Source organism: Rhamphochromis longiceps, linkage group LG13 (genome assembly GCF_057381845.1).
Source record: "Rhamphochromis longiceps isolate RC_006_pf linkage group LG13, R_longiceps_female_GT1.1, whole genome shotgun sequence".
In the NCBI taxonomy this organism is placed as follows: Eukaryota; Metazoa; Chordata; class Actinopteri; order Cichliformes; family Cichlidae; genus Rhamphochromis; species Rhamphochromis longiceps.
The window spans coordinates 35222130-35294218 of NC_140569.1; positions in this window are offsets into that span (position 1 = coordinate 35222130).

Sequence of the window (72089 nt, forward strand, 5' to 3'; positions counted from 1 at the left end):
GAACCTTGGTGCATTCCGGAATTCCGAACATTCCGGAACCTTGGTGCATTCCGGAACTCTGAACATTCCGGAACCTTGGTACATTCCGGAATTCCGAACATTCCGGAACCTTGGTGCATTCCGGAACTCTGAACATTCCGGAATTCTGAACATTCCGGAACCTTGGTGCATTCCGGAATTCCGAACATTCCGGAACCTTGGTGCATTCCGGAACTCTGAACATTCCGGAATTCCGAACATTCCGGAACCTTGGTGCATTCCGGAATTCCGAACATTCCGGAACCTTGGTGCATTCCGGAACTCTGAACATTCCGGAATTCCGAACATTCCGGAACCTTGGTGCATTCCGGAATTCCGAACATTCCGGAACCTTGGTGCATTCCGGAACTCTGAACATTCCGGAATTCCGAACATTCCGGAACCTTGGTGCATTCCGGAACTCTGAACATTCCGGAACTCCGAACATTCCGGAACCTTTGCGCATTCCGGAACCTTGGTGCATTCCGGAATTCCGAACATTCCGGAACCTTGGTGCATTCCGGAATTCCGAACATTCCGGAACCTTGGTGCATTCCGGAACCTTGGTACATTCCGGAACCTTGGTACATTCCGGAATTCCGAACATTCCGGAACCTTGGTGCATTCCGGAACTCTGAACATTCCGGAATTCTGAACATTCCGGAACCTTGGTGCATTCCAGAATTCCGAACATTCCGGAACCTTGGTGCATTCCGGAACTCTGAACATTCCGGAACTCCGAACATTCCGGAACCTTGGTGCATTCCGGAATTCCGAACATTCCGGAACCTTGGTGCATTCCGGAACTCTGAACATTCCGGAACTCTGAACATTCCGGAACCTTGATGCATTCCGGAACTCTGAACATTCCGGAATTCCGAACATTCCGGAACCTTGGTGCATTCCGGAACTCTGAACATTCCGGAACTCTGAACATTCCGGAACCTTGGTGCATTCCGGAATTCCGAACATTCCGGAACCTTGGTGCATTCCGGAACTCTGAACATTCCGGAACTCTGAACATTCCGGAACCTTGGTGCATTCCGGAACTCTGAACATTCCGGAATTCCGAACATTCCGGAACCTTGGTGCATTCCGGAATTCCGAACATTCCGGAACCTTGGTGCATTCCGGAACCTTGGTGCATTCCGGAATTCCGAACATTCCGGAACCTTGGTGCATTCCGGAATTCCGAACATTCCGGAACCTTGGTGCATTCCGGAACCTTGGTGCATTCCGGAATTCCGAACATTCCGGAACCTTGGTACATTCCGGAATTCCGAACATTCCGGAACCTTGGTGCATTCCGGAACTCTGAACATTCCGGAATTCCGAACATTCCGGAACCTTGGTGCATTCCGGAATTCCGAACATTCCGGAACCTTGGTGCATTCCGGAACTCTGAACATTCCGGAACTCTGAACATTCCGGAACCTTGGTGCATTCCGGAACTCTGAACATTCCGGAATTCCGAACATTCCGGAACCTTGGTGCATTCCGGAATTCCGAACATTCCGGAACCTTGGTGCATTCCGGAATTCCGAACATTCCGGAACCTTGGTGCATTCCGGAACCTTGGTGCATTCCGGAATTCCGAACATTCCGGAACCTTGGTACATTCCAGAATTCCGAACATTCCGGAACCTTGGTGCATTCCGGAACTCTGAACATTCCGGAATTCCGAACATTCCGGAACCTTGGTGCATTCCGGAATTCCGAACATTCCGGAACCTTGGTGCATTCCGGAACTCTGAACATTCCGGAACTCCGAACATTCCGGAACCTTGGTGCATTCCGGAACTCTGAACATTCCGGAACTCTGAACATTCCGGAACCTTGGTGCATTCCGGAACTCTGAACATTCCGGAACTCTGAACATTCCGGAACCTTGGTGCATTCCGGAACTCTGAACAGTCCGGAATTCCGAACATTCCGGAACCTTGGTGCATTCCGGAACTCTGAACATTCCGGAACCTTGGTACATTCCGGAATTCCGAACATTCCGGAACCTTGGTGCATTCCGGAACTCTGAACATTCCGGAATTCTGAACATTCCGGAACCTTGGTGCATTCCGGAATTCCGAACATTCCGGAACCTTGGTGCATTCCGGAACTCTGAACATTCCGGAACTCTGAACATTCCGGAACCTTGGTGCATTCCGGAACTCTGAACATTCCGGAACTCCGAACATTCCGGAACCTTTGCGCATTCCGGAACCTTGGTGCATTCCGGAACCTTGGTGCATTCCGGAATTCCGAACATTCCGGAACCTTGGTGCATTCCGGAACTCTGAACAGTCCGGAATTCCGAACATTCCGGAACCTTGGTGCATTCCGGAACTCTGAACATTCCGGAACCTTGGTACATTCCGGAATTCCGAACATTCCGGAACCTTGGGGCATTCCGGAACTCTGAACATTCCGGAACTCTGAACATTCCGGAACCTTGGTGCATTCCGGAACTCTGAACATTCCGGAACTCTGAACATTCCGGAACCTTGGTGCATTCCGGAACTCTGAACATTCCGGAATTCCGAACATTCCGGAACCTTGGTGCATTCCGGAACTCTGAACATTCCGGAACCTTGGTGCATTCCGGAACTCTGAACATTCCGGAACTCTGAACATTCCGGAACCTTGGTGCATTCTGGAACTCTGAACATTCACGGAATTCCGAACATTCCGGAACCTTGGTGCATTCCGGAACTCCGAACATTCCGGAACCTTGGTGCATTCCGGAACCTTGGTGCATTCCGGAATTCCGAACATTCCGGAACCTTGGTGCATTCCGGAACTCTGAACAGTCCGGAATTCCGAACATTCCGGAACCTTGGTGCATTCCGGAACTCTGAACATTCCGGAACCTTGGTACATTCCGGAATTCCGAACATTCCGGAACCTTGGTGCATTCCGGAACTCTGAACATTCCGGAATTCTGAACATTCCGGAACCTTGGTGCATTCCGGAATTCCGAACATTCCGGAACCTTGGTGCATTCCGGAACTCTGAACATTCCGGAACCTTGGTGCATTCCGGAACTCTGAACATTCCGGAACTCCGAACATTCCGGAACCTTTGCGCATTCCGGAACCTTGGTGCATTCCGGAACCTTGGTGCATTCCGGAATTCCGAACATTCCGGAACCTTGGTGCATTCCGGAACTCTGAACAGTCCGGAATTCCGAACATTCCGGAACCTTGGTGCATTCCGGAACTCTGAACATTCCGGAACCTTGGTACATTCCGGAATTCCGAACATTCCGGAACCTTGGGGCATTCCGGAACTCTGAACATTCCGGAACTCTGAACATTCCGGAACCTTGGTGCATTCCGGAACTCTGAACATTCCGGAACTCTGAACATTCCGGAACCTTGGTGCATTCCGGAACTCTGAACATTCCGGAATTCCGAACATTCCGGAACCTTGGTGCATTCCGGAACTCTGAACATTCCGGAACCTTGGTGCATTCCGGAACTCTGAACATTCCGGAACTCTGAACATTCCGGAACCTTGGTGCATTCCGGAACTCTGAACATTCACGGAATTCCGAACATTCCGGAACCTTGGTGCATTCCGGAACTCCGAACATTCCGGAACCTTGGTGCATTCCGGAACCTTGGTGCATTCCGGAATTCCGAACATTCCGGAACCTTGGTGCATTCCGGAATTCCGAACATTCCGGAACCTTGGTGCATTCCGGAACTCTGAACATTCCGGAACCTTGGTGCATTCCGGAACTCTGAACATTCCGGAATTCCGAACATTCCGGAACCTTGGGGCATTCCGGAACTCTGAACATTCCGGAACTCTGAACATTCCGGAACCTTGGTGCATTCCGGAATTCCGAACATTCCGGAACCTTGGTGCATTCCGGAATTCCGAACATTCCGGAACCTTGGTGCATTCCGGAATTCCGAACATTCCGGAACCTTGGTGCATTCCGGAACCTTGGTGCATTCCGGAATTCCGAACATTCCGGAACCTTGGTACATTCCGGAATTCCGAACATTCCGGAACCTTGGTGCATTCCGGAACTCTGAACATTCCGGAATTCCGAACATTCCGGAACCTTGGTGCATTCCGGAATTCCGAACATTCCGGAACCTTGGTGCATTCCGGAACTCTGAACATTCCGGAACTCTGAACATTCCGGAACCTTGGTGCATTCCGGAACTCTGAACATTCCGGAACTCTGAACATTCCGGAACCTTGGTGCATTCCGGAACTCTGAACATTCCGGAATTCCGAACATTCCGGAACCTTGGTGCATTCTGGAACTCTGAACATTCCGGAACTCTGAACATTCCGGAACCTTGGTGCATTCCGGAACTCTGAACATTCCGGAATTCCGAACATTCCGGAACCTTGGTGCATTCCGGAACTCTGAACATTCCGGAACTCCGAACATTCCGGAACCTTTGCGCATTCCGGAACCTTGGTGCATTCCGGAATTCCGAACATTCCGGAACCTTGGTGCATTCCGGAATTCCGAACATTCCGGAACCTTGGTGCATTCCGGAACCTTGGTACATTCCGGAACCTTGGTACATTCCGGAATTCCGAACATTCCGGAACCTTGGTGCATTCCGGAACTCTGAACATTCCGGAATTCTGAACATTCCGGAACCTTGGTGCATTCCAGAATTCCGAACATTCCGGAACCTTGGTGCATTCCGGAACTCTGAACATTCCGGAACTCCGAACATTCCGGAACCTTGGTGCATTCCGGAATTCCGAACATTCCGGAACCTTGGTGCATTCCGGAACTCTGAACATTCCGGAACTCTGAACATTCCGGAACCTTGATGCATTCCGGAACTCTGAACATTCCGGAATTCCGAACATTCCGGAACCTTGGTGCATTCCGGAACTCTGAACATTCCGGAACTCTGAACATTCCGGAACCTTGGTGCATTCCGGAATTCCGAACATTCCGGAACCTTGGTGCATTCCGGAACTCTGAACATTCCGGAACTCTGAACATTCCGGAACCTTGGTGCATTCCGGAACTCTGAACATTCCGGAATTCCGAACATTCCGGAACCTTGGTGCATTCCGGAATTCCGAACATTCCGGAACCTTGGTGCATTCCGGAACCTTGGTGCATTCCGGAATTCCGAACATTCCGGAACCTTGGTGCATTCCGGAATTCCGAACATTCCGGAACCTTGGTGCATTCCGGAACCTTGGTGCATTCCGGAATTCCGAACATTCCGGAACCTTGGTACATTCCGGAATTCCGAACATTCCGGAACCTTGGTGCATTCCGGAACTCTGAACATTCCGGAATTCCGAACATTCCGGAACCTTGGTGCATTCCGGAATTCCGAACATTCCGGAACCTTGGTGCATTCCGGAACTCTGAACATTCCGGAACTCTGAACATTCCGGAACCTTGGTGCATTCCGGAACTCTGAACATTCCGGAATTCCGAACATTCCGGAACCTTGGTGCATTCCGGAATTCCGAACATTCCGGAACCTTGGTGCATTCCGGAATTCCGAACATTCCGGAACCTTGGTGCATTCCGGAACCTTGGTGCATTCCGGAATTCCGAACATTCCGGAACCTTGGTACATTCCAGAATTCCGAACATTCCGGAACCTTGGTGCATTCCGGAACTCTGAACATTCCGGAATTCCGAACATTCCGGAACCTTGGTGCATTCCGGAATTCCGAACATTCCGGAACCTTGGTGCATTCCGGAACTCTGAACATTCCGGAACTCCGAACATTCCGGAACCTTGGTGCATTCCGGAACTCTGAACATTCCGGAACTCTGAACATTCCGGAACCTTGGTGCATTCCGGAACTCTGAACATTCCGGAACTCTGAACATTCCGGAACCTTGGTGCATTCCGGAACTCTGAACAGTCCGGAATTCCGAACATTCCGGAACCTTGGTGCATTCCGGAACTCTGAACATTCCGGAACCTTGGTACATTCCGGAATTCCGAACATTCCGGAACCTTGGTGCATTCCGGAACTCTGAACATTCCGGAATTCTGAACATTCCGGAACCTTGGTGCATTCCGGAATTCCGAACATTCCGGAACCTTGGTGCATTCCGGAACTCTGAACATTCCGGAACTCTGAACATTCCGGAACCTTGGTGCATTCCGGAACTCTGAACATTCCGGAACTCCGAACATTCCGGAACCTTTGCGCATTCCGGAACCTTGGTGCATTCCGGAACCTTGGTGCATTCCGGAATTCCGAACATTCCGGAACCTTGGTGCATTCCGGAACTCTGAACAGTCCGGAATTCCGAACATTCCGGAACCTTGGTGCATTCCGGAACTCTGAACATTCCGGAACCTTGGTACATTCCGGAATTCCGAACATTCCGGAACCTTGGGGCATTCCGGAACTCTGAACATTCCGGAACTCTGAACATTCCGGAACCTTGGTGCATTCCGGAACTCTGAACATTCCGGAACTCTGAACATTCCGGAACCTTGGTGCATTCCGGAACTCTGAACATTCCGGAATTCCGAACATTCCGGAACCTTGGTGCATTCCGGAACTCTGAACATTCCGGAACCTTGGTGCATTCCGGAACTCTGAACATTCCGGAACTCTGAACATTCCGGAACCTTGGTGCATTCTGGAACTCTGAACATTCACGGAATTCCGAACATTCCGGAACCTTGGTGCATTCCGGAACTCCGAACATTCCGGAACCTTGGTGCATTCCGGAACCTTGGTGCATTCCGGAATTCCGAACATTCCGGAACCTTGGTGCATTCCGGAACTCTGAACAGTCCGGAATTCCGAACATTCCGGAACCTTGGTGCATTCCGGAACTCTGAACATTCCGGAACCTTGGTACATTCCGGAATTCCGAACATTCCGGAACCTTGGTGCATTCCGGAACTCTGAACATTCCGGAATTCTGAACATTCCGGAACCTTGGTGCATTCCGGAATTCCGAACATTCCGGAACCTTGGTGCATTCCGGAACTCTGAACATTCCGGAACCTTGGTGCATTCCGGAACTCTGAACATTCCGGAACTCCGAACATTCCGGAACCTTTGCGCATTCCGGAACCTTGGTGCATTCCGGAACCTTGGTGCATTCCGGAATTCCGAACATTCCGGAACCTTGGTGCATTCCGGAACTCTGAACAGTCCGGAATTCCGAACATTCCGGAACCTTGGTGCATTCCGGAACTCTGAACATTCCGGAACCTTGGTACATTCCGGAATTCCGAACATTCCGGAACCTTGGGGCATTCCGGAACTCTGAACATTCCGGAACTCTGAACATTCCGGAACCTTGGTGCATTCCGGAACTCTGAACATTCCGGAACTCCGAACATTCCGGAACCTTGGTGCATTCCGGAACTCTGAACATTCCGGAATTCCGAACATTCCGGAACCTTGGTGCATTCCGGAACTCTGAACATTCCGGAACCTTGGTGCATTCCGGAACTCTGAACATTCCGGAACTCTGAACATTCCGGAACCTTGGTGCATTCCGGAACTCTGAACATTCACGGAATTCCGAACATTCCGGAACCTTGGTGCATTCCGGAACTCCGAACATTCCGGAACCTTGGTGCATTCCGGAACCTTGGTGCATTCCGGAATTCCGAACATTCCGGAACCTTGGTGCATTCCGGAATTCCGAACATTCCGGAACCTTGGTGCATTCCGGAATTCCGAACATTCCGGAACCTTGGTGCATTCCGGAATTCCGAACATTCCGGAACCTTGGTGCATTCCGGAACCTTGGTGCATTCCGGAATTCCGAACATTCCGGAACCTTGGTACATTCCGGAATTCCGAACATTCCGGAACCTTGGTGCATTCCGGAATTCCGAACATTCCGGAACCTTGGTGCATTCCGGAATTCCGAACATTCCGGAACCTTGGTGCATTCCGGAACCTTGGTGCATTCCGGAATTCCGAACATTCCGGAACCTTGGTGCATTCCGGAATTCCGAACATTCCGGAACCTTGGTGCATTCCGGAACCTTGGTGCATTCCGGAATTCCGAACATTCCGGAACCTTGGTGCATTCCGGAATTCCGAACATTCCGGAACCTTTGTGCATTCCGGAACTCTGAACATTCCGGAATTCCGAACATTCCGGAACCTTGGGGCATTCCGGAACTCTGAACATTCCGGAACTCTGAACATTCCGGAACCTTGGTGCATTCCGGAACTCTGAACATTCCGGAACTCTGAACATTCCGGAACCTTGGTGCATTCCGGAACTCTGAACATTCCGGAATTCCGAACATTCCGGAACCTTGGTGCATTCCGGAACTCTGAACATTCCGGAACCTTGGTGCATTCCGGAACTCTGAACATTCCGGAATTCCGAACATTCCGGAACCTTGGGGCATTCCGGAACTCTGAACATTCCGGAACTCTGAACATTCCGGAACCTTGGTGCATTCCGGAACTCTGAACATTCCGGAACTCTGAACATTCCGGAACCTTGGTGCATTCCGGAACTCTGAACATTCCGGAATTCCGAACATTCCGGAACCTTGGTGCATTCCGGAACTCTGAACATTCCGGAACCTTGGTGCATTCCGGAACTCTGAACATTCCGGAACTCTGAACATTCCGGAACCTTGGTGCATTCCGGAACTCTGAACATTCACGGAATTCCGAACATTCCGGAACCTTGGTGCATTCCGGAACTCCGAACATTCCGGAACCTTGGTGCATTCCGGAACCTTGGTGCATTCCGGAATTCCGAACATTCCGGAACCTTGGTGCATTCCGGAATTCCGAACATTCCGGAACCTTGGTGCATTCCGGAATTCCGAACATTCCGGAACCTTGGTGCATTCCGGAATTCCGAACATTCCGGAACCTTGGTGCATTCCGGAACCTTGGTGCATTCCGGAATTCCGAACATTCCGGAACCTTGGTACATTCCGGAATTCCGAACATTCCGGAACCTTGGTGCATTCCGGAACTCTGAACATTCCGGAATTCCGAACATTCCGGAACCTTGGTGCATTCCGGAATTCCGAACATTCCGGAACCTTGGTGCATTCCGGAACTCTGAACATTCCGGAACTCTGAACATTCCGGAACCTTGGTGCATTCCGGAACTCTGAACATTCCGGAACTCTGAACATTCCGGAACCTTGGTGCATTCCGGAACTCTGAACATTCCGGAATTCCGAACATTCCGGAACCTTGGTGCATTCTGGAACTCTGAACATTCCGGAACTCTGAACATTCCGGAACCTTGGTGCATTCCGGAACTCTGAACATTCCGGAACTCTGAACATTCCGGAACCTTGGTGCATTCCGGAACTCTGAACATTCCGGAATTCCGAACATTCCGGAACCTTGGTGCATTCCGGAATTCCGAACATTCCGGAACCTTGGTGCATTCCGGAACTCTGAACATTCCGGAATTCCGAACATTCCGGAACCTTGGTGCATTCCGGAATTCCGAACATTCCGGAACCTTGGTGCATTCCGGAACCTTGGTGCATTCCGGAATTCCGAACATTCCGGAACCTTGGTGCATTCCGGAATTCCGAACATTCCGGAACCTTGGTGCATTCCGGAACCTTGGTGCATTCCGGAATTCCGAACATTCCGGAACCTTGGTGCATTCCGGAATTCCGAACATTCCGGAACCTTGGTGCATTCCGGAACTCTGAACATTCCGGAATTCCGAACATTCCGGAACCTTGGTGCATTCCGGAACTCTGAACAGTCCGGAATTCCGAACATTCCGAAACCTTGGTGCATTCCGGAACTCTGAACATTCCGGAACCTTGGTACATTCCGGAATTCCGAACATTCCGGAACCTTGGTGCATTCCGGAACTCTGAACATTCCGGAATTCTGAACATTCCGGAACCTTGGTGCATTCCGGAATTCCGAACATTCCGGAACCTTGGTGCATTCCAGAACTCTGAACATTCCGGAATTCCGAACATTCCGGAACCTTGGTGCATTCCGGAATTCCGAACATTCCGGAACCTTGGTGCATTCCGGAACCTTGGTGCATTCCGGAATTCCGAACATTCCGGAACCTTGGTACATTCCGGAATTCCGAACATTCCGGAACCTTGGTGCATTCCGGAACTCTGAACATTCCGGAATTCCGAACATTCCGGAACCTTGGTGCATTCCGGAATTCCGAACATTCCGGAACCTTGGTGCATTCCGGAACTCTGAACATTCCGGAACTCTGAACATTCCGGAACCTTGGTGCATTCCGGAACTCTGAACATTCCGGAACTCTGAACATTCCGGAACCTTGGTGCATTCCGGAACTCTGAACATTCCGGAATTCCGAACATTCCGGAACCTTGGTGCATTCTGGAACTCTGAACATTCCGGAACTCTGAACATTCCGGAACCTTGGTGCATTCCGGAACTCTGAACATTCCGGAACTCTGAACATTCCGGAACCTTGGTGCATTCCGGAACTCTGAACATTCCGGAATTCCGAACATTCCGGAACCTTGGTGCATTCCGGAATTCCGAACATTCCGGAACCTTGGTGCATTCCGGAACTCTGAACATTCCGGAATTCCGAACATTCCGGAACCTTGGTGCATTCCGGAATTCCGAACATTCCGGAACCTTGGTGCATTCCGGAACCTTGGTGCATTCCGGAATTCCGAACATTCCGGAACCTTGGTGCATTCCGGAATTCCGAACATTCCGGAACCTTGGTGCATTCCGGAACCTTGGTGCATTCCGGAATTCCGAACATTCCGGAACCTTGGTGCATTCCGGAATTCCGAACATTCCGGAACCTTGGTGCATTCCGGAACTCTGAACATTCCGGAATTCCGAACATTCCGGAACCTTGGGGCATTCCGGAACTCTGAACATTCCGGAACTCTGAACATTCCGGAACCTTGGTGCATTCCGGAACTCTGAACATTCCGGAACTCTGAACATTCCGGAACCTTGGTGCATTCCGGAACTCTGAACATTCCGGAATTCCGAACATTCCGGAACCTTGGTGCATTCTGGAACTCTGAACATTCCGGAACTCTGAACAATCCGGAACCTTGGTGCATTCCGGAACTCTGAACATTCCGGAACTCTGAACATTCCGGAACCTTGGTGCATTCCGGAACTCTGAACATTCCGGAATTCCGAACATTCCGGAACCTTGGTGCATTCCGGAATTCCGAACATTCCGGAACCTTGGTGCATTCCGGAACTCTGAACATTCCGGAATTCCGAACATTCCGGAACCTTGGTGCATTCCGGAATTCCGAACATTCCGGAACCTTGGTGCATTCCGGAACCTTGGTGCATTCCGGAATTCCGAACATTCCGGAACCTTGGTGCATTCCGGAATTCCGAACATTCCGGAACCTTGGTGCATTCCGGAACCTTGGTGCATTCCGGAATTCCGAACATTCCGGAACCTTGGTGCATTCCGGAACTCTGAACATTCCGGAACCTTGGTACATTCCGGAATTCCGAACATTCCGGAACCTTGGTGCATTCCGGAACTCTGAACATTCCGGAATTCTGAACATTCCGGAACCTTGGTGCATTCCGGAATTCCGAACATTCCGGAACCTTGGTGCATTCCGGAACTCTGAACATTCCGGAATTCCGAACATTCCGGAACCTTGGTGCATTCCGGAATTCCGAACATTCCGGAACCTTGGTGCATTCCGGAACTCTGAACATTCCGGAACTCTGAACATTCCGGAACCTTGGTGCATTCCGGAACTCTGAACATTCCGGAATTCCGAACATTCCGGAACCTTGGTGCATTCCGGAACTCTGAACATTCCGGAACTCCGAACATTCCGGAACCTTTGCGCATTCCGGAACCTTGGTGCATTCCGGAACCTTGGTGCATTCCGGAATTCCGAACATTCCGGAACCTTGGTGCATTCCGGAACTCTGAACAGTCCGGAATTCCGAACATTCCGGAACCTTGGTGCATTCCGGAACTCTGAACATTCCGGAACTCTGAACATTCCGGAACCTTGGTGCATTCCGGAACTCTGAACATTCCGGAACTCTGAACATTCCGGAACCTTGGTGCATTCCGGAACTCTGAACATTCCGGAATTCCGAACATTCCGGAACCTTGGTGCATTCCGGAACTCTGAACATTCCGGAACTCTGAACATTCCGGAACCTTGGTGCATTCCGGAACTCTGAACATTCCGGAACTCTGAACATTCCGGAACCTTGGTGCATTCCGGAACTCTGAACATTCCGGAATTCCGAACATTCCGGAACCTTGGTGCATTCCGGAATTCCGAACATTCCGGAACCTTGGTGCATTCCGGAACCTTGGTGCATTCCGGAATTCCGAACATTCCGGAACCTTGGTACATTCCGGAATTCCGAACATTCCGGAACCTTGGTGCATTCCGGAACTCTGAACAGTCCGGAATTCCGAACATTCCGGAACCTTGGTGCATTCCGGAACTCTGAACATTCCGGAACCTTGGTACATTCCGGAATTCCGAACATTCCGGAACCTTGGTGCATTCCGGAACTCTGAACATTCCGGAATTCTGAACATTCCGGAACCTTGGTGCATTCCGGAATTCCGAACATTCCGGAACCTTGGTGCATTCCGGAACTCTGAACATTCCGGAACTCTGAACATTCCGGAACCTTGGTGCATTCCGGAACTCTGAACATTCCGGAATTCCGAACATTCCGGAACCTTGGTGCATTCCGGAATTCCGAACATTCCGGAACCTTGGTGCATTCCGGAACTCTGAACATTCCGGAATTCCGAACATTCCGGAACCTTGGTGCATTCCGGAATTCCGAACATTCCGGAACCTTGGTGCATTCCGGAACTCTGAACATTCCGGAATTCCGAACATTCCGGAACCTTGGTGCATTCCGGAATTCCGAACATTCCGGAACCTTGGTGCATTCCGGAACTCTGAACATTCCGGAACTCTGAACATTCCGGAACCTTGGTGCATTCCGGAACTCTGAACATTCCGGAATTCCGAACATTCCGGAACCTTGGTGCATTCCGGAACTCTGAACATTCCGGAATTCCGAACATTCCGGAACCTTGGTGCATTCCGGAACTCTGAACATTCCGGAACCTTGGTACATTCCGGAATTCCGAACATTCCGGAACCTTGGTGCATTCCGGAACTCTGAACATTCCGGAACTCTGAACATTCCGGAACCTTGGTGCATTCCGGAATTCCGAACATTCCGGAACCTTGGTGCATTCCGGAACTCTGAACAGTCCGGAATTCCGAACATTCCGGAACCTTGGTGCATTCCGGAACTCTGAACATTCCGGAACCTTGGTACATTCCGGAATTCCGAACATTCCGGAACCTTGGTGCATTCCGGAACTCTGAACATTCCGGAACTCTGAACATTCCGGAACCTTGGTGCATTCCGGAACTCTGAACATTCCGGAACTCTGAACATTCCGGAACCTTGGTGCATTCCGGAACTCTGAACATTCCGGAATTCCGAACATTCCGGAACCTTGGTGCATTCCGGAATTCCGAACATTCCGGAACCTTGGTGCATTCCGGAACCTTGGTGCATTCCGGAATTCCGAACATTCCGGAACCTTGGTACATTCCGGAATTCCGAACATTCCGGAACCTTAGTGCATTCCGGAACTCTGAACAGTCCGGAATTCCGAACATTCCGGAACCTTGGTGCATTCCGGAACTCTGAACATTCCGGAACCTTGGTACATTCCGGAATTCCGAACATTCCGGAACCTTGGTGCATTCCGGAACTCTGAACATTCCGGAATTCTGAACATTCCGGAACCTTGGTGCATTCCGGAATTCCGAACATTCCGGAACCTTGGTGCATTCCGGAACTCTGAACATTCCGGAATTCCGAACATTCCGGAACCTTGGTGCATTCCGGAATTCCGAACATTCCGGAACCTTGGTGCATTCCGGAACTCTGAACATTCCGGAATTCCGAACATTCCGGAACCTTGGTGCATTCCGGAACTCTGAACATTCCGGAACTCCGAACATTCCGGAACCTTTGCGCATTCCGGAACCTTGGTGCATTCCGGAATTCCGAACATTCCGGAACCTTGGTGCATTCCGGAATTCCGAACATTCCGGAACCTTGGTGCATTCCGGAACCTTGGTGCATTCCGGAATTCCGAACATTCCGGAACCTTGGTGCATTCCGGAACTCTGAACATTCCGGAACTCTGAACATTCCGGAACCTTGGTGCATTCCGGAACTCTGAACATTCCGGAATTCCGAACATTCCGGAACCTTGGTGCATTCCGGAACTCTGAACATTCCGGAATTCCGAACATTCCGGAACCTTGGTGCATTCCGGAATTCCGAACATTCCGGAACCTTGGTGCATTCCGGAACCTTGGTGCATTCCGGAATTCCGAACATTCCGGAACCTTGGTACATTCCGGAATTCCGAACATTCCGGAACCTTGGTGCATTCCGGAACTCTGAACATTCCGGAATTCCGAACATTCCGGAACCTTGGTGCATTCCGGAATTCCGAACATTCCGGAACCTTGGTGCATTCCGGAACTCTGAACATTCCGGAACTCTGAACATTCCGGAACCTTGGTGCATTCCGGAACTCTGAACATTCCGGAATTCCGAACATTCCGGAACCTTGGTGCATTCCGGAATTCCGAACATTCCGGAACCTTGGTGCATTCCGGAATTCCGAACATTCCGGAACCTTGGTGCATTCCGGAACCTTGGTGCATTCCGGAATTCCGAACATTCCGGAACCTTGGTACATTCCGGAATTCCGAACATTCCGGAACCTTGGTGCATTCCGGAACTCTGAACATTCCGGAATTCCGAACATTCCGGAACCTTGGTGCATTCCGGAATTCCGAACATTCCGGAACCTTGGTGCTTTCCGGAACTCTGAACATTCCGGAACTCTGAACATTCCGGAACCTTGGTGCATTCCGGAACTCTGAACATTCCGGAACTCTGAACATTCCGGAACCTTGGTGCATTCCGGAACTCTGAACATTCCGGAATTCCGAACATTCCGGAACCTTGGTGCATTCCGGAACTCTGAACATTCCGGAACTCTGAACATTCCGGAACCTTGGTGCATTCCGGAACTCTGAACATTCCGGAACTCTGAACATTCCGGAACCTTGGTGCATTCCGGAACTCTGAACATTCCGGAATTCCGAACATTCCGGAACCTTGGTGCATTCCGGAATTCCGAACATTCCGGAACCTTGGTGCATTCCGGAACCTTGGTGCATTCCGGAATTCCGAACATTCCGGAACCTTGGTGCATTCCGGAACTCTGAACATTCCGGAACTCTGAACATTCCGGAACCTTGGTGCATTCCGGAACTCTGAACATTCCGGAATTCCGAACATTCCGGAACCTTGGTGCATTCCGGAACCTTTGCGCATTCCGGAACCTTGGTGCATTCCGGAACCTTGGTGCATTCCGGAATTCCGAACATTCCGGAACCTTGGTGCATTCCGGAATTCCGAACATTACGGAACCTTGGTGCATTCCGGAACTCTGAACATTCCGGAATTCCGAACATTCCGGAACCTTGGTGCATTCCGGAACCTTTGCGCATTCCGGAACCTTGGTGCATTCCGGAACCTTGGTGCATTCCGGAATTCCGAACATTCCGGAACCTTGGTGCATTCCGGAATTCCGAACATTACGGAACCTTGGTGCATTCCGGAACTCTGAACATTCCGGAATTCCGAACATTCCGGAACCTTGGTGCATTCCGGAATTCCGAACATTCCGGAACCTTGGTGCATTCCGGAACTCTGAACATTCCGGAACTCTGAACATTCCGGAACCTTGGTGCATTCCGGAACTCTGAACATTCCGGAATTCCGAACATTCCGGAACCTTGTTGCATTCCGGAGCTCCGAACATTCCGGAACCTTGGTGCATTCCGGAACCTTGGTGCATTCCGGAATTCCGAACATTCCGGAACCTTGGTGCATTCCGGAACTCTGAACATTCCGGAATTCCGAACATTCCGGAACCTTGGTGCATTCCGGAATTCCGAACATTCCGGAACCTTGGTGCATTCCGGAACTCTGAACATTCCGGAACTCCGAACATTCCGGAACCTTTGCGCATTCCGGAACCTTGGTGCATTCCGGAACCTTGGTGCATTCCGGAATTCCGAACATTCCGGAACTCTGAACATTCCGGAACCTTGGTGCATTCCGGAACTCTGAACATTCCGGAATTCCGAACATTCCGGAACCTTGGTGCATTCCGGAGCTCCGAACATTCCGGAACCTTGGTGCATTCCGGAACCTTGGTGCATTCCGGAATTCCGAACATTCCGGAACCTTGGTGCATTCCGGAACTCTGAACATTCCGGAATTCCGAACATTCCGGAACCTTGGTGCATTCCGGAATTCCGAACATTCCGGAACCTTGGTGCATTCCGGAACTCTGAACATTCCGGAACCTTGGTGCATTCCGGAACTCTGAACATTCCGGAACTCCGAACATTCCGGAACCTTGGTGCATTCCGGAACTCTGAACATTCCGGAACTCTGAACATTCCGGAACCTTGGTGCATTCCGGAACTCTGAACCTTCCGGAACTCTGAACATTCCGGAATTCCGAACATTCCGGAACCTTGGTGCATTCCGGAATTCCGAACATTCCGGAACCTTGGTGCATTCCGGAACTCTGAACATTCCGGAACTCTGAACATTCCGGAACCTTGGTGCATTCCGGAACTCTGAACATTCCGGAATTCCGAACATTCCGGAACCTTGGTGCATTCCGGAATTCCGAACATTCCGGAACCTTGGTGCATTACGGAACCTTGGTGCATTCCGGAATTCCGAACATTCCGGAACCTTGGTGCATTCCGGAATTCCGAACATTCCGGAACCTTGGTGCATTCCGGAACCTTGGTGCATTCCGGAATTCCGAACATTCCGGAACCTTGGTACATTCCGGAATTCCGAACATTCCGGAACCTTGGTGCATTCCGGAACTCTGAACAGTCCGGAATTCCGAACATTCCGGAACCTTGGTGCATTCCGGAACTCTGAACATTCCGGAACCTTGGTACATTCCGGAATTCCGAACATTCCGGAACCTTGGTGCATTCCGGAACTCTGAACATTCCGGAATTCTGAACATTCCGGAACCTTGGTGCATTCCGGAATTCCGAACATTCCGGAACCTTGGTGCATTCCGGAACTCTGAACATTCCGGAATTCCGAACATTCCGGAACCTTGGTGCATTCCGGAATTCCGAACATTCCGGAACCTTGGTGCATTCCGGAACTCTGAACATTCCGGAACTCTGAACATTCCGGAACCTTGGTGCATTCCGGAACTCTGAACATTCCGGAATTCCGAACATTCCGGAACCTTGGTGCATTCCGGAACTCTGAACATTCCGGAACTCCGAACATTCCGGAACCTTTGCGCATTCCGGAACCTTGGTGCATTCCGGAACCTTGGTGCATTCCGGAATTCCGAACATTCCGGAACCTTGGTGCATTCCGGAACTCTGAACAGTCCGGAATTCCGAACATTCCGGAACCTTGGTGCATTCCGGAACTCTGAACATTCCGGAACCTTGGTACATTCCGGAATTCCGAACATTCCGGAACCTTGGTGCATTCCGGAACTCTGAACATTCCGGAACTCTGAACATTCCGGAACCTTGGTGCATTCCGGAACTCTGAACATTCCGGAACTCTGAACATTCCGGAACCTTGGTGCATTCCGGAACTCTGAACATTCCGGAATTCCGAACATTCCGGAACCTTGGTGCATTCCGGAACTCTGAACATTCCGGAACTCTGAACATTCCGGAACCTTGGTGCATTCCGGAACTCTGAACATTCCGGAACTCTGAACATTCCGGAACCTTGGTGCATTCCGGAACTCTGAACATTCCGGAATTCCGAACATTCCGGAACCTTGGTGCATTCCGGAATTCCGAACATTCCGGAACCTTGGTGCATTCCGGAACCTTGGTGCATTCCGGAATTCCGAACATTCCGGAACCTTGGTACATTCCGGAATTCCGAACATTCCGGAACCTTGGTGCATTCCGGAACTCTGAACAGTCCGGAATTCCGAACATTCCGGAACCTTGGTGCATTCCGGAACTCTGAACATTCCGGAACCTTGGTACATTCCGGAATTCCGAACATTCCGGAACCTTGGTGCATTCCGGAACTCTGAACATTCCGGAACTCTGAACATTCCGGAACCTTGGTGCATTCCGGAACTCTGAACATTCCGGAATTCCGAACATTCCGGAACCTTGGTGCATTCCGGAATTCCGAACATTCCGGAACCTTGGTGCATTCCGGAACTCTGAACATTCCGGAATTCCGAACATTCCGGAACCTTGGTGCATTCCGGAATTCCGAACATTCCGGAACCTTGGTGCATTCCGGAACTCTGAACATTCCGGAATTCTGAACATTCCGGAACTCCGAACATTCCGGAACCTTTGCGCATTCCGGAACCTTGGTGCATTCCGGAATTCCGAACATTCCGGAACCTTGGTGCATTCCGGAATTCCGAACATTCCGGAACCTTGGTGCATTCCGGAACCTTGGTGCATTCCGGAATTCCGAACATTCCGGAACCTTGGTGCATTCCGGAACTCTGAACATTCCGGAACTCTGAACATTCCGGAACCTTGGTGCATTCCGGAACTCTGAACATTCCGGAATTCCGAACATTCCGGAACCTTGGTGCATTCCGGAACTCTGAACATTCCGGAACTCCGAACATTCCGGAACCTTGGTGCATTCCGGAATTCCGAACATTCCGGAACCTTGGTGCATTCCGGAACTCTGAACATTCCGGAACTCTGAACATTCCGGAACCTTGGTGCATTCCGGAACTCTGAACATTCCGGAATTCCGAACATTCCGGAACCTTGGTGCATTCCGGAACTCTGAACATTCCGGAACTCTGAACATTCCGGAACCTTGGTGCATTCCGGAACTCTGAACATTCCGGAATTCCGAACATTCCGGAACCTTGGTGCATTCCGGAATTCCGAACATTCCGGAACCTTGGTGCATTCCGGAACCTTGGTGCATTCCGGAATTCCGAACATTCCGGAACCTTGGTGCATTCCGGAATTCCGAACATTCCGGAACCTTGGTGCATTCCGGAACCTTGGTGCATTCCGGAATTCCGAACATTCCGGAACCTTGGTACATTCCGGAATTCCGAACATTCCGGAACCTTGGTGCATTCCGGAACTCTGAACATTCCGGAATTCCGAACATTCCGGAACCTTGGTGCATTCCGGAATTCCGAACATTCTGGAACCTTGGTGCATTCCGGAACTCTGAACATTCCGGAACTCTGAACATTCCGGAACCTTGGTGCATTCCGGAACTCTGAACATTCCGGAACTCTGAACATTCCGGAACCTTGGTGCATTCCGGAACTCTGAACATTCCGGAACTCTGAACATTCCGGAACCTTGGTGCATTCCGGAACTCTGAACATTCCGGAATTCCGAACATTCCGGAACCTTGGTGCATTCCGGAACTCTGAACATTCCGGAACTCTGAACATTCCGGAACCTTGGTGCATTCCGGAACTCTGAACATTCCGGAACTCTGAACATTCCGGAACCTTGGTGCATTCCGGAACTCTGAACATTCCGGAATTCCGAACATTCCGGAACCTTGGTGCATTCCGGAATTCCGAACATTCCGGAACCTTGGTGCATTCCGGAACCTTGGTGCATTCCGGAATTCCGAACATTCCGGAACCTTGGTACATTCCGGAATTCCGAACATTCCGGAACCTTGGTGCATTCCGGAACTCTGAACAGTCCGGAATTCCGAACATTCCGGAACCTTGGTGCATTCCGGAACTCTGAACATTCCGGAACCTTGGTACATTCCGGAATTCCGAACATTCCGGAACCTTGGTGCATTCCGGAACTCTGAACATTCCGGAATTCTGAACATTCCGGAACCTTGGTGCATTCCGGAATTCCGAACATTCCGGAACCTTGGTGCATTCCGGAACTCTGAACATTCCGGAATTCCGAACATTCCGGAACCTTGGTGCATTCCGGAATTCCGAACATTCCGGAACCTTGGTGCATTCCGGAACTCTGAACATTCCGGAATTCCGAACATTCCGGAACCTTGGTGCATTCCGGAACTCTGAACATTCCGGAACTCCGAACATTCCGGAACCTTTGCGCATTCCGGAACCTTGGTGCATTCCGGAATTCCGAACATTCCGGAACCTTGGTGCATTCCGGAATTCCGAACATTCCGGAACCTTGGTGCATTCCGGAACCTTGGTGCATTCCGGAATTCCGAACATTCCGGAACCTTGGTGCATTCCAGAACTCTGAACATTCCGGAACTCTGAACATTCCGGAACCTTGGTGCATTCCGGAACTCTGAACATTCCGGAATTCCGAACATTCCGGAACCTTGGTGCATTCCGGAACTCTGAACATTCCGGAACTCCGAACATTCCGGAACCTTGGTGCATTCCGGAATTCCGAACATTCCGGAACCTTGGTGCATTCCGGAACTCTGAACATTCCGGAACTCTGAACATTCCGGAACCTTGGTGCATTCCGGAACTCTGAACATTCCGGAATTCCGAACATTCCGGAACCTTGGTGCATTCCGGAATTCCGAACATTCCGGAACCTTGGTGCATTCCGGAACCTTGGTGCATTCCGGAATTCCGAACATTCCGGAACCTTGGTGCATTCCGGAATTCCGAACATTCCGGAACCTTGGTGCATTCCGGAACTCTGAACATTCCGGAATTCCGAACATTCCGGAACCTTGGTGCATTCCGGAACTCTGAACATTCCGGAACTCCGAACATTCCGGAACCTTTGCGCATTCCGGAACCTTGGTGCATTCCGGAATTCCGAACATTCCGGAACCTTGGTGCATTCCGGAATTCCGAACATTCCGGAACCTTGGTGCATTCCGGAACCTTGGTGCATTCCGGAATTCCGAACATTCCGGAACCTTGGTGCATTCCGGAACTCTGAACATTCCGGAACTCTGAACATTCCGGAACCTTGGTGCATTCCGGAACTCTGAACATTCCGGAATTCCGAACATTCCGGAACCTTGGTGCATTCCGGAACTCTGAACATTCCGGAACTCCGAACATTCCGGAACCTTGGTGCATTCCGGAATTCCGAACATTCCGGAACCTTGGTGCATTCCGGAACTCTGAACATTCCGGAACTCTGAACATTCCGGAACCTTGGTGCATTCCGGAACTCTGAACATTCCGGAATTCCGAACATTCCGGAACCTTGGTGCATTCCGGAACTCTGAACATTCCGGAACTCTGAACATTCCGGAACCTTGGTGCATTCCGGAACTCTGAACATTCCGGAATTCCGAACATTCCGGAACCTTGGTGCATTCCGGAATTCCGAACATTCCGGAACCTTGGTGCATTCCGGAACCTTGGTGCATTCCGGAATTCCGAACATTCCGGAACCTTGGTGCATTCCGGAATTCCGAACATTCCGGAACCTTGGTGCATTCCGGAACCTTGGTGCATTCCGGAATTCCGAACATTCCGGAACCTTGGTACATTCCGGAATTCCGAACATTCCGGAACCTTGGTGCATTCCGGAACTCTGAACATTCCGGAATTCCGAACATTCCGGAACCTTGGTGCATTCCGGAATTCCGAACATTCCGGAACCTTGGTGCATTCCGGAACTCTGAACATTCCGGAACTCTGAACATTCCGGAACCTTGGTGCATTCCGGAACTCTGAACATTCCGGAACTCTGAACATTCCGGAACCTTGGTGCATTCCGGAACTCTGAACATTCCGGAACTCTGAACATTCCGGAACCTTGGTGCATTCCGGAATTCCGAACATTCCGGAACCTTGGTACATTCCGGAATTCCGAACATTCCGGAACCTTGGTGCATTCCGGAACTCTGAACAGTCCGGAATTCCGAACATTCCGGAACCTTGGTGCATTCCGGAACTCTGAACATTCCGGAACCTTGGTACATTCCGGAATTCCGAACATTCCGGAACCTTGGTGCATTCCGGAACTCTGAACATTCCGGAATTCTGAACATTCCGGAACCTTGGTGCATTCCGGAATTCCGAACATTCCGGAACCTTGGTGCATTCCGGAACTCTGAACATTCCGGAATTCCGAACATTCCGGAACCTTGGTGCATTCCGGAATTCCGAACATTCCGGAACCTTGGTGCATTCCGGAACTCTGAACATTCCGGAATTCCGAACATTCCGGAACCTTGGTGCATTCCGGAACTCTGAACATTCCGGAACTCCGAACATTCCGGAACCTTTGCGCATTCCGGAACCTTGGTGCATTCCGGAATTCCGAACATTCCGGAACCTTGGTGCATTCCGGAATTCCGAACATTCCGGAACCTTGGTGCATTCCGGAACCTTGGTGCATTCCGGAATTCCGAACATTCCGGAACCTTGGTGCATTCCGGAACTCTGAACATTCCGGAACTCTGAACATTCCGGAACCTTGGTGCATTCCGGAACTCTGAACATTCCGGAATTCCGAACATTCCGGAACCTTGGTGCATTCCGGAACTCTGAACATTCCGGAACTCCGAACATTCCGGAACCTTGGTGCATTCCGGAATTCCGAACATTCCGGAACCTTGGTGCATTCCGGAACTCTGAACATTCCGGAACTCTGAACATTCCGGAACCTTGGTGCATTCCGGAACTCTGAACATTCCGGAATTCCGAACATTCCGGAACCTTGGTGCATTCCGGAATTCCGAACATTCCGGAACCTTGGTGCATTCCGGAACCTTGGTGCATTCCGGAATTCCGAACATTCCGGAACCTTGGTGCATTCCGGAATTCCGAACATTCCGGAACCTTGGTGCATTCCGGAACCTTGGTGCATTCCGGAATTCCGAACATTCCGGAACCTTGGTGCATTCCGGAACCTTGGTGCATTCCGGAATTCCGAACATTCCGGAACCTTGGTGCATTCCGGAACTCTGAACATTCCGGAACTCTGAACATTCCGGAACCTTGGTGCATTCCGGAACTCTGAACATTCCGGAATTCCGAACATTCCGGAACCTTGGTGCATTCCGGAACCTTTGCGCATTCCGGAACCTTGGTGCATTCCGGAACCTTGGTGCATTCCGGAATTCCGAACATTCCGGAACCTTGGTGCATTCCGGAATTCCGAACATTACGGAACCTTGGTGCATTCCGGAACTCTGAACATTCCGGAATTCCGAACATTCCGGAACCTTGGTGCATTCCGGAACCTTTGCGCATTCCGGAACCTTGGTGCATTCCGGAACCTTGGTGCATTCCGGAATTCCGAACATTCCGGAACCTTGGTGCATTCCGGAATTCCGAACATTACGGAACCTTGGTGCATTCCGGAACTCTGAACATTCCGGAATTCCGAACATTCCGGAACCTTGGTGCATTCCGGAATTCCGAACATTCCGGAACCTTGGTGCATTCCGGAACTCTGAACATTCCGGAACTCTGAACATTCCGGAACCTTGGTGCATTCCGGAACTCTGAACATTCCGGAATTCCGAACATTCCGGAACCTTGGTGCATTCCGGAATTCCGAACATTCCGGAACCTTGGTGCATTCCGGAACTCTGAACATTCCGGAACTCCGAACATTCCGGAACCTTTGCGCATTCCGGAACCTTGGTGCATTCCGGAACCTTGGTGCATTCCGGAATTCCGAACATTCCGGAACCTTGGTGCATTCCGGAATTCCGAACATTCCGGAACCTTGGTGCATTCCGGAACTCTGAACATTCCGGAATTCCGAACATTCCGGAACCTTGGTGCATTCCGGAATTCCGAACATTCCGGAACCTTGGTGCATTCCGGAACTCTGAACATTCCGGAACCTTGGTGCATTCCGGAACTCTGAACATTCCGGAACTCCGAACATTCCGGAACCTTGGTGCATTCCGGAACTCTGAACATTCCGGAACTCTGAACATTCCGGAACCTTGGTGCATTCCGGAACTCTGAACCTTCCGGAACTCTGAACATTCCGGAATTCCGAACATTCCGGAACCTTGGTGCATTCCGGAATTCCGAACATTCCGGAACCTTGGTGCATTCCGGAATTCCGAACATTCCGGAACCTTGGTGCATTCCGGAACTCTGAACATTCCGGAACTCTGAACATTCCGGAACCTTGGTGCATTCCGGAACTCTGAACATTCCGGAACACTGAACATTCCGGAACCTTGGTGCATTCCGGAACTCTGAACCTTCCGGAACTCTGAACATTCCGGAATTCCGAACATTCCGGAACCTTGGTGCATTCCGGAACCTTGGTGCACTCCGGAACTCTGAACACTCCGGAACTCTGAACATTCCGGAATTCCGAACATTCCGGAACCTTGGTGCATTCCGGAACTCTGAACATTCCGGAATTCCGAACATTCCGGAACCTTGGTGCATTCCGGAACCTTGGTGCATTCCGGAATTCCGAACATTCCGGAACCTTGGTGCATTCCGGAATTCCGAACATTCCGGAACCTTGGTGCATTCCGGAACCTTGGTACATTCCGGAATTCCGACCATTCCGGAACCTTGGTGCATTCCGGAACTCTGAACATTCCGGAATTCCGAACATTCCGGAACTCTGAACATTCCGGAACCTTGGTGCATTCCGGAATTCCGAACATTCCGGAACCTTGGTGCATTCCGGAATTCCGAACATTCCGGAACCTTGGTGCATTCCGGAACCTTGGTGCATTCCGGAATTCCGAACATTCCGGAACCTTGGTACATTCCGGAATTCCGAACATTCCGGAACCTTGGTGCATTCCGGAACCTTGGTGCATTCCGGAATTCCGAACATTCCGGAACCTTGGTGCATTCCGGAACTCCGAACATTCCGGAACCTTGGTGCATTCCGGAACTCTGAATTCCGGAATTCCGAACATTCCGGAACCTTGGTGCATTCCGGAACTCTTAACATTCCGGAACCTTGGTGCATTCAGGAATTCCGAACATTCCGGAACCTTGGTGCATTCCGGAACTCTGAACCTTCCGGAACTCTGAACATTCCGGAATTCCGAACATTCCGGAACCTTGGTGCATTCCGGAACCTTGGTGCACTCCGGAACTCTTAACACTCCGGAACTCTGAACATTCCGGAATTCCGAACATTCCGGAACCTTGGTTTATTCTGGAACTCTGAACATTCCGGAACTCTGAACATTCTGGAACCTTGGTGCACTCCGGAACTCTGAACATTCCGGAATTCCGAACATTCCGGAACCTTGGTGCATTCCGGAATTCCGAACATTCCGGAACCTTGGTGCATTCCGGAATTCCGAACATTCCGGAACCTTGGTGCATTCCGGAATTCCGAACATTCCGGAACCTTGGTGCATTCCGGAACTCTGAACATTCCGGAACCTTGGTGCATTCCGGAACTCTGAACATTCCGGAACTCCGAACATTCCGGAACCTTGGTGCATTCCGGAATTCCGAACATTCCGGAACCTTGGTGCATTCCGGAACTCTGAACATTCCGGAACTCTGAACATTCCGGAACCTTGGTGCATTCCGGAACTCTGAACCTTCCGGAACTCTGAACATTCCGGAATTCCGAACATTCCGGAACCTTGGTGCATTCCGGAATTCCGAACATTCCGGAACCTTGGTGCATTCCGGAACTCTGAACATTCCGGAACTCTGAACATTCCGGAACCTTGGTGCATTCCGGAACTCTGAACATTCCGGAACTCTGAACATTCCGGAACCTTGGTGCATTCCGGAACTCTGAACATTCCGGAACTCTGAACATTCCGGAACCTTGGTGCATTCCGGAACCTTGGTGCACTCCGGAACTCTGAACACTCCGGAACTCTGAACATTCCGGAATTCCGAACATTCCGGAACCTTGGTGCATTCCGGAACTCTGAACATTCCGGAATTCCGAACATTCCGGAACCTTGGTGCATTCCGGAACCTTGGTGCATTCCGGAATTCCGAACATTCCGGAACCTTGGTGCATTCCGGAATTCCGAACATTCCGGAACCTTGGTGCATTCCGGAACCTTGGTACATTCCGGAATTCCGACCATTCCGGAACCTTGGTGCATTCCGGAACTCTGAACATTCCGGAATTCCGAACATTCCGGAACTCTGAACATTCCGGAACCTTGGTGCATTCCGGAATTCCGAACATTCCGGAACCTTGGTGCATTCCGGAATTCCGAACATTCCGGAACCTTGGTGCATTCCGGAACCTTGGTGCATTCCGGAATTCCGAACATTCCGGAACCTTGGTACATTCCGGAATTCCGAACATTCCGGAACCTTGGTGCATTCCGGAACCTTGGTGCATTCCGGAATTCCGAACATTCCGGAACCTTGGTGCATTCCGGAACTCCGAACATTCCGGAACCTTGGTGCATTCCGGAACTCTGAATTCCGGAATTCCGAACATTCCGGAACCTTGGTGCATTCCGGAACTCTTAACATTCCGGAACCTTGGTGCATTCAGGAATTCCGAACATTCCGGAACCTTGGTGCATTCCGGAACTCTGAACCTTCCGGAACTCTGAACATTCCGGAATTCCGAACATTCCGGAACCTTGGTGCATTCCGGAACCTTGGTGCACTCCGGAACTCTGAACACTCCGGAACTCTGAACATTCCGGAATTCCGAACATTCCGGAACCTTGGTTTATTCTGGAACTCTGAACATTCCGGAACTCTGAACATTCTGGAACCTTGGTGCACTCCGGAACTCTGAACATTCCGGAATTCCGAACATTCCGGAACCTTGGTGCATTCCGGAATTCCGAACATTCCGGAACCTTGGTGCATTCCGGAATTCCGAACATTCCGGAACCTTGGTGCATTCCGGAATTCCGAACATTCCGGAACCTTGGTGCATTCCGGAACTCTGAACATTCCGGAATTCCGAACATTCCGGAACCTTGGTGCATTCCGGAATTCCGAACATTCCGGAACCTTGGTGCATTCCGGAACTCTGAACATTCCGGATCTCTGAACATTCCGGAACAATGAACATTCCGGAACCTTGGTGCATTCCGGAACAATGAACATTCCGGAACCTTGGTGCATTCCGGAACTCTGAACATTCCGGAACTCTGAACATTCCGGAACTATGAACATTCCGGAACCTTGGTGCATTCCGGAATTCCGAACATTCCGGAACCTTGGTGCATTCCGGAACTCTGAACATTCCGGAACTCTGAACATTCCGGAACTCTGAACATTCCGGAACCTTGGTGCATTCCGGAACTCTGAACATTCCGGAATTCCGAACATTCCGGAACCTTGGTGCATTCCGGAATTCCGAACATTCCGGAACCTTGGTGCATTCCGGAACTCTGAACATTCCGGAACTCTGAACATTCCGGAACCTTGGTGCATTCCGGAACTCTGAACATTCCGGAATTCCGAACATTCCGGAACCTTGGTGCATTCCGGAACTCTGAACATTCCGGAACTCTGAACATTCCGGAACCTTGGTGCATTCCGGAACTCTGAACATTCCGGAACTCTGAACATTCCGGAACCTTGGTGCATTCCGGAACTCTGAACATTCCGGAATTCCGAACATTCCGGAACCTTGGTGCATTCCGGAATTCCGAACATTCCGGAACCTTGGTGCATTCCGGAACCTTGGTGCATTCCGGAATTCCGAACATTCCGGAACCTTGGTGCATTCCGGAATTCCGAACATTCCGGAACCTTGGTGCATTCCGGAACCTTGGTGCATTCCGGAATTCCGAACATTCCGGAACCTTGGTGCATTCCGGAATTCCGAACATTCCGGAACCTTGGTGCATTCCGGAACCTTGGTGCATTCCGGAATTCCGAACATTCCGGAACCTTGGTACATTCCGGAATTCCGAACATTCCGGAACCTTGGTGCATTCCGGAACTCTGAACAGTCCGGAATTCCGAACATTCCGGAACCTTGGTGCATTCCGGAACTCTGAACATTCCGGAACCTTGGTACATTCCGGAATTCCGAACATTCCGGAACCTTGGTGCATTCCGGAACTCTGAACATTCCGGAATTCTGAACATTCCGGAACCTTGGTGCATTCCGGAATTCCGAACATTCCGGAACCTTGGTGCATTCCGGAACTCTGAACATTCCGGAATTCCGAACATTCCGGAACCTTGGTGCATTCCGGAATTCCGAACATTCCGGAACCTTGGTGCATTCCGGAACTCTGAACATTCCGGAACTCTGAACATTCCGGAACCTTGGTGCATTCCGGAACTCTGAACATTCCGGAATTCCGAACATTCCGGAACCTTGGTGCATTCCGGAACTCTGAACATTCCGGAACTCCGAACATTCCGGAACCTTTGCGCATTCCGGAACCTTGGTGCATTCCGGAACCTTGGTGCATTCCGGAATTCCGAACATTCCGGAACCTTGGTGCATTCCGGAACTCTGAACATTCCGGAATTCCGAACATTCCGGAACCTTGGTGCATTCCGGAACTCTGAACATTGCGGAATTCCGAACATTCCGGAACCTTGGTGCATTCCGGAACCTTGGTGCATTCCGGAATTCCGAACATTCCGGAACCTTGGTGCATTCCGGAATTCCGAACATTCCGGAACCTTGGTGCATTCCGGAACCTTGGTACATTCCGGAATTCCGACCATTCCGGAACCTTGGTGCATTCCGGAACTCTGAACATTCCGGAATTCCGAACATTCCGGAACTCTGAACATTCCGGAACCTTGGTGCATTCCGGAATTCCGAACATTCCGGAACCTTGGTGCATTCCGGAATTCCGAACATTCCGGAACCTTGGTGCATTCCGGAACCTTGGTGCATTCCGGAATTCCGAACATTCCGGAACCTTGGTACATTCCGGAATTCCGAACATTCCGGAACCTTGGTGCATTCCGGAACCTTGGTGCATTCCGGAATTCCGAACATTCCGGAACCTTGGTGCATTCCGGAACTCCGAACATTCCGGAACCTTGGTGCATTCCGGAACTCTGAATTCCGGAATTCCGAACATTCCGGAACCTTGGTGCATTCCGGAACTCTTAACATTCCGGAACCTTGGTGCATTCAGGAATTCCGAACATTCCGGAACCTTGGTGCATTCCGGAACTCTGAACCTTCCGGAACTCTGAACATTCCGGAATTCCGAACATTCCGGAACCTTGGTGCATTCCGGAACCTTGGTGCACTCCGGAACTCTGAACACTCCGGAACTCTGAACATTCCGGAATTCCGAACATTCCGGAACCTTGGTTTATTCTGGAACTCTGAACATTCCGGAACTCTGAACATTCTGGAACCTTGGTGCACTCCGGAACTCTGAACATTCCGGAATTCCGAACATTCCGGAACCTTGGTGCATTCCGGAATTCCGAACATTCCGGAACCTTGGTGCATTCCGGAATTCCGAACATTCCGGAACCTTGGTGCATTCCGGAATTCCGAACATTCCGGAACCTTGGTGCATTCCGGAACTCTGAACATTCCGGAACCTTGGTGCATTCCGGAACTCTGAACATTCCGGAACTCCGAACATTCCGGAACCTTGGTGCATTCCGGAACTCTGAACATTCCGGAACTCTGAACATTCCGGAACCTTGGTGCATTCCGGAACTCTGAACCTTCCGGAACTCTGAACATTCCGGAATTCCGAACATTCCGGAACCTTGGTGCATTCCGGAATTCCGAACATTCCGGAACCTTGGTGCATTCCGGAACTCTGAACATTCCGGAACTCTGAACATTCCGGAACCTTGGTGCATTCCGGAACTCTGAACATTCCGGAACTCTGAACATTCCGGAACCTTGGTGCATTCCGGAACTCTGAACATTCCGGAACTCTGAACATTCCGGAACCTTGGTGCATTCCGGAACTCTGAACCTTCCGGAACTCTGAACATTCCGGAATTCCGAACATTCCGGAACCTTGGTGCATTCCGGAACCTTGGTGCACTCCGGAACTCTGAACACTCCGGAACTCTGAACATTCCGGAATTCCGAACATTCCGGAACCTTGGTGCATTCCGGAACTCTGAACATTCCGGAATTCCGAACATTCCGGAACCTTGGTGCATTCCGGAACCTTGGTGCATTCCGGAATTCCGAACATTCCGGAACCTTGGTGCATTCCGGAATTCCGAACATTCCGGAACCTTGGTGCATTCCGGAACCTTGGTACATTCCGGAATTCCGACCATTCCGGAACCTTGGTGCATTCCGGAACTCTGAACATTCCGGAATTCCGAACATTCCGGAACTCTGAACATTCCGGAACCTTGGTGCATTCCGGAATTCCGAACATTCCGGAACCTTGGTGCATTCCGGAATTCCGAACATTCCGGAACCTTGGTGCATTCCGGAACCTTGGTGCATTCCGGAATTCCGAACATTCCGGAACCTTGGTACATTCCGGAATTCCGAACATTCCGGAACCTTGGTGCATTCCGGAACCTTGGTGCATTCCGGAATTCCGAACATTCCGGAACCTTGGTGCATTCCGGAACTCCGAACATTCCGGAACCTTGGTGCATTCCGGAACTCTGAATTCCGGAATTCCGAACATTCCGGAACCTTGGTGCATTCCGGAACTCTTAACATTCCGGAACCTTGGTGCATTCAGGAATTCCGAACATTCCGGAACCTTGGTGCATTCCGGAACTCTGAACCTTCCGGAACTCTGAACATTCCGGAATTCCGAACATTCCGGAACCTTGGTGCATTCCGGAACCTTGGTGCACTCCGGAACTCTGAACACTCCGGAACTCTGAACATTCCGGAATTCCGAACATTCCGGAACCTTGGTTTATTCTGGAACTCTGAACATTCCGGAACTCTGAACATTCTGGAACCTTGGTGCACTCCGGAACACTGAACATTCCGGAATTCCGAACATTCCGGAACCTTGGTGCATTCCGGAATTCCGAACATTCCGGAACCTTGGTGCATTCCGGAATTCCGAACATTCCGGAACCTTGGTGCATTCCGGAACTCTGAACATTCCGGAATTCCGAACATTCCGGAACCTTGGTGCATTCCGGAATTCCGAACATTCCGGAACCTTGGTGCATTCCGGAACTCTGAACATTCCGGATCTCTGAACATTCCGGAACAATGAACATTCCGGAACCTTGGTGCATTCCGGAACAATGAACATTCCGGAACCTTGGTGCATTCCGGAACTCTGAACATTCCGGAACTCTGAACATTCCGGAACTATGAACATTCCGGAACCTTGGTGCATTCCGGAATTCCGAACATTCCGGAACCTTGGTGCATTCCGGAACTCTGAACATTCCGGAACTCTGAACATTCCGGAACTCTGAACATTCCGGAACCTTGGTGCATTCCGGAACTCTGAACATTCCGGAATTCCGAACATTCCGGAACCTTGGTGCATTCCGGAATTCCGAACATTCCGGAACCTTGGTGCATTCCGGAACTCTGAACATTCCGGAACTCTGAACATTCCGGAACCTTGGTGCATTCCGGAACTCTGAACATTCCGGAACTCTGAACATTCCGGAACCTTGGTGCATTCCGGAACTCTGAACATTCCGGAATTCCGAACATTCCGGAACCTTGGTGCATTCCGGAACTCTGAACATTCCGGAACTCTGAACATTCCGGAACCTTGGTGCATTCCGGAACTCTGAACATTCCGGAATTCCGAACATTCCGGAACCTTGGTGCATTCCGGAATTCCGAACATTCCGGAACCTTGGTGCATTCCGGAACCTTGGTGCATTCCGGAATTCCGAACATTCCGGAACCTTGGTGCATTCCGGAATTCCGAACATTCCGGAACCTTGGTGCATTCCGGAACCTTGGTGCATTCCGGAATTCCGAACATTCCGGAACCTTGGTGCATTCCGGAATTCCGAACATTCCGGAACCTTGGTGCATTCCGGAACCTTGGTGCATTCCGGAATTCCGAACATTCCGGAACCTTGGTACATTCCGGAATTCCGAACATTCCGGAACCTTGGTGCATTCCGGAACTCTGAACAGTCCGGAATTCCGAACATTCCGGAACCTTGGTGCATTCCGGAACTCTGAACATTCCGGAACCTTGGTACATTCCGGAATTCCGAACATTCCGGAACCTTGGTGCATTCCGGAACTCTGAACATTCCGGAATTCTGAACATTCCGGAACCTTGGTGCATTCCGGAATTCCGAACATTCCGGAACCTTGGTGCATTCCGGAACTCTGAACATTCCGGAATTCCGAACATTCCGGAACCTTGGTGCATTCCGGAATTCCGAACATTCCGGAACCTTGGTGCATTCCGGAACTCTGAACATTCCGGAACTCTGAACATTCCGGAACCTTGGTGCATTCCGGAACTCTGAACATTCCGGAATTCCGAACATTCCGGAACCTTGGTGCATTCCGGAACTCTGAACATTCCGGAACTCCGAACATTCCGGAACCTTTGCGCATTCCGGAACCTTGGTGCATTCCGGAACCTTGGTGCATTCCGGAATTCCGAACATTCCGGAACCTTGGTGCATTCCGGAACTCTGAACATTCCGGAACCTTGGTACATTCCGGAATTCCGAACATTCCGGAACCTTGGTGCATTCCGGAACTCTGAAATTTCCGGAACTCTGAACATTCCGGAACCTTGGTGCATTCCGGAACTCTGAACATTCCGGAACTCTGAACATTCCGGAACCTTGGTGCATTCCGGAACTCTGAACATTCCGGAATTCCGAACATTCCGGAACCTTGGTGCATTCCGGAACTCTGAACATTCCGGAACCTTGGTGCATTCCGGAACTCTGAACATTCCGGAACTCTGAACATTCCGGAACCTTGGTGCATTCCGGAACTCTGAACATTCACGGAATTCCGAACATTCCGGAACCTTGGTGCATTCCGGAATTCCGAACATTCCGGAACCTTGGTGCATTCCGGAACCTTGGTGCATTCCGGAATTCCGAACATTCCGGAACCTTGGTGCATTCCGGAATTCCGAACATTCCGGAACCTTGGTGCATTCCGGAACCTTGGTGCATTCCGGAATTCCGAACATTCCGGAACCTTGGTACATTCCGGAATTCCGAACATTCCGGAACCTTGGTGCATTCCGGAACCTTGGTGCATTCCGGAATTCCGAACATTCCGGAACCTTGGTGCATTCCGGAACTCTGAACATTCCGGAATTCTGAACATTCCGGAACCTTGGTGCATTCCGGAATTCCGAACATTCCGGAACCTTGGTGCATTCCGGAACTCTGAACATTCCGGAACTCCGAACATTCCGGAACCTTTGCGCATTCCGGAACCTTGGTGCATTCCGGAACCTTGGTGCATTCCGGAATTCCGAACATTCCGGAACCTTGGTGCATTCCGGAACTCTGAACAGTCCGGAATTCCGAACATTCCGGAACCTTGGTGCATTCCGGAACTCTGAACATTCCGGAATTCCGAACATTCCGGAACCTTGGTGCATTCCGGAACTCTGAACATTCCGGAACTCTGAACATTCCGGAACCTTGGTGCATTCCGGAACTCTGAACATTCCGGAACTCTGAACATTCCGGAACCTTGGTGCATTCCGGAACTCTGAACATTCCGGAATTCTGAACATTCCGGAACCTTGGTGCATTCCGGAACTCTGAACATTCCGGAATTCCGAACATTCCGGAACCTTGGTGCATTCCGGAATTCCGAACATTCCGGAACCTTGGTGCATTCCGGAACTCTGAACATTCCGGAACTCTGAACATTCCGGAACCTTGGTGCATTCCGGAACTCTGAACATTCCGGAATTCCGAACATTCCGGAACCTTGGTGCATTCCGGAACTCTGAACATTCCGGAACTCCGAACATTCCGGAACCTTTGCGCATTCCGGAACCTTGGTGCATTCCGGAACCTTGGTGCATTCCGGAATTCCGAACATTCCGGAACCTTGGTGCATTCCGGAATTCCGAACATTCCGGAACCTTGGTGCATTCCGGAATTCCGAACATTCCGGAACCTTGGTGCATTCCGGAACTCTGAACATTCCGGAACCTTTGCGCATTCCGGAACCTTGGTGCATTCCGGAACCTTGGTGCATTCCGGAATTCCGAACATTCCGGAACCTTGGTGCATTCCGGAATTCCGAACATTCCGGAACCTTGGTGCATTCCGGAATTCCGAACATTCCGGAACCTTGGTGCATTCCGGAACTCTGAACATTCCGGAACTCTGAACATTCCGGAACCTTGGTGCATTCCGGAACTCTGAACATTCCGGAACTCTGAACATTCCGGAACCTTGGTGCATTCCGGAACTCTGAACATTCCGGAATTCCGAACATTCCGGAACCTTGGTGCATTCCGGAATTCCGAACATTCCGGAACCTTGGTGCATTCCGGAACTCTGAACATTCCGGAATTCCGAACATTCCGGAACCTTGGTGCATTCCGGAACTCTGAACATTCCGGAACTCTGAACATTCCGGAACCTTGGTGCATTCCGGAACTCTGAACATTCCGGAACTCTGAACATTCCGGAACCTTGGTGCATTCCGGAACTCTGAACATTCCGGAACCTTGGTGCATTCCGGAACCTTTGCGCATTCCGGAACCTTGGTGCATTCCGGAACCTTGGTGCATTCCGGAATTCCGAACATTCCGGAACCTTGGTGCATTCCGGAATTCCGAACATTCCGGAACCTTGGTGCATTCCGGAACTCTGAACATTCCGGAACTCTGAACATTCCGGAATTTCGAACATTCCGGAACCTTGGTGAATTCCGGAATTCCGAACATTCCGGAACCTTGGTGCATTCCGGAACTATGAACATTCCGGAATTCCGAACATTCCGGAACCTTGGTGCATTCCGGAACTCTGAACATTCCGGAGCTCTGAACATTCCAGAATTCCGAACATTCCGGAACCTTGGTGGATTCCGGAACTCTGAACCTTCCGGAACTCTGAACATTCCGGAATTACGAACAATCCGGAACCTTGGTGCATTCCGGAACTCTGAACATTCCGGAATTCCGAACATTCCGGAACTCTGAACATTCCGGAACTCTGAACATTCCGGAATTCCGAACATTCCGGAACCTTGGTGCATTCCGGAACTCTGAACATTCCGGAACTCTGAACATTCCGGAACCTTGGTGCATTCCGGAACTCTGAACATTCCGGAACTCTGAACATTCTGGAATTCCGAACATTCCGGAACCTTGGTGCATTCCGGAACTCTGAACATTCCGGAACTCTGAACATTCTGGAACTCTGAACATTCCGGAATTCCGAACATTCCGGAACCTTGGTGCATTCCGGAATTCCGAAAATTCCGGAACCTTGGAGCATTCCGGAACTATGAACATTCCGGAACCTTGGTGCATTCCGGAACTCTGAACATTCCGGAATTCCGAACATTCCGGAACTCTGAACATTCCGGAACTCCGAACATTCCGGAATTCCGAACATTCCAGAACCTTGGTGCATTCCGGAACTCTGAACATTCCGGAACCTTGGTGCATTCCGGAACTCTGAACCTTCCGGAACTATGAACATTCCGGAATTCCGAACATTCCGGAACCTTGGTGCATTCCGGAACTCTGAACATTCTGGAACCTTGGTGCATTCCGGAACTCTGAACATTCCGGAATTCCGAACATTCCGGAACCTTGGTGCATTCCGGAATTCCGAACATTCCGGAACCTTGGTGCATTCCGGAACTCTGAACATTCCGGAACTCTGAACATTCCGGAATTCCGAACATTCCGGAACCTTGGAGCATTCCGGAACTATGAACATTCCGGAACCTTGGTGCATTCCGGAACTCTGAACATTCCGGAACCTTGGTGCATTCCGGAACTCTGAACATTCCGGAATTCCGAACATTCCGGAACTCCGAACATTCCGGAACTCTGAACATTCCGGAACTCTGAACATTCCGGAACTCTGAACATTCCGGAATTCCGAACATTCCAGAACCTTGGTGCTTTCTGGAATTCCGAACATTCCGGAACCTTGGTGCATTCCGGAACGCTGAACATTCCGGAACTCTGAACATTCCGGAATTCCGAACATTCCGGAACCTTGGTGCATTCCGGAACTCTGAATTCCGGAACCTTGGTGCATTCCGGAATTCCGAACATTCCGGAACCTTGGAGCATTCCGGAACTATGAACATTCCGGAACCTTGGTGCATTCCGGAACTCTGAACATTCCGGAACCTTGGTGCATTCCGGAATTCCGAACATTCCGGAACCTTGGTGCATTCTGGAACTCTGAACATTCCGGAACTCTGAACATTCCGGAATTCCGAACATTCCGGAACCTTGGTGCATTCCGGAACTCTGAACCTTCCGGAACTCTGAACATTCCGGAATTACGAACATTCCGGAACCTTGGTGCATTCCGGAACTCTGAACATTCCGGAATTCCGAACATTCCGGAACTCTGAACATTCCGGAATTCCGAACATTCCGGAACCTTGGTGCATTCCGGAATTCCGAACATTCCGGAACCTTGGTGCATTCCGGAACTCTGAACATTCCGGAATTCCGAACATTCCGGAACCTTGGTGCATTCCGGAATTCCGAACATTCCGGAACCTTGGTGCATTCCGGAACTCTGAACATTCCGGAACTCTGAACATTCCGGAACCTTGGTGCATTCCGGAACTCTGAACATTCCGGAATTCCGAACATTCCGGAACCTTGGTGCATTCCGGAACTCTGAACATTCCGGAACTCCGAACATTCCGGAACCTTTGCGCATTCCGGAACCTTGGTGCATTCCGGAACCTTGGTGCATTCCGGAATTCCGAACATTCCGGAACCTTGGTGCATTCCGGAACTCTGAACATTCCGGAATTCCGAACATTCCGGAACCTTGGTGCATTCCGGAACTCTGAACATTCCGGAATTCCGAACATTCCGGAACCTTGGTGCATTCCGGAACTCTGAACATTCCGGAACTCTGAACATTCCGGAACCTTGGTGCATTCCGGAACTCTGAACATTCCGGAATTCCGAACATTCCGGAACCTTGGTGCATTCCGGAATTCCGAACATTCCGGAACCTTGGTGCATTCCGGAACCTTGGTGCATTCCGGAATTCCGAACATTCCGGAACCTTGGTGCATTCCGGAATTCCGAACATTCCGGAACCTTGGTGCATTCCGGAACCTTGGTGCATTCCGGAATTCCGAACATTCCGGAACCTTGGTGCATTCCGGAATTCCGAACATTCCGGAACCTTGGTGCATTCCGGAACCTTGGTGCATTCCGGAATTCCGAACATTCCGGAACCTTGGTACATTCCGGAATTCCGAACATTCCGGAACCTTGGTGCATTCCGGAACTCTGAACAGTCCGGAATTCCGAACATTCCGGAACCTTGGTGCATTCCGGAACTCTGAACATTCCGGAACCTTGGTACATTCCGGAATTCCGAACATTCCGGAACCTTGGTGCATTCCGGAACTCTGAACATTCCGGAATTCTGAACATTCCGGAACCTTGGTGCATTCCGGAATTCCGAACATTCCGGAACCTTGGTGCATTCCGGAACTCTGAACATTCCGGAATTCCGAACATTCCGGAACCTTGGTGCATTCCGGAATTCCGAACATTCCGGAACCTTGGTGCATTCCGGAACTCTGAACATTCCGGAACTCTGAACATTCCGGAACCTTGGTGCATTCCGGAACTCTGAACATTCCGGAATTCCGAACATTCCGGAACCTTGGTGCATTCCGGAACTCTGAACATTCCGGAACTCCGAACATTCCGGAACCTTTGCGCATTCCGGAACCTTGGTGCATTCCGGAACCTTGGTGCATTCCGGAATTCCGAACATTCCGGAACCTTGGTGCATTCCGGAACTCTGAACATTCCGGAACCTTGGTACATTCCGGAATTCCGAACATTCCGGAACCTTGGTGCATTCCGGAACTCTGAACATTCCGGAACTCTGAACATTCCGGAACCTTGGTGCATTCCGGAACTCTGAACATTCCGGAACTCTGAACATTCCGGAACCTTGGTGCATTCCGGAACTCTGAACATTCCGGAATTCCGAACATTCCGGAACCTTGGTGCATTCCGGAACTCTGAACATTCCGGAACCTTGGTGCATTCCGGAACTCTGAACATTCCGGAACTCTGAACATTCCGGAACCTTGGTGCATTCCGGAACTCTGAACATTCACGGAATTCCGAACATTCCGGAACCTTGGTGCATTCCGGAATTCCGAACATTCCGGAACCTTGGTGCATTCCGGAACCTTGGTGCATTCCGGAATTCCGAACATTCCGGAACCTTGGTGCATTCCGGAATTCCGAACATTCCGGAACCTTGGTGCATTCCGGAACCTTGGTGCATTCCGGAATTCCGAACATTCCGGAACCTTGGTACATTCCGGAATTCCGAACATTCCGGAACCTTGGTGCATTCCGGAACCTTGGTGCATTCCGGAATTCCGAACATTCCGGAACCTTGGTGCATTCCGGAACTCTGAACATTCCGGAATTCTGAACATTCCGGAACCTTGGTGCATTCCGGAATTCCGAACATTCCGGAACCTTGGTGCATTCCGGAACTCTGAACATTCCGGAACTCCGAACATTCCGGAACCTTTGCGCATTCCGGAACCTTGGTGCATTCCGGAACCTTGGTGCATTCCGGAATTCCGAACATTCCGGAACCTTGGTGCATTCCGGAACTCTGAACAGTCCGGAATTCCGAACATTCCGGAACCTTGGTGCATTCCGGAACTCTGAACATTCCGGAATTCCGAACATTCCGGAACCTTGGTGCATTCCGGAACTCTGAACATTCCGGAACTCTGAACATTCCGGAACCTTGGTGCATTCCGGAACTCTGAACATTCCGGAACTCTGAACATTCCGGAACCTTGGTGCATTCCGGAACTCTGAACATTCCGGAATTCTGAACATTCCGGAACCTTGGTGCATTCCGGAACTCTGAACATTCCGGAATTCCGAACATTCCGGAACCTTGGTGCATTCCGGAATTCCGAACATTCCGGAACCTTGGTGCATTCCGGAACTCTGAACATTCCGGAACTCTGAACATTCCGGAACCTTGGTGCATTCCGGAACTCTGAACATTCCGGAATTCCGAACATTCCGGAACCTTGGTGCATTCCGGAACTCTGAACATTCCGGAACTCCGAACATTCCGGAACCTTTGCGCATTCCGGAACCTTGGTGCATTCCGGAACCTTGGTGCATTCCGGAATTCCGAACATTCCGGAACCTTGGTGCATTCCGGAATTCCGAACATTCCGGAACCTTGGTGCATTCCGGAATTCCGAACATTCCGGAACCTTGGTGCATTCCGGAACTCTGAACATTCCGGAACCTTTGCGCATTCCGGAACCTTGGTGCATTCCGGAACCTTGGTGCATTCCGGAATTCCGAACATTCCGGAACCTTGGTGCATTCCGGAATTCCGAACATTCCGGAACCTTGGTGCATTCCGGAATTCCGAACATTCCGGAACCTTGGTGCATTCCGGAACTCTGAACATTCCGGAACTCTGAACATTCCGGAACCTTGGTGCATTCCGGAACTCTGAACATTCCGGAACTCTGAACATTCCGGAACCTTGGTGCATTCCGGAACTCTGAACATTCCGGAATTCCGAACATTCCGGAACCTTGGTGCATTCCGGAATTCCGAACATTCCGGAACCTTGGTGCATTCCGGAACTCTGAACATTCCGGAATTCCGAACATTCCGGAACCTTGGTGCATTCCGGAACTCTGAACATTCCGGAACTCTGAACATTCCGGAACCTTGGTGCATTCCGGAACTCTGAACATTCCGGAACTCTGAACATTCCGGAACCTTGGTGCATTCCGGAACTCTGAACATTCCGGAACCTTGGTGCATTCCGGAACCTTTGCGCATTCCGGAACCTTGGTGCATTCCGGAACCTTGGTGCATTCCGGAATTCCGAACATTCCGGAACCTTGGTGCATTCCGGAATTCCGAACATTCCGGAACCTTGGTGCATTCCGGAACTCTGAACATTCCGGAACTCTGAACATTCCGGAATTTCGAACATTCCGGAACCTTGGTGAATTCCGGAATTCCGAACATTCCGGAACCTTGGTGCATTCCGGAACTATGAACATTCCGGAATTCCGAACATTCCGGAACCTTGGTGCATTCCGGAACTCTGAACATTCCGGAGCTCTGAACATTCCAGAATTCCGAACATTCCGGAACCTTGGTGGATTCCGGAACTCTGAACCTTCCGGAACTCTGAACATTCCGGAATTACGAACAATCCGGAACCTTGGTGCATTCCGGAACTCTGAACATTCCGGAATTCCGAACATTCCGGAACTCTGAACATTCCGGAACTCTGAACATTCCGGAATTCCGAACATTCCGGAACCTTGGTGCATTCCGGAACTCTGAACATTCCGGAACTCTGAACATTCCGGAACCTTGGTGCATTCCGGAACTCTGAACATTCCGGAACTCTGAACATTCTGGAATTCCGAACATTCCGGAACCTTGGTGCATTCCGGAACTCTGAACATTCCGGAACTCTGAACATTCTGGAACTCTGAACATTCCGGAATTCCGAACATTCCGGAACCTTGGTGCATTCCGGAATTCCGAAAATTCCGGAACCTTGGAGCATTCCGGAACTATGAACATTCCGGAACCTTGGTGCATTCCGGAACTCTGAACATTCCGGAATTCCGAACATTCCGGAACTCTGAACATTCCGGAACTCCGAACATTCCGGAATTCCGAACATTCCAGAACCTTGGTGCATTCCGGAACTCTGAACATTCCGGAACCTTGGTGCATTCCGGAACTCTGAACCTTCCGGAACTATGAACATTCCGGAATTCCGAACATTCCGGAACCTTGGTGCATTCCGGAACTCTGAACATTCTGGAACCTTGGTGCATTCCGGAACTCTGAACATTCCGGAATTCCGAACATTCCGGAACCTTGGTGCATTCCGGAATTCCGAACATTCCGGAACCTTGGTGCATTCCGGAACTCTGAACATTCCGGAACTCTGAACATTCCGGAATTCCGAACATTCCGGAACCTTGGAGCATTCCGGAACTATGAACATTCCGGAACCTTGGTGCATTCCGGAACTCTGAACATTCCGGAACCTTGGTGCATTCCGGAACTCTGAACATTCCGGAATTCCGAACATTCCGGAACTCCGAACATTCCGGAACTCTGAACATTCCGGAACTCTGAACATTCCGGAACTCTGAACATTCCGGAATTCCGAACATTCCAGAACCTTGGTGCTTTCTGGAATTCCGAACATTCCGGAACCTTGGTGCATTCCGGAACGCTGAACATTCCGGAACTCTGAACATTCCGGAATTCCGAACATTCCGGAACCTTGGTGCATTCCGGAACTCTGAATTCCGGAACCTTGGTGCATTCCGGAATTCCGAACATTCCGGAACCTTGGAGCATTCCGGAACTATGAACATTCCGGAACCTTGGTGCATTCCGGAACTCTGAACATTCCGGAACCTTGGTGCATTCCGGAATTCCGAACATTCCGGAACCTTGGTGCATTCTGGAACTCTGAACATTCCGGAACTCTGAACATTCCGGAATTCCGAACATTCCGGAACCTTGGTGCATTCCGGAACTCTGAACCTTCCGGAACTCTGAACATTCCGGAATTACGAACATTCCGGAACCTTGGTGCATTCCGGAACTCTGAACATTCCGGAATTCCGAACATTCCGGAACTCTGAACATTCCGGAATTCCGAACATTCCGGAACCTTGGTGCATTCCGGAATTCCGAACATTCCGGAACCTTGGTGCATTCCGGAACTCTGAACATTCCGGAATTCCGAACATTCCGGAACCTTGGTGCATTCCGGAATTCCGAACATTCCGGAACCTTGGTGCATTCCGGAACTCTGAACATTCCGGAACTCTGAACATTCCGGAACCTTGGTGCATTCCGGAACTCTGAACATTCCGGAATTCCGAACATTCCGGAACCTTGGTGCATTCCGGAACTCTGAACATTCCGGAACTCCGAACATTCCGGAACCTTTGCGCATTCCGGAACCTTGGTGCATTCCGGAACCTTGGTGCATTCCGGAATTCCGAACATTCCGGAACCTTGGTGCATTCCGGAACTCTGAACATTCCGGAATTCCGAACATTCCGGAACCTTGGTGCATTCCGGAACTCTGAACATTCCGGAATTCCGAACATTCCGGAACCTTGGTGCATTCCGGAACCTTGGTGCATTCCGGAATTCCGAACATTCCGGAACCTTGGTGCATTCCGGAATTCCGAACATTCCGGAACCTTGGTGCATTCCGGAACCTTGGTACATTCCGGAATTCCGACCATTCCGGAACCTTGGTGCATTCCGGAACTCTGAACATTCCGGAATTCCGAACATTCCGGAACTCTGAACATTCCGGAACCTTGGTGCATTCCGGAATTCCGAACATTCCGGAACCTTGGTGCATTCCGGAATTCCGAACATTCCGGAACCTTGGTGCATTCCGGAACCTTGGTGCATTCCGGAATTCCGAACATTCCGGAACCTTGGTACATTCCGGAATTCCGAACATTCCGGAACCTTGGTGCATTCCGGAACCTTGGTGCATTCCGGAATTCCGAACATTCCGGAACCTTGGTGCATTCCGGAACTCCGAACATTCCGGAACCTTGGTGCATTCCGGAACTCTGAATTCCGGAATTCCGAACATTCCGGAACCTTGGTGCATTCCGGAACTCTTAACATTCCGGAACCTTGGTGCATTCAGGAATTCCGAACATTCCGGAACCTTGGTGCATTCCGGAACTCTGAACCTTCCGGAACTCTGAACATTCCGGAATTCCGAACATTCCGGAACCTTGGTGCATTCCGGAACCTTGGTGCACTCCGGAACTCTGAACACTCCGGAACTCTGAACATTCCGGAATTCCGAACATTCCGGAACCTTGGTTTATTCTGGAACTCTGAACATTCCGGAACTCTGAACATTCTGGAACCTTGGTGCACTCCGGAACTCTGAACATTCCGGAATTCCGAACATTCCGGAACCTTGGTGCATTCCGGAATTCCGAACATTCCGGAACCTTGGTGCATTCCGGAATTCCGAACATTCCGGAACCTTGGTGCATTCCGGAATTCCGAACATTCCGGAACCTTGGTGCATTCCGGAACTCTGAACATTCCGGAACCTTGGTGCATTCCGGAACTCTGAACATTCCGGAACTCCGAACATTCCGGAACCTTGGTGCATTCCGGAACTCTGAACATTCCGGAACTCTGAACATTCCGGAACCTTGGTGCATTCCGGAACTCTGAACCTTCCGGAACTCTGAACATTCCGGAATTCCGAACATTCCGGAACCTTGGTGCATTCCGGAATTCCGAACATTCCGGAACCTTGGTGCATTCCGGAACTCTGAACATTCCGGAACTCTGAACATTCCGGAACCTTGGTGCATTCCGGAACTCTGAACATTCCGGAACTCTGAACATTCCGGAACCTTGGTGCATTCCGGAACTCTGAACATTCCGGAACTCTGAACATTCCGGAACCTTGGTGCATTCCGGAACTCTGAACCTTCCGGAACTCTGAACATTCCGGAATTCCGAACATTCCGGAACCTTGGTGCATTCCGGAACCTTGGTGCACTCCGGAACTCTGAACACTCCGGAACTCTGAACATTCCGGAATTCCGAACATTCCGGAACCTTGGTGCATTCCGGAACTCTGAACATTCCGGAATTCCGAACATTCCGGAACCTTGGTGCATTCCGGAACCTTGGTGCATTCCGGAATTCCGAACATTCCGGAACCTTGGTGCATTCCGGAATTCCGAACATTCCGGAACCTTGGTGCATTCCGGAACCTTGGTACATTCCGGAATTCCGACCATTCCGGAACCTTGGTGCATTCCGGAACTCTGAACATTCCGGAATTCCGAACATTCCGGAACTCTGAACATTCCGGAACCTTGGTGCATTCCGGAATTCCGAACATTCCGGAACCTTGGTGCATTCCGGAATTCCGAACATTCCGGAACCTTGGTGCATTCCGGAACCTTGGTGCATTCCGGAATTCCGAACATTCCGGAACCTTGGTACATTCCGGAATTCCGAACATTCCGGAACCTTGGTGCATTCCGGAACCTTGGTGCATTCCGGAATTCCGAACATTCCGGAACCTTGGTGCATTCCGGAACTCCGAACATTCCGGAACCTTGGTGCATTCCGGAACTCTGAATTCCGGAATTCCGAACATTCCGGAACCTTGGTGCATTCCGGAACTCTTAACATTCCGGAACCTTGGTGCATTCAGGAATTCCGAACATTCCGGAACCTTGGTGCATTCCGGAACTCTGAACCTTCCGGAACTCTGAACATTCCGGAATTCCGAACATTCCGGAACCTTGGTGCATTCCGGAACCTTGGTGCACTCCGGAACTCTGAACACTCCGGAACTCTGAACATTCCGGAATTCCGAACATTCCGGAACCTTGGTTTATTCTGGAACTCTGAACATTCCGGAACTCTGAACATTCTGGAACCTTGGTGCACTCCGGAACACTGAACATTCCGGAATTCCGAACATTCCGGAACCTTGGTGCATTCCGGAATTCCGAACATTCCGGAACCTTGGTGCATTCCGGAATTCCGAACATTCCGGAACCTTGGTGCATTCCGGAACTCTGAACATTCCGGAATTCCGAACATTCCGGAACCTTGGTGCATTCCGGAATTCCGAACATTCCGGAACCTTGGTGCATTCCGGAACTCTGAACATTCCGGAACTCTGAACATTCCGGAACCTTGGTGCATTCCGGAACTCTGAACATTCCGGAACTCTGAACATTCCGGAACCTTGGTGCATTCCGGAACTCTGAACATTCCGGAATTCCGAACATTCCGGAACCTTGGTGCATTCCGGAACTCTGAACATTCCGGAACTCTGAACATTCCGGAACCTTGGTGCATTCCGGAACTCTGAACATTCCGGAACTCTGAACATTCCGGAACCTTGGTGCATTCCGGAACTCTGAACATTCCGGAATTCCGAACATTCCGGAACCTTGGTGCATTCCGGAATTCCGAACATTCCGGAACCTTGGTGCATTCCGGAACCTTGGTGCATTCCGGAATTCCGAACATTCCGGAACCTTGGTGCATTCCGGAATTCCGAACATTCCGGAACCTTGGTGCATTCCGGAACCTTGGTGCATTCCGGAATTCCGAACATTCCGGAACCTTGGTGCATTCCGGAATTCCGAACATTCCGGAACCTTGGTGCATTCCGGAACCTTGGTGCATTCCGGAATTCCGAACATTCCGGAACCTTGGTACATTCCGGAATTCCGAACATTCCGGAACCTTGGTGCATTCCGGAACTCTGAACAGTCCGGAATTCCGAACATTCCGGAACCTTGGTGCATTCCGGAACTCTGAACATTCCGGAACCTTGGTACATTCCGGAATTCCGAACATTCCGGAACCTTGGTGCATTCCGGAACTCTGAACATTCCGGAATTCTGAACATTCCGGAACCTTGGTGCATTCCGGAATTCCGAACATTCCGGAACCTTGGTGCATTCCGGAACTCTGAACATTCCGGAATTCCGAACATTCCGGAACCTTGGTGCATTCCGGAATTCCGAACATTCCGGAACCTTGGTGCATTCCGGAACTCTGAACATTCCGGAACTCTGAACATTCCGGAACCTTGGTGCATTCCGGAACTCTGAACATTCCGGAATTCCGAACATTCCGGAACCTTGGTGCATTCCGGAACTCTGAACATTCCGGAACTCCGAACATTCCGGAACCTTTGCGCATTCCGGAACCTTGGTGCATTCCGGAACCTTGGTGCATTCCGGAATTCCGAACATTCCGGAACCTTGGTGCATTCCGGAACTCTGAACAGTCCGGAATTCCGAACATTCCGGAACCTTGGTGCATTCCGGAACTCTGAACATTCCGGAACCTTGGTACATTCCGGAATTCCGAACATTCCGGAACCTTGGTGCATTCCGGAACTCTGAACATTCCGGAACTCTGAACATTCCGGAACCTTGGTGCATTCCGGAACTCTGAACATTCCGGAACTCTGAACATTCCGGAACCTTGGTGCATTCCGGAACTCTGAACATTCCGGAATTCCGAACATTCCGGAACCTTGGTGCATTCCGGAACTCTGAACATTCCGGAACCTTGGTGCATTCCGGAACTCTGAACATTCCGGAACTCTGAACATTCCGGAACCTTGGTGCATTCCGGAACTCTGAACATTCACGGAATTCCGAACATTCCGGAACCTTGGTGCATTCCGGAATTCCGAACATTCCGGAACCTTGGTGCATTCCGGAACCTTGGTGCATTCCGGAATTCCGAACATTCCGGAACCTTGGTGCATTCCGGAATTCCGAACATTCCGGAACCTTGGTGCATTCCGGAACCTTGGTGCATTCCGGAATTCCGAACATTCCGGAACCTTGGTACATTCCGGAATTCCGAACATTCCGGAACCTTGGTGCATTCCGGAACCTTGGTGCATTCCGGAATTCCGAACATTCCGGAACCTTGGTGCATTCCGGAACTCTGAACATTCCGGAATTCTGAACATTCCGGAACCTTGGTGCATTCCGGAATTCCGAACATTCCGGAACCTTGGTGCATTCCGGAACTCTGAACATTCCGGAACTCCGAACATTCCGGAACCTTTGCGCATTCCGGAACCTTGGTGCATTCCGGAACCTTGGTGCATTCCGGAATTCCGAACATTCCGGAACCTTGGTGCATTCCGGAACTCTGAACAGTCCGGAATTCCGAACATTCCGGAACCTTGGTGCATTCCGGAACTCTGAACATTCCGGAATTCCGAACATTCCGGAACCTTGGTGCATTCCGGAACTCTGAACATTCCGGAACTCTGAACATTCCGGAACCTTGGTGCATTCCGGAACTCTGAACATTCCGGAACTCTGAACATTCCGGAACCTTGGTGCATTCCGGAACTCTGAACATTCCGGAATTCTGAACATTCCGGAACCTTGGTGCATTCCGGAACTCTGAACATTCCGGAATTCCGAACATTCCGGAACCTTGGTGCATTCCGGAATTCCGAACATTCCGGAACCTTGGTGCATTCCGGAACTCTGAACATTCCGGAACTCTGAACATTCCGGAACCTTGGTGCATTCCGGAACTCTGAACATTCCGGAATTCCGAACATTCCGGAACCTTGGTGCATTCCGGAACTCTGAACATTCCGGAACTCCGAACATTCCGGAACCTTTGCGCATTCCGGAACCTTGGTGCATTCCGGAACCTTGGTGCATTCCGGAATTCCGAACATTCCGGAACCTTGGTGCATTCCGGAATTCCGAACATTCCGGAACCTTGGTGCATTCCGGAATTCCGAACATTCCGGAACCTTGGTGCATTCCGGAACTCTGAACATTCCGGAACCTTTGCGCATTCCGGAACCTTGGTGCATTCCGGAACCTTGGTGCATTCCGGAATTCCGAACATTCCGGAACCTTGGTGCATTCCGGAATTCCGAACATTCCGGAACCTTGGTGCATTCCGGAATTCCGAACATTCCGGAACCTTGGTGCATTCCGGAACTCTGAACATTCCGGAACTCTGAACATTCCGGAACCTTGGTGCATTCCGGAACTCTGAACATTCCGGAACTCTGAACATTCCGGAACCTTGGTGCATTCCGGAACTCTGAACATTCCGGAATTCCGAACATTCCGGAACCTTGGTGCATTCCGGAATTCCGAACATTCCGGAACCTTGGTGCATTCCGGAACTCTGAACATTCCGGAATTCCGAACATTCCGGAACCTTGGTGCATTCCGGAACTCTGAACATTCCGGAACTCTGAACATTCCGGAACCTTGGTGCATTCCGGAACTCTGAACATTCCGGAACTCTGAACATTCCGGAACCTTGGTGCATTCCGGAACTCTGAACATTCCGGAACCTTGGTGCATTCCGGAACCTTTGCGCATTCCGGAACCTTGGTGCATTCCGGAACCTTGGTGCATTCCGGAATTCCGAACATTCCGGAACCTTGGTGCATTCCGGAATTCCGAACATTCCGGAACCTTGGTGCATTCCGGAACTCTGAACATTCCGGAACTCTGAACATTCCGGAATTTCGAACATTCCGGAACCTTGGTGAATTCCGGAATTCCGAACATTCCGGAACCTTGGTGCATTCCGGAACTATGAACATTCCGGAATTCCGAACATTCCGGAACCTTGGTGCATTCCGGAACTCTGAACATTCCGGAGCTCTGAACATTCCAGAATTCCGAACATTCCGGAACCTTGGTGGATTCCGGAACTCTGAACCTTCCGGAACTCTGAACATTCCGGAATTACGAACAATCCGGAACCTTGGTGCATTCCGGAACTCTGAACATTCCGGAATTCCGAACATTCCGGAACTCTGAACATTCCGGAACTCTGAACATTCCGGAATTCCGAACATTCCGGAACCTTGGTGCATTCCGGAACTCTGAACATTCCGGAACTCTGAACATTCCGGAACCTTGGTGCATTCCGGAACTCTGAACATTCCGGAACTCTGAACATTCCGGAATTCCGAACATTCCGGAACCTTGGTGCATTCCGGAACTCTGAACATTCCGGAACTCTGAACATTCTGGAACTCTGAACATTCCGGAATTCCGAACATTCCGGAACCTTGGTGCATTCCGGAATTCCGAAAATTCCGGAACCTTGGAGCATTCCGGAACTATGAACATTCCGGAACCTTGGTGCATTCCGGAACTCTGAACATTCCGGAATTCCGAACATTCCGGAACTCTGAACATTCCGGAACTCCGAACATTCCGGAATTCCGAACATTCCAGAACCTTGGTGCATTCCGGAACTCTGAACATTCCGGAACCTTGGTGCATTCCGGAACTCTGAACCTTCCGGAACTATGAACATTCCGGAATTCCGAACATTCCGGAACCTTGGTGCATTCCGGAACTCTGAACATTCTGGAACCTTGGTGCATTCCGGAACTCTGAACATTCCGGAATTCCGAACATTCCGGAACCTTGGTGCATTCCGGAATTCCGAACATTCCGGAACCTTGGTGCATTCCGGAACTCTGAACATTCCGGAACTCTGAACATTCCGGAATTCCGAACATTCCGGAACCTTGGAGCATTCCGGAACTATGAACATTCCGGAACCTTGGTGCATTCCGGAACTCTGAACATTCCGGAACCTTGGTGCATTCCGGAACTCTGAACATTCCGGAATTCCGAACATTCCGGAACTCCGAACATTCCGGAACTCTGAACATTCCGGAACTCTGAACATTCCGGAACTCTGAACATTCCGGAATTCCGAACATTCCAGAACCTTGGTGCTTTCTGGAATTCCGAACATTCCGGAACCTTGGTGCATTCCGGAACGCTGAACATTCCGGAACTCTGAACATTCCGGAATTCCGAACATTCCGGAACCTTGGTGCATTCCGGAACTCTGAATTCCGGAACCTTGGTGCATTCCGGAATTCCGAACATTCCGGAACCTTGGAGCATTCCGGAACTATGAACATTCCGGAACCTTGGTGCATTCCGGAACTCTGAACATTCCGGAACCTTGGTGCATTCCGGAATTCCGAACATTCCGGAACCTTGGTGCATTCTGGAACTCTGAACATTCCGGAACTCTGAACATTCCGGAATTCCGAACATTCCGGAACCTTGGTGCATTCCGGAACTCTGAACCTTCCGGAACTCTGAACATTCCGGAATTACGAACATTCCGGAACCTTGGTGCATTCCGGAACTCTGAACATTCCGGAATTCCGAACATTCCGGAACTCTGAACATTCCGGAATTCCGAACATTCCGGAACCTTGGTGCATTCCGGAATTCCGAACATTCCGGAACCTTGGTGCATTCCGGAACTCTGAACATTCCGGAACTCTGAACATTCCGGAACTCTGAACATTCCGGAATTTCGAACATTCCGGAACCTTGGTGAATTCCGGAATTCCGAACATTCCGGAACCTTGGTGCATTCCGGAACTCTGAACATTCCGGAATTCCAAACATTCCGGAACCTTGGTGCATTCCGGAACTCTGAACATTCCGGAATTCCGAACATTCCGGAACCTTGGTGCATTCCGGAACTCTTAACATTCCGGAACCTTGGTGCATTCCGGAATTCCGAACATTCCGGAACCTTGGTGCATTCCGGAACTCTGAACATTCCGGAATTCCGAACATTCCGGAACCTTGGTGCATTCCGGAACTCTGAACACTCCGGAACTCTGAACATTCCGGAATTCCGAACATTCCGGAACCTTGGTACATTCCGGAACTCTGAACATTCCGGAACTCTGAACATTCCGGAATTCCGAACATTCCGGAACCTTGGTGCATTCCGGAACTCTGAACATTCCGGAACCTTGGTGCATTCCGGAACTCTGAACATTCCGGAATTCCGACCATTCCGGAACCTTGGTGCATTCCGGAACTCTGAACATTCCGGAACTCTGAACATTCCGGAATTCCGAACATTCCGGAACATTGGTGCATTCCGGAACTCTGAACATTCCGGAATTCCGAACATTCCGGAACCTTGGTGCATTCCGGAACTCTGAACATTCCGGAACCTTGGTGCATTCCGGAACTCTGAACATTCCGGAATTCCGAACATTCCGGAACCTTGGTGCATTCCGGAACTCTGAACATTCCGGAATTCCGAACATTCCGGAACTCCGAACATTCCGGAACTCTGAACATTCCGGAACTCTGAACATTCCGGAACTCTGAACATTCCGGAATTCCGAACATTCCGGAACCTTGGTGCATTCCGGAATTCCGAACATTCCGGAACCTTGGTGCATTCCGGAACTCTGAACATTCCGGAATTCCGAACATTCCGGAACCTTGGTGCATTCCGGAATTCCGAACATTCCGGAACCTTGGTGCATTCCGGAACTCTGAACATTCCGGAATTCCGAACATTCCGGAACCTTGGTGCATTCCGGAACTCTGAACATTCCGGAACTCTGAACATTCCGGAACTCTGAACATTCCGGAATTTCGAACATTCCGGAACCTTGGTGAATTCCGGAATTCCGAACATTCCGGAACCTTGGTGCATTCCGGAACTCTGAACTTTCCGGAATTCCGAACATTCCGGAACCTTGGTGCATTCCGGAACTCTGAACATTCCGGAACTCTGAACATTCCGGAACCTTGGTGCATTCCGGAACTCTGAACATTCCGGAACTCTGAACATTCCGGAACCTTGGTGCATTCCGGAACTCTGAACATTCCGGAATTCTGAACATTCCGGAACCTTGGTGCATTCCGGAACTCTGAACATTCCGGAATTCCGAACATTCCGGAACCTTGGTGCATTCCGGAATTCCGAACATTCCGGAACCTTGGTGCATTCCGGAACTCTGAACATTCCGGAACTCTGAACATTCCGGAACCTTGGTGCATTCCGGAACTCTGAACATTCCGGAATTCCGAACATTCCGGAACCTTGGTGCATTCCGGAACTCTGAACATTCCGGAACTCTGAACATTCCGGAACCTTGGTGCATTCCGGAACTCTGAACATTCCGGAACTCTGAACATTCCGGAATTCCGAACATTCCGGAACCTTGGTGCATTCCGGAACTCTGAACATTCCGGAACTCTGAACATTCTGGAACTCTGAACATTCCGGAATTCCGAACATTCCGGAACCTTGGTGCATTCCGGAATTCCGAAAATTCCGGAACCTTGGAGCATTCCGGAACTATGAACATTCCGGAACCTTGGTGCATTCCGGAACTCTGAACATTCCGGAATTCCGAACATTCCGGAACTCTGAACATTCCGGAACTCCGAACATTCCGGAATTCCGAACATTCCAGAACCTTGGTGCATTCCGGAACTCTGAACATTCCGGAACCTTGGTGCATTCCGGAACTCTGAACCTTCCGGAACTATGAACATTCCGGAATTCCGAACATTCCGGAACCTTGGTGCATTCCGGAACTCTGAACATTCTGGAACCTTGGTGCATTCCGGAACTCTGAACATTCCGGAATTCCGAACATTCCGGAACCTTGGTGCATTCCGGAATTCCGAACATTCCGGAACCTTGGTGCATTCCGGAACTCTGAACATTCCGGAACTCTGAACATTCCGGAATTCCGAACATTCCGGAACCTTGGAGCATTCCGGAACTATGAACATTCCGGAACCTTGGTGCATTCCGGAACTCTGAACATTCCGGAACCTTGGTGCATTCCGGAACTCTGAACATTCCGGAATTCCGAACATTCCGGAACTCCGAACATTCCGGAACTCTGAACATTCCGGAACTCTGAACATTCCGGAACTCTGAACATTCCGGAATTCCGAACATTCCAGAACCTTGGTGCTTTCTGGAATTCCGAACATTCCGGAACCTTGGTGCATTCCGGAACGCTGAACATTCCGGAACTCTGAACATTCCGGAATTCCGAACATTCCGGAACCTTGGTGCATTCCGGAACTCTGAATTCCGGAACCTTGGTGCATTCCGGAATTCCGAACATTCCGGAACCTTGGAGCATTCCGGAACTATGAACATTCCGGAACCTTGGTGCATTCCGGAACTCTGAACATTCCGGAACCTTGGTGCATTCCGGAATTCCGAACATTCCGGAACCTTGGTGCATTCTGGAACTCTGAACATTCCGGAACTCTGAACATTCCGGAATTCCGAACATTCCGGAACCTTGGTGCATTCCGGAACTCTGAACCTTCCGGAACTCTGAACATTCCGGAATTACGAACATTCCGGAACCTTGGTGCATTCCGGAACTCTGAACATTCCGGAATTCCGAACATTCCGGAACTCTGAACATTCCGGAATTCCGAACATTCCGGAACCTTGGTGCATTCCGGAATTCCGAACATTCCGGAACCTTGGTGCATTCCGGAACTCTGAACATTCCGGAACTCTGAACATTCCGGAACTCTGAACATTCCGGAATTTCGAACATTCCGGAACCTTGGTGAATTCCGGAATTCCGAACATTCCGGAACCTTGGTGCATTCCGGAACTCTGAACATTCCGGAATTCCGAACATTCCGGAACCTTGGTGCATTCCGGAACTCTGAACATTCCGGAATTCCGAACATTCCGGAACCTTGGTGCATTCCGGAACTCTGAACATTCCGGAACTCTGAACATTCCGGAACCTTGGTGCATTCCGGAACTCTGAACATTCCGGAACTCTGAACATTCCGGAACCTTGGTGCATTCCGGAACTCTGAACATTCCGGAACCTTGGTGCATTCCGGAACCTTTGCGCATTCCGGAACCTTGGTGCATTCCGGAACCTTGGTGCATTCCGGAATTCCGAACATTCCGGAACCTTGGTGCATTCCGGAATTCCGAACATTCCGGAACCTTGGTGCATTCCGGAACTCTGAACATTCCGGAACTCTGAACATTCCGGAATTTCGAACATTCCGGAACCTTGGTGAATTCCGGAATTCCGAACATTCCGGAACCTTGGTGCATTCCGGAACTATGAACATTCCGGAATTCCGAACATTCCGGAACCTTGGTGCATTCCGGAACTCTGAACATTCCGGAGCTCTGAACATTCCAGAATTCCGAACATTCCGGAACCTTGGTGGATTCCGGAACTCTGAACCTTCCGGAACTCTGAACATTCCGGAATTACGAACAATCCGGAACCTTGGTGCATTCCGGAACTCTGAACATTCCGGAATTCCGAACATTCCGGAACTCTGAACATTCCGGAACTCTGAACATTCCGGAATTCCGAACATTCCGGAACCTTGGTGCATTCCGGAACTCTGAACATTCCGGAACTCTGAACATTCCGGAACCTTGGTGCATTCCGGAACTCTGAACATTCCGGAACTCTGAACATTCCGGAATTCCGAACATTCCGGAACCTTGGTGCATTCCGGAACTCTGAACATTCCGGAACTCTGAACATTCTGGAACTCTGAACATTCCGGAATTCCGAACATTCCGGAACCTTGGTGCATTCCGGAATTCCGAAAATTCCGGAACCTTGGAGCATTCCGGAACTATGAACATTCCGGAACCTTGGTGCATTCCGGAACTCTGAACATTCCGGAATTCCGAACATTCCGGAACTCTGAACATTCCGGAACTCCGAACATTCCGGAATTCCGAACATTCCAGAACCTTGGTGCATTCCGGAACTCTGAACATTCCGGAACCTTGGTGCATTCCGGAACTCTGAACCTTCCGGAACTATGAACATTCCGGAATTCCGAACATTCCGGAACCTTGGTGCATTCCGGAACTCTGAACATTCTGGAACCTTGGTGCATTCCGGAACTCTGAACATTCCGGAATTCCGAACATTCCGGAACCTTGGTGCATTCCGGAATTCCGAACATTCCGGAACCTTGGTGCATTCCGGAACTCTGAACATTCCGGAACTCTGAACATTCCGGAATTCCGAACATTCCGGAACCTTGGAGCATTCCGGAACTATGAACATTCCGGAACCTTGGTGCATTCCGGAACTCTGAACATTCCGGAACCTTGGTGCATTCCGGAACTCTGAACATTCCGGAATTCCGAACATTCCGGAACTCCGAACATTCCGGAACTCTGAACATTCCGGAACTCTGAACATTCCGGAACTCTGAACATTCCGGAATTCCGAACATTCCAGAACCTTGGTGCTTTCTGGAATTCCGAACATTCCGGAACCTTGGTGCATTCCGGAACGCTGAACATTCCGGAACTCTGAACATTCCGGAATTCCGAACATTCCGGAACCTTGGTGCATTCCGGAACTCTGAATTCCGGAACCTTGGTGCATTCCGGAATTCCGAACATTCCGGAACCTTGGAGCATTCCGGAACTATGAACATTCCGGAACCTTGGTGCATTCCGGAACTCTGAACATTCCGGAACCTTGGTGCATTCCGGAATTCCGAACATTCCGGAACCTTGGTGCATTCTGGAACTCTGAACATTCCGGAACTCTGAACATTCCGGAATTCCGAACATTCCGGAACCTTGGTGCATTCCGGAACTCTGAACCTTCCGGAACTCTGAACATTCCGGAATTACGAACATTCCGGAACCTTGGTGCATTCCGGAACTCTGAACATTCCGGAATTCCGAACATTCCGGAACTCTGAACATTCCGGAATTCCGAACATTCCGGAACCTTGGTGCATTCCGGAATTCCGAACATTCCGGAACCTTGGTGCATTCCGGAACTCTGAACATTCCGGAACTCTGAACATTCCGGAACTCTGAACATTCCGGAATTTCGAACATTCCGGAACCTTGGTGAATTCCGGAATTCCGAACATTCCGGAACCTTGGTGCATTCCGGAACTCTGAACATTCCGGAATTCCAAACATTCCGGAACCTTGGTGCATTCCGGAACTCTGAACATTCCGGAATTCCGAACATTCCGGAACCTTGGTGCATTCCGGAACTCTTAACATTCCGGAACCTTGGTGCATTCCGGAATTCCGAACATTCCGGAACCTTGGTGCATTCCGGAACTCTGAACATTCCGGAATTCCGAACATTCCGGAACCTTGGTGCATTCCGGAACTCTGAACACTCCGGAACTCTGAACATTCCGGAATTCCGAACATTCCGGAACCTTGGTACATTCCGGAACTCTGAACATTCCGGAACTCTGAACATTCCGGAATTCCGAACATTCCGGAACCTTGGTGCATTCCGGAACTCTGAACATTCCGGAACCTTGGTGCATTCCGGAACTCTGAACATTCCGGAATTCCGACCATTCCGGAACCTTGGTGCATTCCGGAACTCTGAACATTCCGGAACTCTGAACATTCCGGAATTCCGAACATTCCGGAACATTGGTGCATTCCGGAACTCTGAACATTCCGGAATTCCGAACATTCCGGAACCTTGGTGCATTCCGGAACTCTGAACATTCCGGAACCTTGGTGCATTCCGGAACTCTGAACATTCCGGAATTCCGAACATTCCGGAACCTTGGTGCATTCCGGAACTCTGAACATTCCGGAATTCCGAACATTCCGGAACTCCGAACATTCCGGAACTCTGAACATTCCGGAACTCTGAACATTCCGGAACTCTGAACATTCCGGAATTCCGAACATTCCGGAACCTTGGTGCATTCCGGAATTCCGAACATTCCGGAACCTTGGTGCATTCCGGAACTCTGAACATTCCGGAATTCCGAACATTCCGGAACCTTGGTGCATTCCGGAATTCCGAACATTCCGGAACCTTGGTGCATTCCGGAACTCTGAACATTCCGGAATTCCGAACATTCCGGAACCTTGGTGCATTCCGGAACTCTGAACATTCCGGAACTCTGAACATTCCGGAACTCTGAACATTCCGGAATTTCGAACATTCCGGAACCTTGGTGAATTCCGGAATTCCGAACATTCCGGAACCTTGGTGCATTCCGGAACTCTGAACTTTCCGGAATTCCGAACATTCCGGAACCTTGGTGCATTCCGGAACTCTGAACATTCCGGAACTCTGAACATTCCGGAACCTTGGTGCATTCCGGAACTCTGAACATTCCGGAACTCTGAACATTCCGGAACCTTGGTGCATTCCGGAACTCTGAACATTCCGGAATTCTGAACATTCCGGAACCTTGGTGCATTCCGGAACTCTGAACATTCCGGAATTCCGAACATTCCGGAACCTTGGTGCATTCCGGAATTCCGAACATTCCGGAACCTTGGTGCATTCCGGAACTCTGAACATTCCGGAACTCTGAACATTCCGGAACCTTGGTGCATTCCGGAACTCTGAACATTCCGGAATTCCGAACATTCCGGAACCTTGGTGCATTCCGGAACTCTGAACATTCCGGAACTCTGAACATTCCGGAACCTTGGTGCATTCCGGAACTCTGAACATTCCGGAACTCTGAACATTCCGGAATTCCGAACATTCCGGAACCTTGGTGCATTCCGGAATTCCGAACATTCCGGAACTCTGAACATTCCGGAATTCCAAACATTCCGGAACTCTGAACATTCCGGAACTCCGAACATTCCGGAATTCCGAACATTCCAGAACCTTGGTGCATTCCGGAACTCTGAACATTCCGGAACCTTGGTGCATTCCGGAACTCTGAACCTTCCGGAACTATGAACATTCCGGAATTCCGAACATTCCGGAACCTTGGTGCATTCCGGAACTCTGAACATTCTGGAACCTTGGTGCATTCCGGAACTCTGAACATTCCGGAATTCCGAACATTCCGGAACCTTGGTGCATTCCGGAATTCCGAACATTCCGGAACCTTGGTGCATTCCGGAACTCTGAACATTCCGGAACTCTGAACATTCCGGAATTCCGAACATTCCGGAACCTTGGAGCATTCCGGAACTATGAACATTCCGGAACCTTGGTGCATTCCGGAACTCTGAACATTCCGGAACCTTGGTGCATTCCGGAACTCTGAACATTCCGGAATTCCGAACATTCCGGAACTCCGAACATTCCGGAACTCTGAACATTCCGGAACTCTGAACATTCCGGAACTCTGAACATTCCGGAATTCCGAACATTCCAGAACCTTGGTGCTTTCTGGAATTCCGAACATTCCGGAACCTTGGTGCATTCCGGAACGCTGAACATTCCGGAACTCTGAACATTCCGGAATTCCGAACATTCCGGAACCTTGGTGCATTCCGGAACTCTGAATTCCGGAACCTTGGTGCATTCCGGAATTCCGAACATTCCGGAACCTTGGAGCATTCCGGAACTATGAACATTCCGGAACCTTGGTGCATTCCGGAACTCTGAACATTCCGGAACCTTGGTGCATTCCGGAATTCCGAACATTCCGGAACCTTGGTGCATTCTGGAACTCTGAACATTCCGGAACTCTGAACATTCCGGAATTCCGAACATTCCGGAACCTTGGTGCATTCCGGAACTCTGAACCTTCCGGAACTCTGAACATTCCGGAATTACGAACATTCCGGAACCTTGGTGCATTCCGGAACTCTGAACATTCCGGAATTCCGAACATTCCGGAACTCTGAACATTCCGGAATTCCGAACATTCCGGAACCTTGGTGCATTCCGGAATTCCGAACATTCCGGAACCTTGGTGCATTCCGGAACTCTGAACATTCCGGAACTCTGAACATTCCGGAACTCTGAACATTCCGGAATTTCGAACATTCCGGAACCTTGGTGAATTCCGGAATTCCGAACATTCCGGAACCTTGGTGCATTCCGGAACTCTGAACATTCCGGAATTCCGAACATTCCGGAACCTTGGTGCATTCCGGAACTCTGAACATTCCGGAATTCCGAACATTCCGGAACCTTGGTGCATTCCGGAACTCTTAACATTCCGGAACCTTGGTGCATTCCGGAATTCCGAACATTCCGGAACCTTGGTGCATTCCGGAACTCTGAACATTCCGGAATTCCGAACATTCCGGAACCTTGGTGCATTCCGGAACTCTGAACACTCCGGAACTCTGAACATTCCGGAATTCCGAACATTCCGGAACCTTGGTACATTCCGGAACTCTGAACATTCCGGAACTCTGAACATTCCGGAATTCCGAACATTCCGGAACCTTGGTGCATTCCGGAACTCTGAACATTCCGGAACCTTGGTGCATTCCGGAACTCTGAACATTCCGGAATTCCGACCATTCCGGAACCTTGGTGCATTCCGGAACTCTGAACATTCCGGAACTCTGAACATTCCGGAATTCCGAACATTCCGGAACATTGGTGCATTCCGGAACTCTGAACATTCCGGAATTCCGAACATTCCGGAACCTTGGTGCATTCCGGAACTCTGAACATTCCGGAACCTTGGTGCATTCCGGAACTCTGAACATTCCGGAATTCCGAACATTCCGGAACCTTGGTGCATTCCGGAACTCTGAACATTCCGGAATTCCGAACATTCCGGAACTCCGAACATTCCGGAACTCTGAACATTCCGGAACTCTGAACATTCCGGAACTCTGAACATTCCGGAATTCCGAACATTCCGGAACCTTGGTGCATTCCGGAATTCCGAACATTCCGGAACCTTGGTGCATTCCGGAACTCTGAACATTCCGGAATTCCGAACATTCCGGAACCTTGGTGCATTCCGGAATTCCGAACATTCCGGAACCTTGGTGCATTCCGGAACTCTGAACATTCCGGAACTCTGAACATTCCGGAATTCCGAACATTCCGGAACCTTGGTGCATTCCGGAACTCTGAACATTCCGGAACTCTGAACATTCTGGAACTCTGAACATTCCGGAATTCCGAACATTCCGGAACCTTGGTGCATTCCGGAATTCCGAAAATTCCGGAACCTTGGAGCATTCCGGAACTATGAACATTCCGGAACCTTGGTGCATTCCGGAACTCTGAACATTCCGGAATTCCGAACATTCCGGAACTCTGAACATTCCGGAACTCCGAACATTCCGGAATTCCGAACATTCCAGAACCTTGGTGCATTCCGGAACTCTGAACATTCCGGAACCTTGGTGCATTCCGGAACTCTGAACCTTCCGGAACTATGAACATTCCGGAATTCCGAACATTCCGGAACCTTGGTGCATTCCGGAACTCTGAACATTCTGGAACCTTGGTGCATTCCGGAACTCTGAACATTCCGGAATTCCGAACATTCCGGAACCTTGGTGCATTCCGGAATTCCGAACATTCCGGAACCTTGGTGCATTCCGGAACTCTGAACATTCCGGAACTCTGAACATTCCGGAATTCCGAACATTCCGGAACCTTGGAGCATTCCGGAACTATGAACATTCCGGAACCTTGGTGCATTCCGGAACTCTGAACATTCCGGAACCTTGGTGCATTCCGGAACTCTGAACATTCCGGAATTCCGAACATTCCGGAACTCCGAACATTCCGGAACTCTGAACATTCCGGAACTCTGAACATTCCGGAACTCTGAACATTCCGGAATTCCGAACATTCCAGAACCTTGGTGCTTTCTGGAATTCCGAACATTCCGGAACCTTGGTGCATTCCGGAACGCTGAACATTCCGGAACTCTGAACATTCCGGAATTCCGAACATTCCGGAACCTTGGTGCATTCCGGAACTCTGAATTCCGGAACCTTGGTGCATTCCGGAATTCCGAACATTCCGGAACCTTGGAGCATTCCGGAACTATGAACATTCCGGAACCTTGGTGCATTCCGGAACTCTGAACATTCCGGAACCTTGGTGCATTCCGGAATTCCGAACATTCCGGAACCTTGGTGCATTCTGGAACTCTGAACATTCCGGAACTCTGAACATTCCGGAATTCCGAACATTCCGGAACCTTGGTGCATTCCGGAACTCTGAACCTTCCGGAACTCTGAACATTCCGGAATTACGAACATTCCGGAACCTTGGTGCATTCCGGAACTCTGAACATTCCGGAATTCCGAACATTCCGGAACTCTGAACATTCCGGAATTCCGAACATTCCGGAACCTTGGTGCATTCCGGAATTCCGAACATTCCGGAACCTTGGTGCATTCCGGAACTCTGAACATTCCGGAACTCTGAACATTCCGGAACTCTGAACATTCCGGAATTTCGAACATTCCGGAACCTTGGTGAATTCCGGAATTCCGAACATTCCGGAACCTTGGTGCATTCCGGAACTCTGAACATTCCGGAATTCCGAACATTCCGGAACCTTGGTGCATTCCGGAACTCTGAACATTCCGGAATTCCGAACATTCCGGAACCTTGGTGCATTCCGGAACTCTGAACATTCCGGAACTCTGAACATTCCGGAACCTTGGTGCATTCCGGAACTCTGAACATTCCGGAACTCTGAACATTCCGGAACCTTGGTGCATTCCGGAACTCTGAACATTCCGGAACCTTGGTGCATTCCGGAACCTTTGCGCATTCCGGAACCTTGGTGCATTCCGGAACCTTGGTGCATTCCGGAATTCCGAACATTCCGGAACCTTGGTGCATTCCGGAATTCCGAACATTCCGGAACCTTGGTGCATTCCGGAACTCTGAACATTCCGGAACTCTGAACATTCCGGAATTTCGAACATTCCGGAACCTTGGTGAATTCCGGAATTCCGAACATTCCGGAACCTTGGTGCATTCCGGAACTATGAACATTCCGGAATTCCGAACATTCCGGAACCTTGGTGCATTCCGGAACTCTGAACATTCCGGAGCTCTGAACATTCCAGAATTCCGAACATTCCGGAACCTTGGTGGATTCCGGAACTCTGAACCTTCCGGAACTCTGAACATTCCGGAATTACGAACAATCCGGAACCTTGGTGCATTCCGGAACTCTGAACATTCCGGAATTCCGAACATTCCGGAACTCTGAACATTCCGGAACTCTGAACATTCCGGAATTCCGAACATTCCGGAACCTTGGTGCATTCCGGAACTCTGAACATTCCGGAACTCTGAACATTCCGGAACCTTGGTGCATTCCGGAACTCTGAACATTCCGGAACTCTGAACATTCCGGAATTCCGAACATTCCGGAACCTTGGTGCATTCCGGAACTCTGAACATTCCGGAACTCTGAACATTCTGGAACTCTGAACATTCCGGAATTCCGAACATTCCGGAACCTTGGTGCATTCCGGAATTCCGAAAATTCCGGAACCTTGGAGCATTCCGGAACTATGAACATTCCGGAACCTTGGTGCATTCCGGAACTCTGAACATTCCGGAATTCCGAACATTCCGGAACTCTGAACATTCCGGAACTCCGAACATTCCGGAATTCCGAACATTCCAGAACCTTGGTGCATTCCGGAACTCTGAACATTCCGGAACCTTGGTGCATTCCGGAACTCTGAACCTTCCGGAACTATGAACATTCCGGAATTCCGAACATTCCGGAACCTTGGTGCATTCCGGAACTCTGAACATTCTGGAACCTTGGTGCATTCCGGAACTCTGAACATTCCGGAATTCCGAACATTCCGGAACCTTGGTGCATTCCGGAATTCCGAACATTCCGGAACCTTGGTGCATTCCGGAACTCTGAACATTCCGGAACTCTGAACATTCCGGAATTCCGAACATTCCGGAACCTTGGAGCATTCCGGAACTATGAACATTCCGGAACCTTGGTGCATTCCGGAACTCTGAACATTCCGGAACCTTGGTGCATTCCGGAACTCTGAACATTCCGGAATTCCGAACATTCCGGAACTCCGAACATTCCGGAACTCTGAACATTCCGGAACTCTGAACATTCCGGAACTCTGAACATTCCGGAATTCCGAACATTCCAGAACCTTGGTGCTTTCTGGAATTCCGAACATTCCGGAACCTTGGTGCATTCCGGAACGCTGAACATTCCGGAACTCTGAACATTCCGGAATTCCGAACATTCCGGAACCTTGGTGCATTCCGGAACTCTGAATTCCGGAACCTTGGTGCATTCCGGAATTCCGAACATTCCGGAACCTTGGAGCATTCCGGAACTATGAACATTCCGGAACCTTGGTGCATTCCGGAACTCTGAACATTCCGGAACCTTGGTGCATTCCGGAATTCCGAACATTCCGGAACCTTGGTGCATTCTGGAACTCTGAACATTCCGGAACTCTGAACATTCCGGAATTCCGAACATTCCGGAACCTTGGTGCATTCCGGAACTCTGAACCTTCCGGAACTCTGAACATTCCGGAATTACGAACATTCCGGAACCTTGGTGCATTCCGGAACTCTGAACATTCCGGAATTCCGAACATTCCGGAACTCTGAACATTCCGGAATTCCGAACATTCCGGAACCTTGGTGCATTCCGGAATTCCGAACATTCCGGAACCTTGGTGCATTCCGGAACTCTGAACATTCCGGAACTCTGAACATTCCGGAACTCTGAACATTCCGGAATTTCGAACATTCCGGAACCTTGGTGAATTCCGGAATTCCGAACATTCCGGAACCTTGGTGCATTCCGGAACTCTGAACATTCCGGAATTCCAAACATTCCGGAACCTTGGTGCATTCCGGAACTCTGAACATTCCGGAATTCCGAACATTCCGGAACCTTGGTGCATTCCGGAACTCTTAACATTCCGGAACCTTGGTGCATTCCGGAATTCCGAACATTCCGGAACCTTGGTGCATTCCGGAACTCTGAACATTCCGGAATTCCGAACATTCCGGAACCTTGGTGCATTCCGGAACTCTGAACACTCCGGAACTCTGAACATTCCGGAATTCCGAACATTCCGGAACCTTGGTACATTCCGGAACTCTGAACATTCCGGAACTCTGAACATTCCGGAATTCCGAACATTCCGGAACCTTGGTGCATTCCGGAACTCTGAACATTCCGGAACCTTGGTGCATTCCGGAACTCTGAACATTCCGGAATTCCGACCATTCCGGAACCTTGGTGCATTCCGGAACTCTGAACATTCCGGAACTCTGAACATTCCGGAATTCCGAACATTCCGGAACATTGGTGCATTCCGGAACTCTGAACATTCCGGAATTCCGAACATTCCGGAACCTTGGTGCATTCCGGAACTCTGAACATTCCGGAACCTTGGTGCATTCCGGAACTCTGAACATTCCGGAATTCCGAACATTCCGGAACCTTGGTGCATTCCGGAACTCTGAACATTCCGGAATTCCGAACATTCCGGAACTCCGAACATTCCGGAACTCTGAACATTCCGGAACTCTGAACATTCCGGAACTCTGAACATTCCGGAATTCCGAACATTCCGGAACCTTGGTGCATTCCGGAATTCCGAACATTCCGGAACCTTGGTGCATTCCGGAACTCTGAACATTCCGGAATTCCGAACATTCCGGAACCTTGGTGCATTCCGGAATTCCGAACATTCCGGAACCTTGGTGCATTCCGGAACTCTGAACATTCCGGAACTCTGAACATTCCGGAATTTCGAACATTCCGGAACCTTGGTGAATTCCGGAATTCCGAACATTCCGGAACCTTGGTGCATTCCGGAACTCTGAACTTTCCGGAATTCCGAACATTCCGGAACCTTGGTGCATTCCGGAACTCTGAACATTCCGGAACTCTGAACATTCCGGAACCTTGGTGCATTCCGGAACTCTGAACATTCCGGAACTCTGAACATTCCGGAACCTTGGTGCATTCCGGAACTCTGAACATTCCGGAATTCTGAACATTCCGGAACCTTGGTGCATTCCGGAACTCTGAACATTCCGGAATTCCGAACATTCCGGAACCTTGGTGCATTCCGGAATTCCGAACATTCCGGAACCTTGGTGCATTCCGGAACTCTGAACATTCCGGAACTCTGAACATTCCGGAACCTTGGTGCATTCCGGAACTCTGAACATTCCGGAATTCCGAACATTCCGGAACCTTGGTGCATTCCGGAACTCTGAACATTCCGGAACTCTGAACATTCCGGAACCTTGGTGCATTCCGGAACTCTGAACATTCCGGAACTCTGAACATTCCGGAATTCCGAACATTCCGGAACCTTGGTGCATTCCGGAACTCTGAACATTCCGGAACTCTGAACATTCTGGAACTCTGAACATTCCGGAATTCCGAACATTCCGGAACCTTGGTGCATTCCGGAATTCCGAAAATTCCGGAACCTTGGAGCATTCCGGAACTATGAACATTCCGGAACCTTGGTGCATTCCGGAACTCTGAACATTCCGGAATTCCGAACATTCCGGAACTCTGAACATTCCGGAACTCCGAACATTCCGGAATTCCGAACATTCCAGAACCTTGGTGCATTCCGGAACTCTGAACATTCCGGAACCTTGGTGCATTCCGGAACTCTGAACCTTCCGGAACTATGAACATTCCGGAATTCCGAACATTCCGGAACCTTGGTGCATTCCGGAACTCTGAACATTCTGGAACCTTGGTGCATTCCGGAACTCTGAACATTCCGGAATTCCGAACATTCCGGAACCTTGGTGCATTCCGGAATTCCGAACATTCCGGAACCTTGGTGCATTCCGGAACTCTGAACATTCCGGAACTCTGAACATTCCGGAATTCCGAACATTCCGGAACCTTGGAGCATTCCGGAACTATGAACATTCCGGAACCTTGGTGCATTCCGGAACTCTGAACATTCCGGAACCTTGGTGCATTCCGGAACTCTGAACATTCCGGAATTCCGAACATTCCGGAACTCCGAACATTCCGGAACTCTGAACATTCCGGAACTCTGAACATTCCGGAACTCTGAACATTCCGGAATTCCGAACATTCCAGAACCTTGGTGCTTTCTGGAATTCCGAACATTCCGGAACCTTGGTGCATTCCGGAACGCTGAACATTCCGGAACTCTGAACATTCCGGAATTCCGAACATTCCGGAACCTTGGTGCATTCCGGAACTCTGAATTCCGGAACCTTGGTGCATTCCGGAATTCCGAACATTCCGGAACCTTGGAGCATTCCGGAACTATGAACATTCCGGAACCTTGGTGCATTCCGGAACTCTGAACATTCCGGAACCTTGGTGCATTCCGGAATTCCGAACATTCCGGAACCTTGGTGCATTCTGGAACTCTGAACATTCCGGAACTCTGAACATTCCGGAATTCCGAACATTCCGGAACCTTGGTGCATTCCGGAACTCTGAACCTTCCGGAACTCTGAACATTCCGGAATTACGAACATTCCGGAACCTTGGTGCATTCCGGAACTCTGAACATTCCGGAATTCCGAACATTCCGGAACTCTGAACATTCCGGAATTCCGAACATTCCGGAACCTTGGTGCATTCCGGAATTCCGAACATTCCGGAACCTTGGTGCATTCCGGAACTCTGAACATTCCGGAACTCTGAACATTCCGGAACTCTGAACATTCCGGAATTTCGAACATTCCGGAACCTTGGTGAATTCCGGAATTCCGAACATTCCGGAACCTTGGTGCATTCCGGAACTCTGAACATTCCGGAATTCCGAACATTCCGGAACCTTGGTGCATTCCGGAACTCTGAACATTCCGGAATTCCGAACATTCCGGAACCTTGGTGCATTCCGGAACTCTTAACATTCCGGAACCTTGGTGCATTCCGGAATTCCGAACATTCCGGAACCTTGGTGCATTCCGGAACTCTGAACATTCCGGAATTCCGAACATTCCGGAACCTTGGTGCATTCCGGAACTCTGAACACTCCGGAACTCTGAACATTCCGGAATTCCGAACATTCCGGAACCTTGGTACATTCCGGAACTCTGAACATTCCGGAACTCTGAACATTCCGGAATTCCGAACATTCCGGAACCTTGGTGCATTCCGGAACTCTGAACATTCCGGAACCTTGGTGCATTCCGGAACTCTGAACATTCCGGAATTCCGACCATTCCGGAACCTTGGTGCATTCCGGAACTCTGAACATTCCGGAACTCTGAACATTCCGGAATTCCGAACATTCCGGAACATTGGTGCATTCCGGAACTCTGAACATTCCGGAATTCCGAACATTCCGGAACCTTGGTGCATTCCGGAACTCTGAACATTCCGGAACCTTGGTGCATTCCGGAACTCTGAACATTCCGGAATTCCGAACATTCCGGAACCTTGGTGCATTCCGGAACTCTGAACATTCCGGAATTCCGAACATTCCGGAACTCCGAACATTCCGGAACTCTGAACATTCCGGAACTCTGAACATTCCGGAACTCTGAACATTCCGGAATTCCGAACATTCCGGAACCTTGGTGCATTCCGGAATTCCGAACATTCCGGAACCTTGGTGCATTCCGGAACTCTGAACATTCCGGAATTCCGAACATTCCGGAACCTTGGTGCATTCCGGAATTCCGAACATTCCGGAACCTTGGTGCATTCCGGAACTCTGAACATTCCGGAATTCCGAACATTCCGGAACCTTGGTGCATTCCGGAACTCTGAACATTCCGGAACTCTGAACATTCCGGAACTCTGAACATTCCGGAATTTCGAACATTCCGGAACCTTGGTGAATTCCGGAATTCCGAACATTCCGGAACCTTGGTGCATTCCGGAACTCTGAACTTTCCGGAATTCCGAACATTCCGGAACCTTGGTGCATTCCGGAACTCTGAACATTCCGGAATTCCGAACATTCCGGAACCTTGGTGCATTCCGGAACTCTGAACATTCCGGAACTCTGAACATTCCGGAATTCCGAACATTCCGGAACATTGGTGCATTCCGGAACTCTGAACATTCCGGAACTCTGAACATTCCGGAATTCCGAACATTCCGGAACCTTGGTACATTCCGGAACTCTGAACATTTCGGAACTCTGAACATTCCGGAATTCCGAACATTCCGGAACCTTGGTGCATTCCGGAACTCTGAACATTCCGGAACCTTGGAATTCCGGAATGCACCAAGGTTCCGGAATGTTCATAGTTCCGGAATGTTCAGAGTTCCGGAATGTTCAGAGTTCCGGAATGCACCAAGGTTCCGGAATGTTCATTGTTCCGGAATGCACCAAGGTTCCGGAATGTTCATTGTTCCGGAATGTTCAGAGTTCCGGAATGCACCAAGGTTCCGGAATGTTCGGAATTCCGGAATGCACCAAGGTTCCGGAATGTTCGGAATTCCGGAATGTTCAGAGTTCCGGAATGCACCAAGGTTCCGGAATGTTCGGAATTCCGGAATGCACCAAGGTTCCGGAATGTTCGGAATTCCGGAATGCACCAAGGTTCCGGAATGTTCGGAATTCCGGAATGCACCAAGGTTCCGGAATGTTCGGAATTCCGGAATGTTCAGAGTTCCGGAGTGCACCAAGGTTCCAGAATGTTCAGAGTTCCGGAATGTTCAGAGTTCCAGAATGCACCAAGGTTCCAGAATGTTCAGAGTTCCGGAATGCACCAAGGTTCCGGAATGCTAAGAGTTCCGGAATGCACCAAGGTTCCGGAATGTTCGGAATTCCGGAATGCACCAAGGTTCCGGAATGTTCGGAATTCCGGAATGCACCAAGGTTCCGGAATGTTCGGAATTCCGGAATGTTCAGAGTTCCGGAATGTTCAGAGTTCCGGAATGTTCAGAGTTCCGGAATGCACCAAGGTTCCGGAATGTTCATAGTTCCGGAATGCACCAAGGTTCCGGAATGTTCGGAATTCCGGAATGCACCAAGGTTCCGGAATGTTCATTGTTCCGGAATGTTCAGAGATCCGGAATGTTCAGATTTCCGGAATGCACCAAGGTTCCGGAATGTTCGGAATTCCGGAATGCACCAAGGTTCCGGAATGTTCGAAATTCCGGAATGTTCAGAGTTCCGGAATGTTCAGAGTTCCGGAATGCACCAAGGTTCCGGAATGTTCGGAATTCCGGAATGCACCAAGGTTCCGGAATGTTCGGAATTCCGGAATGTTCAGAGTTCCGGAATGCACCAAGGTTCCGGAATGTTCAGAGTTCCGGAATGTTCAGAGTTCCGGAATGTTCAGAGTTCCGGAATGCACCAAGGTTCCGGAATGTTCGGAATTCCGGAATGCACCAAGGTTCCGGAATGTTCATAGTTCCGGAATGTTCAGAGTTCCGGAATGTTCAGAGTTCCGGAATGCACCAAGGTTCCGGAATGTTCATTGTTCCGGAATGCACCAAGGTTCCGGAATGTTCATTGTTCCGGAATGTTCAGAGATCCGGAATGTTCAGAGTTCCGGAATGCACCAAGGTTCCGGAATGTTCGGAATTCCGGAATGCACCAAGGTTCCGGAATGTTCGGAATTCCGGAATGTTCAGAGTTCCGGAATGCACCAAGGTTCCGGAATGTTCGGAATTCCGGAATGCACCAAGGTTCCGGAATGTTCGGAATTCCGGAATGCACCAAGGTTCCGGAATGTTCGGAATTCCGGAATGCACGAAGGTTCCGGAATGTTCGGAATTCCGGAATGTTCAGAGTTCCAGAATAAACCAAGGTTCCGGAATGTTCGGAATTCCGGAATGTTCAGAGTTCCGGAGTGTTCAGAGTTCCGGAGTGCACCAAGGTTCCGGAATGCACCAAGGTTCCGGAATGTTCGGAATTCCGGAATGTTCAGAGTTCCGGAATGCACCAAGGTTCCGGAATGTTCGGAATTCCGGAATGCACCAAGGTTCCGGAATGTTCGGAATTCCGGAATGTTCAGAGTTCCGGAATGTTCAGAGTTCCGGAATGTTCGGAGTTCCGGAATGTTCGGAATTCCGGAATGTTCAGAGTTCCGGAATGTACCAAGGTTCCGGAATGTTCGGAATTCCGGAATGCACCAAGGTTCCGGAATTCAGAGTTCCGGAATGCACCAAGGTTCCGGAATGTTCGGAATTCCGGAATGTTCAGAGTTCCGGAATGCACCAAGGTTCCGGAATGTTCGGAATTCCGGAATGTTCAGAGTTCCGGAATGCACCAAGGTTCCGGAATGTTCGGAATTCCGGAATGTTCAGAGTTCCGGAATGCACCAAGGTTCCGGAATGTTCGGAATTCCGGAATGTTCAGAGTTCCGGAATGTTCGGAATTCCGGAATGTTCAGAGTTCCGGAATGTTCAGAGTTCCGGAATGCACCAAGGTTCCGGAATGTTCGGAATTCCGGAATGCACCAAGGTTCCGGAATGTTAAGAGTTCCGGAATGCACCAAGGTTCCGGAATGTTCGGAATTCCGGAATGTTCAGAGTTCCGGAATGCACCAAGGTTCCGGAATGTTCGGAATTCCGGAATGTTCAGAGTTCCGGAATGTTCAGAGTTCCGGAATGCACCAAGGTTCCGGAATGTTAAGAGTTCCGGAATGCACCAAGGTTCCGGAATGTTCGGAATTCCGGAATGTTCAGAGTTCCGGAATGCACCAAGGTTCCGGAATGTTCGGAATTCCGGAAAGTTCAGAGTTCCGGAATGCACCAAGGTTCCGGAATGTTCGGAATTCCGGAATTCACCAAGGTTCCGGAATGTTCGAAATTCCGGAATGTTCAGAGTTCCGGAATGCACCAAGGTTCCGGAATGTTCGGAATTCCGGAAAGTTCAGAGTTCCGGAATGCACCAAGGTTCCGGAATGTTCGGAATTCCGGAATGCACCAAGGTTCCGGAATGTTCGGAATTCCGGAATTCACCAAGGTTCCGGAATGTTCGAAATTCCGGAATGTTCAGAGTTCCGGAATGTTCAGAGTTCCGGAATGTTCAGAGTTCCGGAATGCACCAAGGTTCCGTAATGTTCGGAATTCCGGAATGCACCAAGGTTCCGGAATGTTAAGAGTTCCGGAATGCACCAAGGTTCCGGAATGTTCGGAATTCCGGAATGTTCAGAGTTCCGGAATGCACCAAGGTTCCGGAATGTTCGGAATTCCGGAATGCACCAAGGTTCCGGAATGTTCGGAATTCCGGAATGTTCAGAGTTCCGGAATGCACCAAGGTTCCGGAATGTTCGGAATTCCGGAATGCACCAAGGTTCCGGAATGTTCGGAATTCCGGAATGTTCAGAGTTCCGGAATGCACCAAGGTTCCGGAATGTTCGGAATTCCGGAATGCACCAAGGTTCCGGAATGTTCGGAATTCCGGAATGTTCAGAGTTCCGGAATGTTCAGAGTTCCGGAATGTTCGGAGTTCCGGAATGTTCGGAATTCCGGAATGTTCAGAGTTCCGGAATGTACCAAGGTTCCGGAATGTTCGGAATTCCGGAATGCACCAAGGTTCCGGAATTCAGAGTTCCGGAATGCACCAAGGTTCCGGAATGTTCGGAATTCCGGAATTCACCAAGGTTCCGGAATGTTCGAAATTCCGGAATGTTCAGAGTTCCGGAATGCACCAAGGTTCCGGAATGTTCGGAATTCCGGAAAGTTCAGAGTTCCGGAATGCACCAAGGTTCCGGAATGTTCGGAATTCCGGAATGCACCAAGGTTCCGGAATGTTCGGAATTCCGGAATTCACCAAGGTTCCGGAATGTTCGAAATTCCGGAATGTTCAGAGTTCCGGAATGTTCAGAGTTCCGGAATGTTCAGAGTTCCGGAATGCACCAAGGTTCCGTAATGTTCGGAATTCCGGAATGCACCAAGGTTCCGGAATGTTAAGAGTTCCGGAATGCACCAAGGTTCCGGAATGTTCGGAATTCCGGAATGTTCAGAGTTCCGGAATGCACCAAGGTTCCGGAATGTTCGGAATTCCGGAATGCACCAAGGTTCCGGAATGTTCGGAATTCCGGAATGTTCAGAGTTCCGGAATGCACCAAGGTTCCGGAATGTTCGGAATTCCGGAATGCACCAAGGTTCCGGAATGTTCGGAATTCCGGAATGTTCAGAGTTCCGGAATGCACCAAGGTTCCGGAATGTTCGGAATTCCGGAATGCACCAAGGTTCCGGAATGTTCGGAATTCCGGAATGTTCAGAGTTCCGGAATGCACCAAGGTTCCGGAATGTTCGGAATTCCGGAATGCACCAAGGTTCCGGAATGTTCGGAATTCCGGAATGTTCAGAGTTCCGGAATGTTCAGAGTTCCGGAATGTTCGGAGTTCCGGAATGTTCGGAATTCCGGAATGTTCAGAGTTCCGGAATGTACCAAGGTTCCGGAATGTTCGGAATTCCGGAATGCACCAAGGTTCCGGAATTCAGAGTTCCGGAATGCACCAAGGTTCCGGAATGTTCGGAATTCCGGAATTCACCAAGGTTCCGGAATGTTCGAAATTCCGGAATGTTCAGAGTTCCGGAATGCACCAAGGTTCCGGAATGTTCGGAATTCCGGAAAGTTCAGAGTTCCGGAATGCACCAAGGTTCCGGAATGTTCGGAATTCCGGAATGCACCAAGGTTCCGGAATGTTCGGAATTCCGGAATTCACCAAGGTTCCGGAATGTTCGAAATTCCGGAATGTTAAGAGTTCCGGAATGTTCAGAGTTCCGGAATGTTCAGAGTTCCGGAATGCACCAAGGTTCCGTAATGTTCGGAATTCCGGAATGCACCAAGGTTCCGGAATGTTAAGAGTTCCGGAATGCACCAAGGTTCCGGAATGTTCGGAATTCCGGAATGTTCAGAGTTCCGGAATGCACCAAGGTTCCGGAATGTTCGGAATTCCGGAATGCACCAAGGTTCCGGAATGTTCGGAATTCCGGAATGTTCAGAGTTCC